We start from the raw sequence: 72,089 nt of genomic DNA, 5'->3' as shown, positions 1-72,089 counted from the left end.
CAAAATACAAGGCATTTGCATACAAAACTCATTCCAACACATTCTAAACATCAAATAGGACTTGCTTGAACTGGTTTTGTACTGTTGCATTGGCTGAATTAGAAAAGGGCATTTTGGCCAAAACACATGAAAATTGCACTTTGCTAATTCACTTGGATTTTGCTAATTTGGATTAACACATGGATTAGCACATGGTATAAGAGGATAATCATAACAGAAACTGGTAATCACATTTCATTTCTCAGATCTAACAAACTTTTCATCCAAAAACCTCTCAATTTTCTTCAAACTTTTTCACACTTTTCTTTAACTTTTTGCTTCGAACCTTGATTCTTCTTGTAGGTACTCTATTCCAATCACCAATTCAGGTGCAAGTGATGATCTGTTGAAGCAATTGTTGAGCAAAATCAGTGGAAATCGCATCTGTTGCATTCAAAGCATAGCCATGACAGTTGGAGATTTCGTGGAATTGAAGCATAATTGAGTCATGATCTTCACTTCATTCATCCATTGAAGCATTGATGAACTGCTTTTTTCACATGTGAAGCTCTGAAGTTGAAGATTCCATTGCTGTTGTTCTTCAAAGGTCAGATTTCGACCATTACAATTCATGCAATTAGTAGGTGCATCTTGTAGATCTCTTTATGACATGAACACTGAGCTTTGAACCTAGCGATTTCATGCAATATCCAATTAGTTATGTTGTTTTGAATGTTTGATGTTAAATCTTCTTTTGCTCGATCCGGTTGATATGTTAAGAATTAGATGAAATCATGTGGATATTCTTGATGTACATGTTTAGACGAGTTCAGTGATATATGATTTGTCCATTTCCATGATGATTTGTTCTTGATGGATTTTCTGATGATGAACGCGAAGAACACGACGTTGTGTTTAAATTTTCTTTTCCAAAACGCGTCCAGATCTGTGTTGCATGGCTTTGGTTTCGAATTGTGTTTCCCGCGGTTACTAGCCACTCACGTGATGCCAGCTCCGTTAATGAAACGGGGCGTTTTGCCCGCGCCTCTCAATATTTACAAAAATGCCATTGCCAGCATCATTTTCATTTTTATGTTTTAAATATTTATTTCATTTTTTGCATCAAACTTCTAAAATTCATAATTAATTCATTTTTGATCCAATTGGAGTGAGGATTTTTGTGTTCATCTCTAAATTCTCTCTAGTTTTTTTAGGTATGATAGTCAAAGTTGTGCCTGGCTGATTTTTTGACTTTGCCTAATGCCTTTGATCATGTATGCTTCATGTGTATGTTTTACCATTTCCTTCATGAAATAATGATGCCTTATCCAAAATGTGTGAAATTTTACATGCATGTTCTTGACTCTTTCCTGGTGATTTTGATGTATGGTTTGCTAATTTTGCTTTTCTGGATTGAAAGATATGATGTGATCAAGTTGAGTGTGACAATGTATGTCACACTATGTTATGTCCCCTTCTTGAATTTTGTTTCCATGCTTATTGAATGCCATTTGCTCTGGATTTTTTCATGTGATTACATCTATATGTTAGGTTTAACCATGATATTTTGTAGGATTTGTTGATGCATTTCCTATTTGATTGGGATTTTTGTTTGCTGTTTAGTCATTTTTAGGTTTTTCTTGGGTGATCAACTTACATAGCTTGTGAAATTCCCATGCCTTATCACATGAAGCTGAAACTTTGTGGATTGGTTCTTAACATGCTTAATTTCATTTTGGCTTTGGTGTGGTTCATTTATCTTATGCCATTTCTGTTTTACACTTGCCTAAAGATGATACATGATTTGTGGCCTTATTTGAAGTTGTATTTGCATACCATGACTTCCTGATTTTAATTTCCCTACCTCCCTTGATCCAAATGAGCTGAAATTTGATATGCTACTCATTCAATGTGTTCTGTGTAGACTTGAATTTTTGTGGAATTTATTGAAATGTTTTGATGTTAATTTGATTGTGATCATTCTGTTTGGTCCTTTGAGGTTTCAATTTGCATGTTTTGTGCTATTTTGTTCATGAAATGATAATGATGAATGACATGAATGTGGAATCACTTGGGTTGGTTTCTTGATTGTTTGATTGTGGTTTTGGATAATTTTCACTTGCTGTTTTGGATTTTTCACCTCCTTTTGACCCTAGGCTTGTCCTAGTGGTCTTGTTTCTCACGTTTGGATGTGCTTTTCAGGTTAAAAGGCAAATGCTTTAAGGAGATTAATGCAAGTTGATTGAGTTTGGTTGATTGTTATGAACTAACTTGTTCTATTTTGTAGGATGCTTGGCTCACTTGAGTTGATTGTGCTTTGCACATGTGATTGATTGTGTTGACTGTTGGCTCTTATGCTGTCTGTTTGGACTTTGTGATTGGTATACTGACTGTATTTGATTGATTTCAGGTACATTAGTTGCTAACAGTTCCCTTGAGAACTTGCTTGTGTTGCTGCTTGGTTGTATAAACCAATTGAGGTAGAATTTCTTTTCTCCATGTAGTCTGGAAGACCTGGCCTGTTACTTGGCTAGGCACCTGTCTGAAGTCCTCCTTAAGAGGCAACGATTGTGCTTGTTTATATTTGTCCCCAAGCACGAAAAGACCTTGATTAAGGCAATTGGCAGACACAAGAGGTGTGTAGTTCACCTCCTGCTAATCTGTTGAGTCGTCCCTCTGCTCACACCACTGTGTTGATGCATTGGGACATTAACCCAAGATCTTGTACAGTTGTACAGTTGAGTCAGAGTCATGAGTGTAGAAGGGTTCCCACTTTCTGAACCCACACTCCTTTGTCTGAAGCTCTCCCTGGTCAGGGATAAGAGCTGTGAGGCACACCCCTCACTTCCACTTCATCTGGCTTCACCCTGACTCTCAATGTCAGGGTTAAGAGCTAACATCACCCTAACACAGTTGTGTTGCTTTTGCAACTTAACCCTTGATTGAGCCCACATCTGTCTGTATATAGTGTGTGCTAACTGTGAATGTTTGATTTGTTTTGTTTATGCTTGCATGCTTTGCTTTTTCCTGGTTAGGATTAGCTTGCTGTTGTGCCAGTAGACAGAAACCATAACATAGGGCAATGATGCATGATAACATCTAGGCTCGAGTCCAGCTCCCTAGTGGTGTGTCTCCCTTTGTATCTGGTTAGAATTTCTTTCCCGTTCAGGGGAACTACGTCACCCTGATCCTCATACCAGATGAGGTACGTAGGCAGGAGACCGTGCGAGGTCTCTCCGGGCACTTTTTTCCTTTTTGTGTGTGTTTTCTTGTTAACCCTTTTGTGTGTCAGGATATGGATGTAAGCCCAGCGATTGGCTGTCCGTATCCTGATTGTGTTTGTTTGGTTCGGAAGCCGATGTAAGTCCAGCGATTGGCGTTCGGGTTCCAAGTTTGCCCGTGTTTGTGTGTGTCTTGTTTGGCGTGCGTGAGCCGAACTACGGCAGCTCTGATTCTCGTTCCAGACGAGATACGTAGGCATATGACGCGATGTCCTAGCGAGCCCTCTTCCTCGTCCCCCCACCTGTGTTGTCTTCAGTGTGTGTGTGTGATGTTTGTTTTAGCAACCTTTTCTATCTTTTAGAGCGTGGATCCCGTAGAGTACTACGGATGCGTAGGGGTGCTAATACCTTCCCTTCGCATAACCGACTCCCGTACCCTTTCTCTTTGGTCGCGAGACCATACTTTTCCTAGGTTTACTTCGAGCGTTTCTTTTCCCTCTTTTGGGATAAATAACGCACGGTGGCGGCTCTGTGTTGTTTTTATTTTAGCCCGCCGGTTGTTTTTCGCGGATGCGACAATTACCATCTGCAAAAACATGTATTGTTGTAAGGAAACATGAGGCCTACTGCATAACAAACCTACATAGCACAACATGACCAAGTAACTGGCCTGCAAACCCTGCATCTTGCTTGCGCCATAACCTGTTATCCAATGCAGCCAGACCAGATGTGGCACAAAGCAACATACCAAATCCATCAGCATGTGTTGCAGCAATCACACCAACACATTTGCAGAACTAAGGTCCAACCTGCACATGCCATGAAACATAAATCATCAAATCAAGCATCATAATATCAATTCAACTGGCTAATTGAACTAAACCTATCACAGTAAGAACTAACCTAACACATGGCCTCACTAACCAACTATCTAACTAACTGCCTATGGATTAACATAAGTCAGTTGCAAATCAGTTACAACTATACCTCGATTTCCCAAAAAATTCCAAACTGAATCCTAACACAATATGCATCAATACCAATGCCAACTACTTATAAAACCATCATAATCCTTCATTATCAGGCTAGCTCCAATCATTCCCTCTCAATTCATTCATCATCTCAATCATCAAGCCAAAAAAAGCTCCAGCACTCTTCATTCTGATTCAACACAATCCAAAGAATTGAACCTTCATGTCATCAAATCTTGAACCTTATCTGCATCCCTCTCAACCTTCACCATCATAATTGTTCAACTCATCACTCTCAACATTCATCATCACTCTCCAGTCAACAACTTCAACATTTCATCATTCGAATTTTAATCCAACAAATCACCACTCAGAATCACTCAGAAGTAGAAAAAGAATCAAGAAGGAGAAGAAGAGGAATTCAAATAAAGCAAGGAAGAAGGACTCAGATTCATTACCTGGAAGCAGAGGTTCCATCGTCGACGTCGTCTTCGTCATCTCCGATAAGCTGCTTCTAAAAACCCTTCTTTTCTTCAATTTCTTGTTACGAGGATGTAGATGGAAGAGTAGGGGAATCAGAGCCCCATCCCCTGGGCTCTGATTCTTCGAGAGTAGGGTTTAATTTAAGAAATTAAAAATAGGGTTCTTGAGGTTTGCAATTTGCTTAGCGTTTTATGAGAGATTCGGGATGAGAAGGTTAAGCTGAGTGGGATGATGGGTTCATTTTCCATTTTTGGTGGTTCATCAAAGACCTGACCTGAGCTGAAGAGTTTTAGCTGGAGCGTTTTTCACGTTTCGATTTCAATTTTAAATTTCATTCATTTGTTTTTTCCCTACGTGTTCAATTGATTCCATGTGCTGATTATTCAAGCTTTCATTGCCTTGTTTCTGGATGGGCCCTGAGTGAATGGGCTTAACAATGGATTGCTGACCATCATTCCATGGTTGCATTCACACCCCCTCTGCCATGACTGATTTCAATGGGCCTTAACCCTAAGGCCCACGCGCCTGTTTCATCACCAACACCTTATTTCCAAATTGGAACCCCCCTGGCCCAATATATTTTTTTCATTGTTTTTTTATATTTCTCTTCACTTTTCTCCACATATTTTGGCATGATTTTATTTCTTGATTTTTTATTTTAATATTTGTGTTTTTTTACCATGTGTAGAAATAATAAAAATGAATTTAATTGTAAGGTTAATTTTCATGTTAATTAGTTAGACTTAGAACTTAACATGTTTAGGATTAGTGTGTTGGTAATCACCATTAAAATGCCTTGAAAAAGAAATATGATTAACCATTTAATTCTTGATTTTTTGATCCATAATTTCCACGTAGAAATTAACATAGTTAGGTAAAAATTATTACTTTGTCTTTGAACCATAATTTCGTGTACCATGTTCGTGTTAACATTCATTCTAATTCCGTTTAATTTCCATTTTAGGTTGTGGTTAATTGATTTAAATTGAAAATGCCATTTTAATTTAATGTAATGTATGCTTGTATGTCCATATTGTTCACCATGATCTTATTAACATCTTCTCATAATTTCATCATCATGATTCATTTTAATTGAATTAACATTTGTCACTTTAATTCCCATTTAATTCATTTTATTAATCCATACTAATCCCATGTGCTTTTGTGTTCACATGTCCATTGAGATCCAGGTTATCATGACCTCTAATCCATTTATTATGCCTTGTATTGTGTGAGGATACCATGCCACTTGATTGTTTTGGGCATGGTACTTGGTTTGTAACTTGTTTAATCTCTATTCGTTTCCCATTTGTATTGTGTGGTTCCATCCCCCCATTGTGGGTCATATGTCCCCCCATCTCATGCAAGTGTAACATCTTAGGATTATTTCTTTTTATAGCTTAACATGCATGCTAACTAAAAAGATAAAAATAAAAGATAAAACAAAACCCTTTCAAAAGACAAAAGGCATACTTGATTTAACATCAAGTGTTTTTCAAATCAAACTCACTTTACAGCAATGCGTATGCTTGATTCAATGTCAAGTATCACTTATCCATTCCATTCTCCATTCTCAATCTATCTCATTTTATCTCTCTACCTCCATTCCTCACACACACTTTCACAATAAACCCAAACACTTGATCCAACGTCAAGTGTCTTTTTAAAAATAATTTCTCAACAAATCGGAATGTAAAAATGGGGTGTACGTGCATCGTACACAACATTCAAGTACTTGGGTTGTCGGTCGTACCTAGATTTAGGACCCGACACTTGACTTCCCCCTTAAAACATCTAATGATTCAAACATGTTCAATCTAGGTGTTGTAAGGGAGAAAAGGGGTAGCTAGGATATCATTGTCCTCTCGACTCCCAAGTATTCTGATTGTTGGTCGTACTTAGTAAAGGGTCAGATACTTGTCACCCTTTAAGTTCCAATGATTAGACTTTCCAAAATCTTGCACGATTCAAATCTCATTTGGATGAAAAAGAGCGGTTGGGATACCATTATCCTCTCAACTCCCGAGTGTTTGGAATGTTGAATGTATCCAGCCAAAGGTCTGATGCTTGTCTCCGTACTAGAATCGACCCCAACCAATCAAATCAATTTTCTACCTTAGGGCATCTTCCAAACCTTTTCATAAAGGGTGTGTTACTTCCGTTCCACCGTGGACGACACTTAAGCCTCCATGTGTGAGCAAGTAATGTTTAACTGCTAGAGTATGATCCAAGCTCATCCATTCTACCACAAACAAACAAACACTTAACGCTTCCATACTCGAGCATACAAGCAAGTGAACAGTAACATGTGAACGTTAATATTGTTCATAACAACAACCAAATAAATACTCCATTTATGAGTGGAACTACGAAACTTTGACTTCCTCATTGCATGTATGAGGATACGTAGGCACAAAGGCTCAAATCCTTGGCGAGCACACTAATTTAAAACTTATTTTATCTTCCCATCTTCTCTCATCCCCATTTCACCAATATCAAGCAACATTTAGATAAATAACATCCATACACATTGATATAAGCAAATGGTTCCCATCGAGTACGATGGATGTGAGGGGTGTTAGTACCTTCCCCTTGCATAATCGACTTCTGAATCCTCTCTTGGTTGCGAGACTATTCTCTTTTGGGGTTTTATTGATATTTTCCCTTTCCTTTGGAATAAATAAAATCCGGTGGAGACTCCATATTTTTCGTAGCGCGACTCCATTGTTTCAGCAATCTTGTTGTTTCTGGTTCTAACATTTGGCGTCAAGAGCCTGGTTCAGATCCACAAACACCAAGTGTGCAACATGAATTTTGTCTCCAATGAAAGAATCCCTGCAAATTTACCCATCCTTGATGCGAAGAATTAAGATAAATGGTACAAGCAAATGAAGGTGTTGTTTGGCTACCAAGATGTTCTTGAAGTGATCAATTATGGTGTTACTCCTCTTCAAGCCAATACAACAGAGGCGCGGAAAGCATCGCATAAGGAAGAAAATAAGAAAGATTCCAAAGCTATGTTCTTGATCCATCAATGTGTTGATGGTGAAAATTTTGAAAAATTTGGAGATTACGAACCATCGAAGCTAGCATGGGAGATCTTAGAGAAATCTTATGCATGGGATAACAAGGAGAAGGTGGTGAGGTCAAAAACTCACAAACGTCGGCTCGAATTGATTCAAATGGATTAAAAGGAGACAATCAATGATTTCACAACGAGAATCACTCGGTTGGTGAACCAAGTAAAGGCATGCGGAGAAACCATTACGGAGCAGTATGTTGTAGCTAAAATCTTGTGTTCTTTAACATCAAGATTCGACAACATAGTTGTGGCGCAATTGATGAGTCAAAGGATCTTACGATGATGAGTAAAGAGGAGTTACAAAGTTATCTTAAGCGTCCTAAAAAAATTATGAAAGAGAGGAATAACGATAAGGCAAAGGCGGAGATTGCTTTGCAAGCTCGTTTCAATGAGAAGGACAATAAATGGAAAGGAAAACGGAACATGAAGAACAAAGGGAATTTTCTAAATTTTGGTGGAAAAGATTTCTAAAATTCAAAGAATTCGACTTGTCAAAGAGGTGATAGCATCTACAACAAACATGGTGGTAAAGGCAACTTTAGAGGTAAAAGGAAGAGGTTTGACAAGAGCAAGGAGCAGTGCTACAAGTGTTAATGGTTCAGTCATTTTGTGAAAGAATGTAATGCGAACAAGAAGGAATCTCAAGGGGATGAATCCAAGGTTACAAGACAAGAGTTTGATGAAGAGAATACACTTTTTGTCATGATCACAAAAGCGAATTGTAGCAGCAAACAAATGCGGGATAACAACTATAACATCTCAAAGAATGTTGAAAAATTGATTGTGGTCGACTGAATGATACGATTGATCGGTTACATGAAGAGGAAGACACCATGATGAGTGTGAATAGAGTTCAATGTCGTGAGGAGTGGTATTTGGACTCGGGCTGTTCAACTGATATGACGGGGAGAAAGGACTAGTTTGTCAAAATCAATCGTGCCATGAAGAACAAAGTAAAGTTTGCGGATGACACTACTCTAATGGTCGATGGTATCAGTGATATTTTGAGCATGAGGACAGATGATGGACATTCCTTGATCAAAGATGTCTTGTATATTCTAGGAATCAAATGTAACCTTCTATGTATTAGCCAATTACTTGAGAAGGGTTACAAGATTCACATGGAAAACAAGGGGCTACGCGTTATGGATGTAAAGGGAGTTTTGGTCCTTAAAGTGCCTATGGATACCAATAAAACCTTCAAGGTTGATTTGAAGGTTATGGAGCATAGATGTCTTGCTATTGTAGTTAGTCGTGAAGAGTGGATATGGAACTATCGTCTTGGGCATCTTAATTTTAGAGATCTCAAAGATATGCAAAAGAACGGAATGGTAACGGGGCTGCCATCGATCAACATACCAGTTGAAATTTGTGAAGAATGTGTACAAGATAAGAAACATAAAAGGAAATTCTATAATGATGCAGACTGAAGAACTAAAAATCACCTTGAGGTGGTGTATTCAGATGTGTGTGGGTTGATTGTTAGATACCCAAAAGTGCTTATTTGAGCTATCAAATATGGGTATCTTTCACTCCGTTTCCTTGCTAAAGTGTTCGAAACAACCTTTGTTTTTGATGAATTGCAATACAATGATAAACGATCTTGGTACCTTTGATTTGTGTGTTATTGTGCAGGAATTAGGCATGAAATAATAGAAAATGAAGCCACAAGAAAGTTGGCAAAGGGACCAAAGAAATGATGCATTCATCAGCTTGCTCGCTAGGCGAGGGCTGTGGCGAAGGACTCGCTAGGCGAGTGCCCAGCGAGAACCCAGCGAAAAGCTCCAGTATTTTACAGTGGCAAACATCAACAAATTCGCTAGGCGAGCTGCCAGCGTAGTGTGTAGCGAACACGTCCAGACTTGGTGAAAAGCGCAGCCAGCACTCACTCGCTAGGCGAGCCATTAGCGAGCTCCCAGCGAGCATTCCAGTAGCAAAACCTCTCAAGCTCGCTGGAGCGAAGGTTGAAGCGTGGGCTTCGCCTAGCGAAGGTTTTGTTTGCCCAACGAACATGACAGTCTGGCAAAGGTTATTTCTCTGGGCGCAGGTGCCTCAGGTGCCTCATTTAAGGGCTCGCTAGGCGAGCCATTCTGCTCGCCTAGCGAGCATGACAGCTCAGTAGCAGCTCTATAAGTAGCAAGGGCTACTTTTTGGAGCCATACTTTCACACCTCCATACTTTTGTACTTTTAAGATATTTTTCCAGCATTGCTCTTAGGATCTTTTGTGACCTAGAAATCATTTCTCTTCATCTCTTAACAATCTTTCACAAAAAGAAGGTGGATTCCCATCCAATCTCGATTATTCGACTCGGATGTTGATCAACCTTCTTCCGAAACTTGTTGACCAAGCTACCATGAAAATGAGTAGCTAAGTCCTTCATTTTGTCAAGGTTGGATGTAGATGATCATTAGCTTTGTGTGTAAATGGGATGATCTTCATTTGTAAACTCTTTAATGGTGAATATATGGTGAAAACTTTGTTCTTATTCAAAACTCTTTGTGTTGGTTTATGATCGAGAGATGTTTACCAACTCTTAACCTAGGTTTTCATCCAATCTTGTTTGTTAGCTAGAGATAGTAATGAATGATTTTGTTCACCATAAGATTGAACCAAAAAGTTGTCATTTTGATAGATTGTGTTAGAGATAAACAATGGATCAAAATGGGAAAACTCACAATGTGTGTTAGAGATAAACACATTGGGAGGACTTTGTGAAATAGTTTATCATCTAAAGGAGTTTATAAGTTTTCTTGATCGAACATATACATGCAAAGTGATCGTCGAACCCTAACTTTGGCAATATTTCTCAAATATTAAAACCAAAACTTTTACCGCATTTTATTACACTTTTATGCAAGATACCGTGACAAACACCAAAACCCCATTGTTACCTTAAGCTAAGAATTGAAACAACTTTCGAAAGGCGGTGATATCTCACAATCCCTGTGGAGACAATAACAAAAACCTGACACTTAAAATTACAATCAACAAAATGGCGCCGTTGCCGGGGATTGTGAATTGATATTGCGAGCATCGCAATGGTTGCTTAATTTTTAGCTTTCGAATTTTTGACTTGTGCTTGTAATTTGTTTGGTTTAGTGTGCAGCTTACGTTTTATGCGAGGGCAGATGCCTGTGGACGAACTTCTTTTTGATCCCGAGATCGAGAGAACCGCAAGGAGGCTTAATAGCAAAACGAGACGAAGGAGGCAACACGCTAGACAACGACAAGAACAAGGAGAAAGTTCTTCTACCACACATCCACCACCGTTCATACATACCATGGAACCACCACCACCGTCCATTTCCACTCCATGCATAAACAGTCCAAGAAACACTGCTCAGTTTGCCAACCACACGGGAAGGCAAGCTGAGATGAAAACGGGAACTCTCAATTTATTATATGGAAGTCCATTCACCGGAATGGACCATGAAGATCCCTTTGCTTTTCTCACAAAATTTTATGAGATAGCATTGGTGGCCGGAGTGGATCAGGCTCAAGAGCTACCGTTGTTCAGAAGATTATTTCCCCACGCTTTGCTCAGCAAAGCAAAAGATTGGTACTTAGATCAAACACCAGCCGTCATGACAGACTGGAACGTGTTGGAGGAGAAGTTCATAGAGAGATTTTTCTCCCATAACCGGTTCATGGAATCCAAGACGGCCATCTCAGTGTTTGCACAAGGAATCAATGAATCCTTAAATGAAGCGTGGGAAAGATTCAAATCCATGCTTCGGAAGTGTAAAGGGCATGGATTTGATGAATTGACTCAAATCCATATTTTCAAAAATGGACTTCAACCAAATTGCAAGACGTTGTTGGATGCTACCTCGGGTGGCTCTTTATTGTCTAAAAGTGCCGAAGAAGCTACAAATATCATAAATCGAATGGCTCTAAATGATCTTCAGAGTCAAAGTAGAGGCAACTCTTTAAAGAAGCCGGGAGTGCTTGAACTTGGGACGAACGATGCCATCCTTGCCCAAAACAAACTCATCTCACAACAAGTGGAACTCTTAACGCAACAAATAAAAGAGTTGAGAGAACCTTCTAAAGCTAAACAAATAGCTTGTTGTGAGCTTTGCAAAGGTGAGCATGACACCGGATTCTGTCCACCTCCGGGGTTCGAAGACGTAAACTACATGGCAAACCAAAGGGACTACCAACCGAGACAACAACAACAACAACCTTATCAACCACACCCTCAAAATCAACAACAACATTTCCAAGGGAACCAAGGGTTCCAACCTAGGAGTAACTATTACTATAACCAAGGTTATGGAGGTGGTTCTTCTAGCCGTCAAAACCCTCCCCAAAATCCTTATCAACCTCAACAACCGCCGGTCGTAACTTCTAAGTTGGAAGAGACATTGACACAATTCATGCAAATGTCAATGGCTAACCAAAAGAGCAATGACGCGGCCATAAAAAATCTCGAGACTCAAGTTGGGCAACTTGCTAAGCAACTCGCGGAACAACAACCCGGTCCTTCCTTTTCGGCAAACACGCAAACAAATCCTAAGGAACATTGTAAAGCGATCATGACGAGAAGTGGGAGGGAGTTGATCAGTGAGAATAAAAAAAGAGATGAGAAAGAAATATTGGAGGAAAATATTGATGGTGAAGTGGGGGAGTGGAGTGAGGAGGAAAAAGTTGAAAAGAACGAAAAGAATGGTGAAGTTGAAAAGAAAGAAAGTGTGGAAAGTGAGAAAAATAAAAGTGATGAGGTAATGGGGGAGGAAGTGAAAAAGCCTAGATGGAGGAGTTCTAGAGTTGCAAAGGGAAAGGAGGTAGTCAGCACTACTCCAATCCAAAACCTTCCTTATCCTCATGCTCCGTCCAAAAGGGAGAATGAACGGCATTACGCCCGGTTCATGGATATTTTTAAACAACTGCAAATCAACATTCCGTTTGCCGAAGCCTTGGAGCAAATGCCCAAGTATGCCAAATTCATGAAGGACATACTTACAAAAAAGCGGAGGTATACGGAACCGGAGACCATTGTCCTAGATGCGAGCTGTAGTGCAATTATTCAAAGGACGCTTCCGAAAAAAGAGGTTGATCCGGGAAGAGTCACTTTGCCGGTTAAAATTGGTGATATCTATGTCGGGAAAGGACTAATTGACTTGGGGTCAAGCATTAATATTATACCTTTGTCTATTATAAAGAGGCTTGGCAACATTGAAATTAAATCCATCCGAATGACGTTGCAATTGGCAGATAAGTCGACTACCCATCCTCATGGCGTAGCCCAAGATGTTTTGGTTAAAGTCGACAAATTCTTTTTCCCGGTCGATTTTATTGTTATTGATATGGAAGAAGATGATGATGCTCCGCTCATCTTGGACCGACCGTTCATGAAAACCGCGCGAATGATGATAGACGTTGACGACGGTTTGATGAAGGTGAGAGTCCAAAATGAGGAAGTTACATTCGATCTATTCGAAGCAATGAAGCATTCAAAAGATAGAAATGATAGCTTTCGCATCGATGTGATCGAAGAGGCAATTTTGGAGGTTTCTAAGCATATTCATGAGATATCTCCTATGGAGTTAGCTCTTGACGACTCATTGGAAGTTTTCACAGCTGAAGAAGAGCAAGCTCTGGAGGAATGCTTAAGGGAACTTGATGGTTTAGACGAACTACAACCGTGGGAAGTTGAAGAGGAAGACTTGAAGAAGGAGGTTAATGACGAAAAAGCGCCTATTGAATTGAAAATATTACCTTCTACTTTGAAGTATGTATTTCTAGATGAGACCGAAGCAAAGCCGGTCATCATAAGCAACCTTTTGTCAAATGATGAAGAAGCCCGCTTGATCAATGTGCTAAAAAAAGATCAAGAAGCCATGGGTTGGACTCTTTCCGATCTAAAAGGAATTAGCCCTTCCTATTGCATGCACAAGATCTTGATGGAAGAGGATTTTAAGCCGGTAGCTCAACCACAACGCCGCTTAAATCCTACCATGAAGGAGGTTGTAAGAAAAGAAGTTGTAAAGTTGTTGGATGCGGGAATGATTTACCCGATTTCGGATAGTCCATGGGTTAGTCCCGTGCATGTTGTTCCGAAGAAAGGTGGAATTACCGTGATCCGCAATGACAAGGATGAGTTGATCCCTACTAAAGTTGCAACGGGGTGGCGAATGTGTATTGATTATAGGCGGTTGAATACCGCAACTCGAAAAGATCATTTTCCACTCCCGTTCATGGATCAAATGCTCGAAAGACTCTCGGGGCAACAATACTATTGTTTCTTGGATGGCTATTCCGGGTATAACCAAATTGCGGTTGACCCGGCCGATCATGAAAAGACGGCTTTCACATGTCCGTTTGGAGTTTTCGCATACCGAAAAATGCCCTTTGGGTTGTGCAATGCACCGGCGACTTTCCAAAGATGTGTGCAAGCCATTTTTGCCGACCTTATTGAGAAAACAATGGAAGTCTTCATGGATGACTTCTCGGTATTTGGTGGGTCCTTTAGTCTATGCTTGGCAAACTTGAAAACGGTGCTTGAAAGATGTGTGAAGACCAATCTTGTGCTTAATTGGGAGAAGTGTCACTTCATGGTGACCGAGGGGATAGTGCTTGGCCATAAAGTCTCTTCAAGAGGGCTTGAAGTTGATCGTGCTAAGGTTGAAGTAATTGAAAAGTTACCTCCTCCGGTGAATGTGAAGGGAATCCGAAGCTTTTTGGGGTACGCCGGGTTCTATCGGCGCTTTATCAAAGACTTCTCAAAGGTGGCTAGGCCTTTGAGTAATTTGCTAGCTAAGGACCACGTATTTCTCTTAACCGATGAATGTTTGCAAGCTTTTGAAACTTTGAAAGAAAAATTGGTTACCGCTCCAATTATAGTCGCTCCAAATTGGAATTTAAATTTTGAGCTAATGTGTGATGCAAGCGACTATGCAATCGGAGCGGTACTAGGCCAAAGAAAAGAGAAAAAATTTCATGCGATACATTACGCAAGTAAAGTTCTTAATGAGGCTCAAATTAACTATGCCACCACTGAAAAAGAATTACTTGCGATAGTGTATGCGCTTGAAAAGTTTAGGTCTTATCTTATGGGGTCTAAAGTCATAGTGTATACCGACCACTCGGCGATTAAATATTTGCTCACCAAACCGGATTCGAAGCAAAGGCTCATCCGTTGGATCCTCTTGTTGCAAGAATTTGATGTTGAAATCAAAGACAAGAAAGGATTGGAAAATTTGGTGGCGGATCATTTATCCCGCTTAGTTAATGTGGAGGTTACCGCGTCAGAGAAGGAAATCCGAGAAGAATTTCCTGATGAAAAACTGTTCAAAGTTCAAGTTAGGCCGTGGTTTGCAGACTTTGCGAACCACAAGGCTAGTGGTTTTGTGCCTCCCGACCTAACTTCGAACCAAAAAAGGAAGTTTCTTTCGGATGCCAAGTATTACGTATGGGATGACCCGTACTTGTTTAAGTTGGGTAGTGATAACCTTTTAAGGAGATGCGTTACTGGCGATGAAGCGCAGAGCATCCTTTGGCATTGTCACAACTCGCCTTACGGCGGACACTATAATGGGGTGAGAACGGCCACTAAAATCCTTCAGTCAGGATTTTATTGGCCCACTATTTTCAAAGACGCACATACCCATGCGCAAAGTTGTGATAGTTGCCAGAGAAGCGGTGGGATTGGTAAGAGAGACGAGATGCCTCTCCAAAACATCCAAGAGGTCGAAGTATTTGATTGTTGGGGCATCGATTTTGTAGGACCATTCCCACCCTCTTATGGTAACGAGTATATGCTTGTCGCAGTTGATTACGTTTCTAAGTGGGTTGAGGCGATTGCCTCACCTCGGGCGGATGCGAAAACGGTAATAATTTTTTGAAGAAAAACATATTTCCCGTTTCGGAACCCCCGAGTGTTGATAAGTGACGGAGGGTCACACTTTTGTAATGCACCGTTGGAAAGCATTTTAAAACATTACGGTGTATCACACAGAGTGGCAACTCCGTATCACCCACAGGCTAATGGGCAAGCTGAGGTCTCTAATCGTGAGATTAAGAGAATCCTCGAAAAAACTGTGTCAAATTCGAAAAAAGAGTGGTCACAAAAATTGGATGAAGCGTTATGGGCATACCGTACCGCCTTTAAAGCTCCAATTGGCCTAACTCCTTTTCAATTGGTGTTTGGTAAAACTTGCCATTTGCCGGTTGAATTGGAGCACAAAGCCTTGTGGGCTCTGAAATTTTTAAATTTTGAAAATGATTTGGCCGGTGAGAAAAGGAAGGTGCAACTGCTTGAGTTGGAAGAGATGCGCAATGCCGCATATCACTCAAGTTGGTTGTACAAAGAGAAGGTAAAAAAATACCATGACAAAAAGCTCCGAAAAAAAGAATTCGTGCCCGGACAGTTGGTCCTCTTGTTCACTTCCAGGTTGAAGTTATTCCCCGGAAAGTTGAAATCAAAATGGTCCGGGCCATTTCGTGTCAAAGAAGTTAAGGAATACGGAGCTATTGTCATTGAGGACATGGAAAAGAAGGACAGTTGGACCGTTAATGGCCAACGTTTGAAGGTTTATCTTGGCGGTCATGTGGATCGCGAGAGTTGTGCTATTCCTTTGGATGCTCCTCTGTGAGCATCGCACCGTCGAGCTTATCCGACGTTAAACAAGCGCTTGTTGGGAGGCACCCCAACATTGTAAGTATTTACAGTTTTTCTGTTGTGTCGTATTGGGATTCCAATTGTTAAAACTTGCTGAATGTACCAGGAATACTATTTTTGAAAAAGCAAATGTTGTCATGCTCGCTAGATGCTCGCTAGGCGAAGCAGTAGCGAGCAGATTCGCTAGCTGCTCGCTAGGCGAAGCAGAGGCGAGCGCTGCGTGGCAGCACTAATTTGATTATCAGCAGGCCACTCATTTTGGGCCCAAACACAATTTCCCTTTTACAACTCTGCTGAAGCACTCTCACGAACACTCACAAGCACTCTCACTTTTCATCTCTCTCACAAACACTCTAAACCCTAACATTGCATACCAACCTCCACTGCACTTCAAATTCAATCAATCTATTTTGCTAAGGTTTGCCTTAATTCCATTTCTTTATGTTTGAACTTTGTACATTTCTGATTTGCATGTCATTTAGGGTGAATTTGGGGGAATGGGTATTTTAGGTTGTGCATGTGGGAAACTTTAGGTTTTGCATGTGGGTTTCGAAGTACATGTATCCTAGAACGATTCTTTTCTTGATAGATCATTTTGTTCTGAAATAGATTACATGAGAACTTGGGTTTTGCCAAAATTTCACTGTAAACATAGCAGAACCCAAAAACCCGTAAAGTTTGCTAGCACCTCGCTAGGCGAACCAGAGGCGAGCATTCGCTGCCACTTCGCTAGGCGAAGCAGCAGCGAGCATGACAGTAGTTGGAATTCTGGTTTTGCTTTCTAATCTGTTTTGTGTTTGTGTTGCTTCCTCTTTATGTTTTGCAGATGGAATCCAGATCCGGAGCTTCGAAAAAGAGAAAGGGCGGGAACACATCTCGTTTCGTACCAATACAATTCGACACCGACAAGTTTGTCGGGCCAAAGCAAGCCGCAAGATATATTGCTTTGGAAAAACGAAAGATATTACCGGAAAAGAGATTCTTAATCAACCCTGAAGGCACGAACCGAACATTCGCCGGGTTGATCAACAGCAAAAAGTGGGATCGGTTAATATCCCCCCTGGAGCACTACGATATCGCAACGGTGCGTGAATTTTATGCGAACACACTGCCGGATGATGACGAGCCATTTACATGGACATCTAGAGTGTCTGGCCGTCCTGTTGCGTTCGATCGGGATGCAATTAACCGTGTCCTGGGTGAACCGCTCCAACTGGGAGCCGAGGAGAGAGACACCTACCACACAGAATTAAGGCTTCACCGGGATACTGATGCAATTTCTGTTGCTCTGCTTTTGAGAGGGAAATCAGTTGAGCTGAACCCATCTAGGGTTCCCATGAGATACCATAGGGAGGACATGACTCCCTTGGCTCAACTGATCCTTTTGTTGGTTCTTACAAACATCACACCCAAGTCTCATACTTCTATAGTGCCGATCCCAGTGGCACACTTGGTACACAGCATCCTCACTAACGTCCAGATTGATGTGGCGAGGATTATTGCTTATGAGCTGAAGTCCGTGATTGAAAGCGGGCTAAAGTCGGGGGCACGAGTGAATTGTCCCCTGGCTTTCCCTTGCCTAATCATGAGTTTGTGCATGCAAGCGAGGGTGAGGCTACCCTCTAGGGGTCAAGTAAGGATCCCGCCACCCATTGATGACCGCTACGTGGCCAAGTTTTGCAAACCAAAGAATGTACGAGGTAGTTCAGCTGCTGAGGTTACCGGGGCTTCTGATGGTCCTGGTACTTCTATTCTAGGATCCGATCCTTTCCAACAGGTTGTCTGCAATTACAACTGGGACTGGATGGCGGCAACTCAGCGTGCCATGCTCGATATGCACGATTCTATGCAGCTGTTACAGTTGCAGGCACGTGACCCATCCGGTGATCACTCATTGATGACGCGTGAGCAGTTTCTGCAAAACGCTAGCTGGCCTGTGGACAGGCCTGTGTTTGGAGAGGGGGCGGGTGCTGGTGCGTCTTCTGGTGCTGCTGCTGATGATGATGATGATGAGGCTACTGGTTCTGAAGCCAGTACTGATGAGGGTTATGAGTCCGTGGAGGGCTAAGTTATTTTATTTTTCATATTATGTTTTATTTCTATTGTATTTTCAGACTTGTTTGTATTTTGATGTTGGTTATGTACTTTTGGGGTGTTTTGTCCCCCATGAACAAATTTAAATTTTGAAGTAATGTTATTATTTATGTTTTAAATTTCTTCTGTTTTAATAAATTTTTGGTTGGTTGAGTGTCAAACCTTCTAGATTGGTTGCTCCTCAAAGAAGTATCCAATGAAGGTGCATCCGAGCTTGGATGGCAATGATAAAAATAAACAAGTGAATAATGCTAAGGTACATGGTTACCTCCGGCTAGAATTTTAGAATGCACTAAGAACTTTACTCTTTTTTGTAATTGAGTATTGTCTTTTTGCAACATAATTGAATGAATGTTTCATCTAGGACTTAAAACCACAAATTGTGAGGAAACCTCCATTTTACACTTAAATGCTGGATTCTAATAAGCTTTGTTGATTCATTTGATTCATGCTTTGTCTTTTATTATTGTGAATATGTGGAAGCAATTAGAAATGATCAAGGCACTTGTTTTCTATCGAGCACAACCAGTTCCAAATACAACTTACCTGTGAGCAGAGAGAGTATTCGTTAACCCCTTTGAGCTTAAACAGTTGAATCTTAGCTTGAAATAAAGTGAGATTTCAAAAATCTTTTTCTTGAAACCCGGAAATTTTTGATAATTGTTCTTTTGCCGTAAAAAGTCAAGAGCATTCACTTAGGGTGAGTAAGAAATAAGTTGGGGAGAACGAAAATGAGAATCGGTAAGTGCCACAACTCTTGAAAAACCGAGCAAGCATAAAAAATAATAAAAAATATATATATATATATATATATATATTATATATATATATATATATATATATATATATATATTATATATTATATATATAATATATATATATATAAAATATAGAAAAGAGAAACATCTGTTTTGTAAATATGATGTGAAAGAAAAGAAAAAAAATAGAGAAAATAAAAATGAATGCTTGCTTGGAAGAAAAATAGTGAAAAACAAAAATTGAGTTGTGAAATAAGTGTTGTGAAGGTTTCAAATGAGAAATAAATGGAACGAAGTTGAGATGTGTGAATAATGTACAATGAATGTCTCTTTTGCATCGACAATTTCATTTTCAATGGCCTTAGAAATGACCCTTGTTTGTTAACCTAACCAAGCTTCAACCGAAAAGCCCTTAGTGATCTTCGTGCTTCCACATTACCATTTATAATTGTTAGACATTGTATGAATTGAATTGATTTCTTCATTGTTTGTTAGAGAGTGAGATTATTCCCGCGGTTGCAAACGCGTAATTTCTTCAATCCTTATTCGAAGAGGAGAGATAGGGTGATTCATTCAAGATAATATTGTTGTAGATAGATACATATTTTGCATTGCTACTAAGTCTTAGTTCTTGTGTATTATTTTATTCTAACCGTTGGAAATTTGTATCTGCTGATTCGCTTGTGTTTGAGTCGTTTTATTCGATTTCGGAGAAACCTTTTCCTTAATGCAAATCCTCTTGTCCTTCAAGAGGCATACTTTGCTTGAGGACAAGCAAGAATCTAGTTGGGGAGAGTTGTTAGATACCCAAAAGTGCTTATTTGAGCTATCAAATATGGGTATCTTTCACTCCGTTTCCTTGCTAAAATGTTCGAAACAACCTTTGTTTTTGATGAATTGCAATACAATGATAAACGATCTTGGTACCTTTGATTTGTGTGTTATTGTGCAGGAATTAGGCATGAAATAATAGAAAATGAAGCCACAAGAAAGTTGGCAAAGGGACCAAAGAAATGATGTATTCATCAGCTTGCTCGCTAGGCGAGGGCTGTGGCGAAGGACTCGCTAGGCGAGTGCCCAGCGAGAACCCAGCGAAAAGCTCCAGTATTTTACAGTGGCAAACATCAACAAATTCGCTAGGCGAGCTGCCAACGAAGTGTGTAGCGAACACGTCCAGACTTGGTGAAAAGCGCAACCAGCACTCACTCGCTAGGCGAGCCATTAGCGAGCTCCCAGCGAGCATTCCAGTAGCAAAACCTCTCAAGATCGCTGGAGCAAAGGTTGAAGCGTGGGCTTCGCCTAGCGAAGGTTTTGTTCGCCCAGCGAACATGACAGTCTGGCAAAGGTTATTTCTCTGGGCGCAGGTGCCTCAGGTGCCTCATTTAGGGGCTCGCTAGGTGAGCCATTTTGCTCGCCTAGCGAGCATGACAGCTCAGTAGCAGCTCTATAAGTAGCAAGGGCTACTTTTTGGAGCCATACTTTCACACCTCCATACTGTTGTACTTTTAAGATATTTTTCCAGCATTGCTCTTAGGATCTTTTGTGACCTAGAAATCATTTCTCTTCATCTCTTAACAATCTTTCACAAAAAGAAGGTGGATTCCCATCCAATCTCGATTATTCGACTCGGATGTTGATCAACCTTCTTCCGAAACTTGTCGACCAAGCTACCATGAAAATGAGTAGCTAAGTCCTTCATTTTGTCAAGGTTAGATGTAGATGATCATTAGCTTTGTGTGTAAATGGGATGATCTTCATTTGTAAACTCTTTAATGGTGAATATATGGTGAAAACTTTGTTCTTATTCAAAACTCTTTGTGTTGGTTTATGATCGAGAGATGTTTACCAACTCTTAACCTAGGTTTTCATCCAATCTTGTTTGTTAGCTAGAGATAGTAATGAATGATTTTGTTCACCATAAGATTGAACCAAAAAGTTGTCATTTTGATAGATTGTGTTAGAGATAAACAATGGATCAAAATGGGAAAACTCACAATGTATGTTAGAGATAAACACATTGGGAGGACTTTGTGAAATAGTTTATCATCTAAAGGAGTTTATAAGTTTTCTTGATCGAACATATACATGCAAAGTGATCGTCGAACCCTAACTTTGGCAATATTTCTCAAATATTAAAACCAAAACTTTTACCGCATTTTATTACACTTTTATGGAAGATACCGTGACAAACACCAAAACCCCATTGTTACCTTAAGCTAAGAATTGAAACAACTGTCGAAAGGCGGTGATATCTCACAATCCCTATGGAGACGATAACAAAAACCCGACACTTAAAATTACAATCAACATTGATGCAAGTAGATTCCATTAGTGGAAATAGATATGTTGTCATATTTATTGATGATCATAGTAGAAAACTATGGACGTACCTAATCAAGAGAAAGGATGAGGTATTCAAAGTGTTTAAGAAGTTCAAGTCCATGGCTGAAAGACAAAGTGGTCAAAAACTCAAAGTGCTCAAAACGGATGGTGGAGGCAAATATGTCTCAAATGACTTTGGGAAGTAATGAGATCAAACAGGGATTGTACACGACGTAGTACCATCATATTCACCACAAGAAAATGGTGTGGGCTGAAGGAAGAATCGATCAATCATAAACATGGTGAGAAACATGTTCAAGGGGAAGAACCTGTTGAAAGAGCTATGGGGAGAAGCAGTATCCACAACTGCCTATTTGTTGAACATGGGCCCTACAAAGAAGTTGGAAAATGTAACTCCATAGTAAGTATGGTCGACTTTCAAAGAAAATCTGAACCATTTGAGAGTATTTAGTTTCGTTGCATACCAATATGTTTCGGGTTAACTTAGAAAGAAGTTGGATGAGAATGGAGAGGTGATGATACTTGTTGGATATCACTCTATCGGTGGTTACAAAATGTTTGATTCTGTAAACATGAGGATTGTGATCAGTCGAGATGTCATAATCGATGAAATGAAGCAGGGCATAATTAGTTACCAACCAGTTACCAGCAGACTGTAACATGTTACATGTAGGATGTAACCGGTTACCATAATGTTCTAACCAGTTACATGTTCAAAATTCCAGATTCTGAGGAAGGTGGAAGGCCAGAACATCATGTCGTCGAAGCCCGAAATAAAGGAAATGTAGGTCAACAAGACAAAGGGGTTTCGCCTCAGAGACTCTAAGGTTGTGAGTTGTTTCATGACAATGAAGTCAATAATGATGGTGATTTCATCCATTTTGAAATTATGACTAAATCCGAACCCATTAACACAGAAGAGGCCTTAAGTAATCCAAAGTGGATCTGTGCTATAAAAGAGGAGCTGGAATCCATTGAGAAGAACAATACTTAGGAGTTTTTACTGGTGAATTCGGTAAACAAAACAAGTTTCTATTAATACTTAAAGGATCAAACTCTAAAATATGTTGCAATATATTTGTGTGAATTGTAGTTTTTGAACATGTTACTGTCGAAATCGAAGAGTAGTGTTTGAAAGATAATGATCTGAACTTAAGTGAAATTGAGTTGTAAAAGCTTTGCTGATAAAGTGACTGAAATCTAAATGCGAATATTTAAAGGTAAAATGATAGAAAATAACTTGAATGCAGTAATAACTTGAAATGGAAAATACTTTGAATTCGTAAATATGGAACGCATACGTATATATTTCCTCGCTCTTTTCTCAATACACAAATACTTTGAGTTTGCAGGAATTTTATACAATTGCGGACCCCTACAACATAAGCAAACATCTACTTAATACTAGTCTAAAAATAACTACCCAAAATGTTTAATTAGACACATCGCTCCAGGTATCATCTCTATGCAACCGTTATCTTCGACGTACTTCCACGTGTCTCTAAATAACCACCTGGTCTTATCCACCTCTTACTCATTCGTATGATCAAAATAACCAACCCAAATATTAGAAAATTTACTAAGTCCAAACTTCATAAATCCCCCTTGATCTTTGACTAGTGTTCGATTGGGAAATGTTAAACGACTCTTCGACAAACCAAAGTCACCAATTCAACCTATGGTCTCAATCGACCACGTTCGACTTCACAACTCACCATGGTATACCTTTGTGTCTTTCTTACCATTAATATCTATGTCGAAAATATAAGGTAACAAATTTCCCCCTAAAATTCCATGTTTCGATTTAGATTAAAAAAGAGAAAATGGCATTTTTAGTGTATTTTTGGCACTGTTTCAACTTCATCGTTGACATCATCATCATCATTACCACTTTACCGCGCTTTGTCATTTTTCATAAGATATTCTCAGAATCTCATCATCACTCCTAGTTTCTACTAGAACTTGAATATGCACGTCTTCACTAACTCCTCCACTCATATTAATGATGCCACTTCGTAACACATAAAATTGTTCCACTACCTCCATGTGTATGCCATGTGTTCAATTCTAACCAACAATTGAGATTATAAATACTCTTCTCCATTATTCTTTTCATCTTATTCATTTACGCACTTTTTCAACTCTTGCGCGAAGAAAAAAAAACCTTTACTTTCTCTTTGCAAAAAGCTACTAACTTCAACAATGTCAGCCAAAACTCTAACTCCAAGTTTGAAACTGACAAGAATCCTTTGGCATTCACGATTTTTCCAGAAGAAAACAATGAAGGGAGGGATTTCGTACCTAAACCACCATTGTTAAAAGAAAAAATATCCAACTAGATGAACTTGGTACTTATTCCTTTTTCTCTATCTGGAAAACTTCTTGCGTTATTGGGACCTTACCCAATTGCAAAGTCGCATTCTGGGAAAGTTAAGAACTTCTTTCCAGGTTTCCCAGTTATAATGACTTCGGCGTTTGAAGAACACGCTCTTGACTTGTCGTTTATGGATAAACTTGCGCGTGTCTTTTGATCTGCGCCTCTGATCCAAAGCAAAGAGTATCTCGCTTGGCTCGACAAAGTTTAGTCTCCAAGGAAAAACCAATGGAAGGAATTAGGTATCTATGAGATGATCAAAATTTCTAGAACTGACCATAGATATTATCCAACCATGTTATTAGCGTCGATCTTTTTCTGGGAAGGTTCGACCAACACTTTCCAATTCCCTTGTGACATGTTAACATCAACTTTATTCGATATGACAACCATCACATGACTAAATCCTTTAGGCGAAAACTTTACTCTGACCTTAGAGACAACCAATGAGTTCCCATTGAACAATTTAGTTTCAAGAATTTTATCATTGACAATCACGACAAGAAAACCACTAAAGTCTCTGACACGAAGCACATTGCCTTTTTAACCCTATGGCTTTCCTACTACGTTTTCTGCTATGATTCCTTACAGGTAGTTAAGAAATTCGTACCTTTATCTATTCATCTTCATGAGGGTCGAAATATCTCATTAAGTAAACTCATCTTGGCAAACCTTTATCAATCACTTGGTGAAGCTTCCTAAAAATTGAAACAACTTCCTGAAACTAGTAAGTTGTTTTTGCTTTCTGGTCCCTTATGGCTTCTCCAACTCCGGCTGAATGCTAGATTTGATAGAACATACTGGTTGCAAAGCCATCGAAGGCACAAGGCTTGCTTTAACCACTCCTTATGAAACCCCCTCACGAATCACATTTATGAAATAGATAGAATTGTTTTTCAAGTCGACCACTTTTGTCTCGACCATGACCTCTTTTATGGACTGATGTGTTGGCCCATCTTGGTTCAGAAATAGATTTCCTGGCATGTCGCCCTCATCTGCTGCCATTTCGAATTCTATCTAGACATCCCTTTTGACTCGAATGACCAAAATCGAAACTGGGACCCCTGGCTTTGGTTTTGTTGAATATCAACCAAACTTGGTAGCCAGGCAATTCGGCTTCAATCAGCTACTACCACTCTTCCTCCACACTTGAGACACTGATATTTGCTGGTTTGAGAGAAAATTCAACATAAAAGACCACAAAGCTTGCACGAATTTGCTCGCAACCAAGTCCTCGAACTCCTTACTTTCCAATATCAGCAGTCTTTCTACATGACAATCGAATATCACAACTGGTGGACACAATAATTTGAAGGTTATTTTCCAGAAGAAAATTTTCGAAAAATATTATCAACTGCCTTTTCCACCGTCCCCAGTCCTCCAAAACAAAGAGGTAGATATTCACTATCAATTTCAAATTCTCATACATCTTTCATATTTCTCACATTTAATTTCAGGTGAACCTGAAACACAAACTGATACTAATGTCAAACGACCTCCCGAAGTTGGAGAAGTTAAGAAAAATTAAGAGCCCAAGAAAAAGGTAAATCATGTCTTATCAAATTGTTCTAATCATCGAAAGAATTTTGACATAGTTTGTCTTTCAGAATAAAAAATGTGACCCTGATTCTCCAATAACTACCAAACCCCAACAGAAGAAAAAGTCCAAAACCACTTCGACATAAGTATATCACTTATTTCGAATCCCTTTATGGTTGTTGCTAATTTCTCTATCTGATTTGGATTAAATTTTCCAGACTACTACCACTCCAAAACCAAAGGAAACTTTGGTTTATATTGAAAGCTCAGAGGACACGGAGGAACCTATCATCTATTCGAGGACCAGACCTAGAGCTTCTCCTAAGCCAAGTGTGAGTCATAGGAAGAAAGGAACTCCTCAAAAACCTAAATCCAAAAAAGAAGTTGTTGCATCGACCGCTGGTCCTTCCCACCAAGAAAAAGGAAAGTGAACAGAGAGAGAAAAAGAACAAAAAAAGAAGAGAGAATAAGAGGGACAAGAGAAAAATCAAGACCTTTCTCCTCATGATAACCTAATACTAGATGAACCTCAGAACAAAACAGTTCAAGAACTAGACAACATTAACCTTAAGGTAGTTCTCGACTCAACTTGTAATTCTTTCTGTACTTCTTAATTTGGACTTCGACTCACCATCTTCTTTTTTTTCTCTTTTCAATAGAGAAACAAACAAGAATAAAGCAGAAAAATTATCAGGTATCCCTTGCTCGATTCCTTCTGAAAACTTTTATCACATACATTGGTTGGATTTTCTTGATTCCATCATTTCATCTATCAATCCAGCCACCAAGCCCATCAACAAAACAATAGACGCATCTCCATAACCACAACCAAAAGTTAAAGTTAACATTGTACAACTTTCCTCACAACACAACGAGGAATTGGATGATGCCATTGCCTCCATCCATGACAATATAATTTCAGATGACCCAAATCCCACCCATGCATAGAAAGTTGGCGAAGAACAGACTGTGCCTGATGTCGAAACGGTCTCGACCACAAAGAAAGAAACAACTGTTGTGAACTCCAAAGAGCTTCGATTGAGTTATTTCTTTTAAGAGCCATAATTTCTTTTTGACTCAAAGAGGTATTCGATGTTGATTCATGAAAAGTGGCTTGACACGCCGCCAAAAGTTGCGCAAGCTTTCGACAAGCTCCAAGTCTAGCCATTCCTCTGATGCTTCTTACGTTGATACAAACAATGATTTAGTGAATGTCTTGATTCAATAATTAAAAGCCAATAATTTTTAGACTGATCTTCTGAATTCTATCTAAGGAGATGCCTGACTTGGCACTAATATTCGACGATTGCTGGCTGAGCTCATCAAGCAACGGGTGTTTGACTCTATGGTTCAATTCCTTTTTTGAGTTTGAAGCCTACTTCGATCAAGTCTGGAAGGAAATTGATCTCAGACGAACTAATAATGTTTGATTTCAAGAAGTGAAAGATACCAAGACTATAGATTGGGTCTTAAGCAGTGCGTTTGAGTAGGAAGTTGATAAGCTAGAAACCAAGCGCTAGGAGTACATCGACAAGAAAACTTTACTTGATAATCAAATAGCACAACGTCAAAAAAATATTGCGGAGTTGAACAAAGAGATCGACAACCTGGAGAGGGAGAAGGTTGAGCTTACGTGGGAAAAGTCACTTCCTACCAGGGAGATGATCGACAAAGAAGCCATCAAAGGTGTCGAACATGCCAAAGTTTCTCTCAATCTGGGGCGTGACTCAACTCTATAGAATAAACTTGTGATCGATGACTTCCAGACTCGACTTCTCTAAGACCAAGCTTGAAGAATTTAAGTCGAAATTTCCTATTTAAGTTGTCTATTTTTATTTTCCTTGCTTTTTTTGTAATGACAATGTCATTTTGGCACTTTATCTAATACCATTTTGGCGCTTGTTTCTAAATGCATATTATTCTTTAGCTATTCGAATTTCTTGTAGCATAGGTCTATACTTTTTCAAGTATTTACCATTTACTCTTAGAATTCGTTCGTCAGTTGTTAATTCTTCAATTTCATAAACATTATTCGAAAATGCTTGAATAATCTGAAATGGATCTTCCCAATTAGGAGACCATTTGGCTAGAGTTTTATCTTTTTGATCCATAGGTGAAGCTAGCTGAAATATGTCCACTGAACGTATCGCACGCTCAAAGGTACAACAGAGTCGTCATCGAACTTTATTTATCCCAAAAGAGGGAAGGGAAAACATCGAGAAAACCCAAGGGAAAAAAGAAACACAGAGAAACGGGTAAGGGAATCAGTTATGCAAGGGGGAGTTATTAACATCCATCACATCCATGGTACTCCATGGTAACCGTCTTGAATGCTCTTGCTTAGATGGGTGTTGCTATCTTCATGTACCTGCAAAACATAAAAGGGGTTAGGAAAAGGGTGATCAAAGAGGATTGGGACCCTCATGCCTACATATTCTCATAGTGCAATGAGAAATTTATAGCCTCGTAGTTCGTAGAACCAGAGAGAGAAAGGGGAAAAGAAAGAAAAGTGCTCGTCAAGGATTCGCATCATCGTGCCTACGTATTCTCAGAATGCAATGAGAAAGTCATAAAAAATACGCATAAACCTTTTCACCCATCCAAGATGGCTTTGTCGCCATTTTCCTAATCTTATCAAATATATCGGTTATTCTTTTACCACAATTTTTATGAAACAAATCTTTCATTTTTGCTTCTTCACACGGCTCCCGCTAAACAAGAGACCGCCAAAAAAGAAACATTATTGATTAAACTGTAAAAAATATACATTGTCATCATACTATGATTGATCAAATATTACAAAGAACTTTGCTCACACCGCCCACTTTAACAGGTCCTTTCTTCATCAATTCAGTCAGCTACGAGACATGGCATCATTATGAATAATTCTTCATACCATATAATGCAGATGAACATAGTCATAATCATGGTTTTAAATTGCGGTTGTGGTCGCGGATACGGATGCTGTTGCGTGTGTTGCGATTGCGGCCATTGCGGTTGTTGCGATGAGTATTGCAGCCATTGCGCCGTGAATTTTTATTGAAAGATATTTAAAATACACCATTGAAAAACTCTTGATGCTAATCTTTTACATTACAAATGAGATGTAAAATGAGATTTTGCGTTCTCAAACTTTGAGTTAGGATGAAAACATGTGAAGAAACATTGATGAAGTTGTTCAATGCGAATTCTAATGTGGTTGGACGCGTGATTTTAAATCACACCACAATTGCAGCCTGATGCGGATGCGGAGACTACCGCATCAGCAATATTGCGGTCGCAATTGCGGTTGTGGACCGCAATTTAAAACCATGGTCATAATAACCGTAGAAGAGTCAAGAAAAATGAAAAATCACCTCATCTTCTGTTTCTTCAACTAATCTGGTCACAATACACACAGATGGTTAGTGCACATCAAGAGTACTCAAGCCATTAAGTCCCTTCTTGCAAAAGAAAAAGGAAATACGTCGATGCCATAAATGTCTTACGTTAAAGAATGTTAAAGTTAAAATGTAAACCTAGTTATCTCTTACCTTCCACAATAAGAAGAGATATCTTTTGAGTATGCCTTAGCTTCTTGTTTATCTGTCAAAAACATTATTAGTTCAAATAACTTTGATGAGAATGAGAATTAAAAAGACCTATTAAATATTTCCTCGACAAAGTATTAATAATAGGAAGTAAAAAACAAAAAGGAAATAACTAAAATGGTAAACACCGGAATAATCATGACAATGCAACAACTGAAATAATTATAACTAGTTACTCATTAAGGAATTCAAATATTTCACCTTAATACTTATACTTGTCCAATGTGAAATAAGGACTTCAAAATCAGCCATATGTATAGTTTTTATTATCAACGAACCAAATTTCATTGCCAATAGCAAGTTAAGAAAAGTTATGGTACCTTAGATAGAAGAAGATCAAGGCAGTTCTACTTCTAATCAAAAGAGATAACCCGAACAATTCTTGTTCAAATAAATTTGCTCCAACCTAAAACAAAACAAATGAAGAACTGAAACCTTGGGTTACATCTCAAAATAACTTAGATTACATCTCAAAGTTAGTTCAAAGAAGCACTAAATTCACCAACAAACACATGTGACACACTTCACCATAAAGAACACTTTGATCATAATATGCCCTATTTAACTACTGCACAAAGCAAAAATTTCACACAAAACAAACCAATTTGGAAGAATATGTCATGTTCAACGCTATTGGATGCATAAGAAGTTGGAAAATAGGAGAAAGAGAGGAAGTTATAGTAAAAACTTCAGCATAGTGAACAAGCGACAATCTCTTAAATAAGTGATAATCTACACAACCAACCAGCCCTTTTCTATTCTAATATTATGTCATGCCAAGCCTGTAAGTAACTTACGGATTTGGTTTTAAATTGCGGTCCGCAATATTGCTGATGTGGTAGTCTCTGCATCCACATCAGACCGCAATTGGGATGTGATTTAAAATCACGCGTCCAACCACATTAGAGTTTGCATAAAACAACTTCATTAATGTTTCTTCACATATTTTTATTGTAACTCAAAGGTTGAGAAACAAAAATCTCAATTTACATTTCATTTATAATGTAAAAAATTAACATCAAGAGTTTTTCAATGGTGTATTTCACGTATCTTTTAATAAAAATTCACGCCGCTATGGCTGCAATACGCATCGTAGCAACCGCAATCGCAACACACGCAACCACAACCGCATCCGCGACCGCAACCGCAATTTAAAACCATGCTTACAGCTTCAACTTTTGGTTTGCTGATGAATCAGATGGCTTGTGATTCTTAAAACTTGTCCTGGAATTATGAAGGAAAATGAGACAATTGAAAACTGACAGAACTACAAACTATGTTTTACATTAGAAAAGAATAAATTGACTGACAATAATTAAGTCTGTACTCTAATGTATGTAGATACACTCTTAGAGCTCCTTTATAGATACAATCTCTAACAATATTGTGCTTTCTCCAAATTCGACGTCTTTTACCATCATAATAACAGTTTTCAATTTTTGCAATAGTCGCGCTTCTACCGCGATGGATCAACACAATTGTCATAGGTTTTTCCCAAAAAGGGATATCAACTAGCAAACATCTTAATCAACTTGCTTCTTCATTAGCAGTCACTAATATTATCATCTTAGACTCCACCATAGACTGAACTAAGATAGTCAATTTCTTTGATTTCCAAGATACAACTCCTCCGGTTATACTTAAATATATGGTCATTAATTGCTTTGGACTCATTTGATAAGGTATTCCAATCTACATCACCTAGTTGCTTTAGAATCATGTGATAAGGTATTCTTTTGTTATGTTGTATCACTTTGTTCTGATATGAGCTGACTCTGGTTTTTTGTGCTCGAGTATTGTATCTTTGTGGCATGTCTCATGCCTCATGCCTATTCTCATTTTATATATAATTTCATTTGTTTTTCCAAAAAAAGAGATTTGTGTTTCCAATTACCTTTGCCATAAATTATTAGTACTCCTTCCGTATCAATCATCTATTCATAAATGAGTATTTCTCAAATATCTTTAACTTAATAAAAATACTACTCATGTAATCTCAAAATAATTTTTTTTAGGTTGTTACACGTGTATTAAGCAAAACAATGATCGAAAGAATAAATGTAACAATTTTACGAAATCATCCCTAATTACTATTGGTTATTATGCATGGTCACAAAATTGTCCCTAATCATATGTACTCCATTTGTCCTCAATTTTTCTCTAAAAAAATGGAGGGAGGGCATATTTTAGTCCTTCCCATACAAACATAACACATGGATACCCCAAACTCTCTAGGGTTGAGCTGATGCGGGAGACTTGGGTTTTAAGTGTGCTACTCTGTAGATCTCAAATTCAAATCTCACTAAGTGCTATAAAATTATGTGTGGGACCAGTCTATAAGAGTTTTGTTTTGCCTTTAAATGAGATCCCAAGTTGATCCTGATATTGGGTTCCTTGAATTAGTCAGTCACAAAATCGAATATCAGGCTTTCAGAAAACATATTACTATCTCAATCTTAAATAACAAAAGTTTGTGTTTCTAAAAACAATAGATATTAATTGAATTTTAATATTTATTTTAATTTTTCATTCATATATCTTACTATTTATCATTCATTATTATTATCATTTTTATTTACTTTTTAAGATTTTTTTGAAATGCAAAACATATCAACATTTTAATTAGCAAGAAAAAGGGAGAAACAGTACATGATACAATAGAAGCATAAACGATGCTTAGAAAATAACAAAAGCGACAAAAACAAAGGTAGAAGGAAAACATAAAACAACAACAGGCAACACCAACCCAAAAGCAAAAGCAAGCCTACTCGAGACCAAACAACATCAAACCATCCGAAAGTGAAAGCTGGAAGGAGTAATATTTATATAAAACTTGATAAACTTTGGAACTTTGATACAGTCTTTCATATGTCAACTTTTATATCAAAGCTTGGCTCAGATGAGAATGATGCATCACAACCAAGCAACGTGCTCCCAATCTTGTAGTAAGAGTAAACATTCACAGCAGCAAGTTTAACAAGTTCTGTGCTAAGTAGATCGCTACCCCAATTAAAATCCATGTTTAAAGGTCTATGCTTCCTTAAATCAAGATTATTGACCACAAATGCTAATTCATCAACGCCACAATAACTCAAACGAGGCCTATTCATAAGAGTAGCAGCCAACGGTCCAAGTTCAACTGCATTCTTGCATCCAATCCCACACTGCTGCTCCAACTTGGCCAAGTTATGTTTCATACCAACTCCCACAAAGGTATAATCCGGCAGAGAAAAAAGATTAAGCAGTGAGTTAAAGAAGCATGTCACTCTACTCAAATTTAAAGAAGATTTTGAATTTTTTTTTAAAATATCCAAAAATTTCAAAAAAATTTCAAAAATATCCAATTTTTCAAAATAATTACACAAATGGCCAATTTTGGCCATTTTTTACACTTAGGCGCCACCCTAGTTGGCGCCTATCCTTAATGGGTAGGGCAAGTCGCCACTAGGAGTGGCGCCTATGCCCTTTCCTATTTTTTTTATTTATTTTTTTTTTTAAATGTTATTTTTTTTGTTTTTTTAATTTTTTTTTATTTATAAATTTATATTTTTTATTAATTATATTAATTTATGTTATCACATATATATAAATAAATTTTTTTACAAGATATATATATATATATATATATATATATATATATATATATATATATATAATATATATATAATATATTAACTATATATAATATATTATATATATTAATTTATATATATTATATATTATATAATTTATAAGTAATTAATATTATTTGTAAATTTTTGGAAAAAAATTAATTTATATACGTATAAAGATATGATAGACAATATTTTTAAAGATAAAGATAAAGATATAAAGATAATAAACAGAAAATTTTTATTTAAATAATAGACAAGACAAATATTACAAAGATATGATTAATCACATATGATGCGGTCCCTGGTACGATCCGCACGGGGGAGGTCTAGTTACTCGCCTAGACGGTTCACGTGGTGGTGGTGCTTCCCTATTACCACCCCTTGCCCTAACGCGCCCCCTTGCCGCTTGCCGTTGTGGTTGGGTCGAAGTCCCTTCAGTGCTGTAGGAAAGACGGGTCCCCTCTGCGCCCTCGAAGCTTTGTCTCGGTGGGACAAACTGACTACTGCTGGGTGCGCCCTCGAATTGTGGTCTTTGGTAGTTTAGGGTTGAATCGGGTTGGCCAAAGTGCAATGTTTGTTGTGGTGTGTAGTAGTCCTGTTGGTAGTCCTCTTGTATACCCGTGTCGGGGCTAGGTGGAGGACTGGAAGAGCTCGGAAAATTGTCGTGATGGAAGTGTTGGGATTGGTGGAAGTGGGGGGATTGATATTGTGGTAGGTGTTGGGACTGTTGATGGTGGTGGGAATGTTGAGTTTGTTGTTGGTAGTCTTCATGGTATTGGGATTGAGTATGTGGTATGTATTGTTGATTTGGTTGGGGGGTGGACATGTGTTGTGGTGGTTGTTGTTGGTAATATGGTGGTGGTGGTTGTTGTTGGTAATAAGGTGGTGGTGGTTGTTGTTGGTAAAATGGTTGTGGTGGTTGTTGTTGGTAATAAGGTGGTGGTTGTTGTTGTTGGGAATACTGTGGTGGTTGTTGTTGTTGGGAATACTGTGGTGGTTGTTGTTGTTGGAAATATGGCTGTTGCATCCGGGGATCGTCCAAATAGAACGGGTCAGACACAATCATTTCTGGATTGGTATTTGCTCTATACCAATCCACATATTCCCTTGTCGGCTTCATTTCGTTGGGCGCCACCGGAAATTGTAGAACATAGTGGGCACGGTCTTTCCACATTTTACGAAACTCCTTAGCAAATTCCTTCCAATTTTGGGCATACCACTGGTGGCTGACTTTTTTTAGATGCCAAGGTTCCATAGACATTGGGGGGCCTGGGATTTCTTGATGCATTCCGAATTGAAGCTTGACACGGTCACTTTGGTGCATCTCCACAGTGGTGAACCGCATTATGGCCGTTTTTGCTGTCCAAACAGCTGCATCTTCGGGGTTGGGTTGATGTTCCAATCCCAAATATGGCCTCCAAATAAACTGCAAAGAAAAAAGTAAATATGTTATTTATCGAGAATGCGTGATATTAATAAATCAGTTAGAAGCTGAGTGATTTAGTGGTAATACATCTTGTGCTCGGAGACGATCCAAGAGTTGACGATAAAATATAATTTTATTTTTGGGGGTAAGACTGTAATCCAGTCCGGTTGTAATGAACCTAAACAAAAAAAGATAAATAATATTAGTTACAAATATTTATAGAATAAATATACAAAATGAAATAAGATCATAAATTTACCTAGTTGCGTAGGGGAAGGAGTAGTCATTAGGATTTTCTGGGGCTAGCCTCGGCAATCTCCACCACCCCCATGTTTGGAGCAAAAAAGCACATCCAGAAAATGTACAGTGCTCATTTTGTGCATTTTTACACAAAGAGCTATATAGGAATGCTAATACTGCAGAACCCCAACTATATGTGCTTATTCTATCAATGTCCCCGAGCAAACTCAAGTACATAAAGTTTATGCTATTTCCCGTCCCTTCGGGAAATAGCAAGTTCCCAAACAATAGCATAATGTAAACCCGGGTTTTTATGACTTTTTCTTGTTCGGAGGATTCCTCAGTCAAAGTTATGGAGTCGTGGTACAATTGTAGGCTAGATAATTTAATACCCTGACCCCTTGCTTTGGCAGACCCCTCACCCTCGACCAGATCTACCCCCAACATTTGAACACATATTTGGTTAGGCTGTTGAACATTTCCGGTCACAGGCTTACCATCTATTCTAAGACCTAAAAGCATGTACACATCCTCTAATGTGACGGTACATTCACCAGTTGGTAGGTGAAAAGTGTGTGTCTCAGGTCTCCAACGTTCACACAGAGCCAAAATGAATTTGGCATCAATGGTGGCATTTACGACATGCATAACATGACCAAAACCCGCACGCTCTATGTAAGGTACGCACCATGGGTCTGGATAAGGCATTGGGTGTGAACGTTGACGAAATTTCTTGGGATCCTTTAAAAACAAACAATATAAACAATCATTATATTGGACTTTTAAAAAACTAATTACAAACATACGAAAGAGGCAATGTTCAAGAAAAACTTACGAATGAGGCAATGTTTGCCCTAGTTCCTCTGTGTTCTTGGCCCATGGTAAGAAGAGACATGACTGCAATGCAGGAAGAAGCTTGGTGGATGAGAAGTTTCGCCTGAGTTCTCTGAATAAAAGTGTTAGTGGTTGATGAAAACTTGCAAGAATGACCCTCTATTTATACTCGTTTTCAAGTAGACTGAATATGCAAAAATGTGACAAGTGTAAGGCATGCGTGGTAGTGTTGGCATGCATTGGTGGAATCTGATGATGCAAAAATGTGACAAGTGTGAGGCATGCGTGGGAATCTTGCAGAATAGGTGCAGACTAGGTGGTAGTGTTGGCATGCATTGGTGCAGACTAGGTGGGAGTTGTCTTGTCTTGGGGAAGACTTGGTGGAATCTGATGATGCAAAAATGTGACAAGTGTGAGGCATGCGTGGGAATCTTGCAGAATAGGTGCAGACTAGGTGGTAGTGTTGGCATGCATTGGTGCAGACTAGGTGGGAGTTGTCTTGTCTTGGGGAAGACTTGGTGGAATCTGATGATGCAAAAATGTGACAAGTGTGAGGCATGCGTGGGAATCTTGCAGAATAGGTGCAGACTAGGTGGTAGTGTTGGCATGCATTGGTGCAGACTAGGTGGGAGTTGTCTTGTCTTGGGGAAGACTTGGTGGAATCTGATGATGCAAAAATGTGACAAGTGTGAGGCATGCGTGGGAATCTTGCAGAATAGGTGCAGACTAGGTGGTAGTGTTGGCAAGCATTGGTGCAGACTAGGTGGGAGTTGTCTTGTCTTGGGGAAGACTTGGTGGAATCTGATGATGCAAAAATGTGACAAGTGTGAGGCATGCGTGGGAATCTTATTTAAAATAAATAATTAAGCTTAAATAAGATTGAATATTATTTTAAACACATAATCACTACGCCAAAAAGGTCTTGTTTGTTGTAGTGAATGGAAAAAAAGAGGTAGTTTAGTATTGGAAGTGTGATATTCAGACTTGGTGGTGAAGACTTGATGGGGAACAGGCATGCGTGGGAATCTCTGAGACTAAGTTCAAGCTAGGTGGATAGGTTGGCATGCATTAGTACAGACTAGGTGGGAGTGTTGCATTCAAGGGTGTGACACGTGTAAGGCATGCGTGGGAATCTGCCAGACTTGGTGGTGAAGACTTGATGGGGAACAGGCATGCGTGGGAATCTCTGAGACTAAGTTCAGGCTAGGTGGATAGGTTGGCATGCATTAGTACAGACTAGGTGGGAGTGTTGCATTCAAGGGTGTGACACGTGTAAGGCATGCGTGGGAATCTGCCAGACTTGGTGGTGAAGACTTGATGGGGAACAGGCATGCATGGGAATCTCTGAGACTAAGTTCAGGCTAGGTGGATAGGTTGGCATGCATTAGTACAGACTAGGTGGGAGTGTTGCATTCAAGGGTGTGACACGTGTAAGGCATGCGTGGGAATCTGCCAGACTTGGTGGTGAAGACTTGATGGATAGGCAGTAAGATTCTTGCAGTATAAATATTCACACACATTTTCGCAAAGGTATTCACAATATCTTCACAGCAATCTTCACAAAACCTTGACAATATCTTCACAAAACCTTCACAAAACCTTCACAAAACCTTCACAAAACCTTCACAATGTCTTCACAAAACATGGCATCTTCATCACAATACAAAGTCAAAGCTCACGTCAATGGTGAGACTTATGAATGTGATATGTCTGGCTTCCTATTTAGAAACACCGAATGCACTCGTTTTTGTCTAAATAGAGGAGCTGACTTCTCTTATCTGAAGAGGAAGATTGAGTCCAAACTAAGACAACCCGTGTCCCAAATTTTTTATCAACAACCTTTTTTTTCAGAAAACAACTCTGTCAAGTTTTATAAGTCATTGATTCAAAATGACATGGAGACACAATACATGCTTCGTAACCATGAGTACTCTGGTTACGAATATATAGTGTTGTACATTATGTTGGAACAACCTCAACCAACTCAGAATATTCAATCACAGGTTATTGATCCTGTGATTGATGACGAACAAGATGTTGAGCACCACGTTGAAGACGATGTGGTTGATGATGCTGAAGACGTGGTTGATGACTTGGTGAACCGTCCTTCTGAAGACGAAGACCAAGCTCAAATACCTATAGCGCAACGCTACTCACCTCCTGCGCACTTCACAACACTTAACTTGGGCGAGGATGAGCCCTCATCAGATATGTTCTACAACCCATATATGAGGTCTGATGAGGACTTAAAGAAGGGTGACCAATTTCGGACCAAGGAAGAGTGTCTGTTAGCAATAAAGAACTGGCACTTGAAAAATTGTGTTGACTACGATGTTATCAAATCAAATCCGGAAAGATACGTTATTGTATGCAAAAATCCGGAGTGTGGATATAGGTTGATGGCATCGTACAAGAAGAAGCATAATGTGTGGGTGATAGGGTCCATATCTCAAGCTCACATTTGCGTCAACACCAACATGGCACAGGATCATCGCAAACTTAGCCATGACATGATCTGCCATTCCATATTACCTCTAGTTGAGGCTGACCCGTCACTGAAGGTCAAAACAATTATCTCCCATTGTGTGGCTGTTTTCAAATATACACCGTCATACAGAAAGGCTTGGTTAGCGAAAACCAAGGCAATTGAACTGGTGTACGGTAACTGGGAGGAATCATACAAACAACTACCACGCTACCTGGCTGCACTACGATTGTATTCACCTGGGACGGTTACTATAATGGAGACCTTGCCTGCACAATCCCCTGACGGAACTCGTCTAGAAGGTAATGGAATTTTCCATAGACTTTTCTGGGCATTCCGTCCCTGCATCATCGGGTTCACATTCTGCAAACCACTTGTTCAAGTCGATGGAACTTGGCTGTATGGGAAATACAAAGGATCGTTACTGATGGCGGTCGCACAAGATGGCAATTCAAATATTTTCCCAATAGCCTTTGCATTGGTGGAAGGAGAAACGGCTGCTGCTTGGAGTTTCTTCCTTAAGAATCTTCGAACGCACGTGACTCCACAAGCTGGCATCTGCGTGATTTCTGATAGGCACGCTTCAATAGACAGTGCATACAATAATCCAGCAAATGGTTGGCATGACCCCCCGTCTACCCATGTCTACTGCATCAGGCATATTGCTCAAAATTTTATGCGGGAGTTCAAGGATAACTTCTTGAAGCAACATTTGATAAACGCGGGGTATGCATTAAACCAACCTGGATTCCAATACTATCGCCGGGAAATAGTGTTGGCAAATTCTGATGCAGGGAGGTGGATCGATAATATCGACAGAGCGAAGTGGACTAGATCATACGACGATGGGGTGAGGTGGGGCCACATGACAACAAATCTTGTGGAATCAATGAACGGCGTGTTTAAGGGCATACGTAACCTCCCGGTAACCGCATTGGTGAGTGCGACCTATTTTCGGATGGCAACGTTGTTCGTAACAAGAGGCAGGCGCTGGAATGAAGTGTTGCAGACGAGTCAAGTATATAGTGATGCCTGCATGAAGTTTATGAGGCAGGAATCTGCCAAAGCCAGCAGCCATCGGGTTACGGAATTCGACCGCCATGGCCACACTTTTAGTGTCAAGGAAACAATTGACCACAACCAAGGGCTGCCCAGACAAGAGTATAGGGTCCTAATACCAGACCGTTGGTGCGACTGTGGTCAATTTCAGGCCTATCGTATGCCTTGTTCCCATGTCATTGCAGCGTGTTCACACAGCCACTTCGATGCATTATCGCTAGTGTCTCCAATCTACAAAGTTGCAACATTGCTCAATGTATACGACAATCCCTTTCCGGTGGTAGCATTGGAGGCGTATTGGCCACAGTATGACGGGGAAATTGTTTGGCACAACGAATCGATGCGGCAGAATAAAAGTGGTCGCCCAAATAGCAGGCGCATTAGAACTGAAATGGACGTCGCAGAGAAAATGCAGAGGAAGTGTAGCATATGTAGACAACTAGGGCATAATAAGAACAAATGTCCATATCGTGGATCTAGTTCCACAACTTGGTTTTCACTTTCATAAATCTGTGTACCAAAATCATTTTAAATTAAAGTTTACTTTTTATTCCAAATAGAAGATGACACTTGAACAACAAACACAAACATCTAACATTACAACACCAATTACTAAAACAAAAACAAATACTGGAACAAAAACAAGTACTAAAACAAGAACAAGTACTAGAACAATAACAAATACAACACACAACATGACAAACAACCATTAAAATCTAAGAAATTACAACAGTTAACACTATGTCGTCTGATCCATGCATCATTTGGATGCAATCAATGTCGCTTTCAACTTCAACCCACCAACGTATCGTTTCTCCAGTTTCAAATGAGAACCTTGTTCTAAGCCTCTGAATCCTTCTGATGACTTCACCAGGTTGGTAATCTCCCTCTAACCAAGACATCAAGGACCTTTTTAGTTGGTCCAACGAACGGATGTTCCAAAATTTCATCTCCATTGGAGGTTTCAAAGGCGAGAAAATAACATGCCCATCCCTTTTTAAGATTACTGGTTCAGGATCCGGGCGCCTTGATGATGTTCGCTGCCATGACGACGGTCTTGGGGATGCCATGAACTCAACTTGATACAGAAAGTGATAGGAAACAGTGGTGAAGAAAATGTAAGGAAATAACACTTTATTTATAGGAAAAGATCTGGGTTGTACACCAGTCTACCTAACCCTAATTAGTGTCGCACTTGATTACTTAATCTTATAGGGAATTAGGGTTTCAATTAGGTCATAACTACCAAACTCTAATTATAACCGATCAATAAACCCTAATTATAATTGATAAATTAACCTTAACATGATTAATCCTAATTCTTCCAAAAATTTTAAATAATATATTACTTATAAATTAAATTAGTATATATTAAATTAATATATATATATATATATATAATATATATAATATTATAATATAATATATATATATATATATCTTGTAAATAATTTTATTTATATATATGTGTTAATATAAATTAATATAATTTAGAAAAAATATAAATTCATAAATTAAAAAAATTAAAAAAAAAAAAAAAAATATTTAAAAAAAAAAAAAAAAAAAAAATTTAAGGGTAGGCGCCACTCCTAGTGGCGACTTGCCCTACCCTTTAAGGGTAGGCGCCAACTAGGGTGGCGCCCATGTAGGAAACTAGGGCAAAAATTGCCCATTTTGGTAATTTTTTGGAAAAAATGGATATTTTTGAAATTTTTTTAAAAATTCTGGATATTTTAAAAAAAAAATCGAAGATTTTAGCCGAATAATAAGACAAGATTGTCCAACACATAAGCTCAGATTTACGCATGTTGACTCAAAACCATATTTTCTAGACGGGCTATATAAAAGATAATATTGAATATCAAACCCTATTATCTTGATTCTATTCTCACATGCAAAACGTAACAGAGACGAGATATGTTCATCAATGGCCTTGCTATTTGTTATATCTATCACAGTGGCGTTGATTTGAACTCCGTTCAGATAGAACGATTCAACGCGTACGGCATCCATTTGTTCTGTAAATATCTAATGCGAAGTATATATTCTAATTTTGATGTTTCAAAAACACGACGATTTTGATTTATATAGGAGTAGTGTTTGGCGTTGTTGTGATTATTGATGAGTATAGAATCTCGAAAGCCGTAATGTGTTGTTCACGCAGTAACTAAGTTCGAGGCCTTAAATAACACGTCTCGTGAATTCCATTCGTTCGAGTTTCCTTTTGGATTTTTAATTATCGTTCGGGAACACATGAGAATATATGGTACGTCCCCCTAGTACATCTTTTCTGCTTCCAAACGACAATTACTACAAGTACATGCCCTCTAGAACATGCTATTGCTATGTTCCAAAATTTGTATAATTACCAAAAGAAAATAAAGTATCATTAATCAGTTAATCAATTCAAACTTTTAAAATATAATTTAAAGCATATTTCCTCCATCTCATAATTAATTAATATAGGAAGACTGATTGTGTATATATAAAAAAAAAACCACGCCTGGGAAAAGTTTGATAGAATTTGCGGTGTGCCAATTTGGGAATAAGGGAATTAGCCGTCCTAATGGTGAGCTGTGTTAGTTACTATAATTCATTTTCAGTTGCATTTAAATTTAATTTAACTTGCATTTAAATTTAAATTTTGTTTTAAAGTAGTATATAAACCAATTGTGGTTTTAGCGTGTAATGTGTAATTTTGACCATAACAGAATTTCAATTTTCTCTTAGAGTTTGTTAGAAACTTCTCTCTCTCTCTCTCTCTCTCTCTCTCTCATCTTCTTCCTCTTCTTCTTGTGCATCACCAATTGGTATCTAGAGCTCCGGTTCAAACCCACAGGAAACACGTGTGAAAGTGAGACGTGTGTGATTGATTTTGTTTCTTGAATTCGCGTTGAATTTACGATCGAAATTGTAACAGAATCACATTTCTTGATTCTGAGGAATTGGGAAACACGAGTGCTTGGTGAGATCTAAGTGAATTCTTGCACAAGATCATAGATGAATGGTGGAAATGGTAGCTTGAATACGAAGCTTCCAGTATTTTATGGAAAGAATTGGAATCGATGGATGATTCATATGTGTGTGTTGTTTAATGCTCAATATGTTCTTGATCTCGTCAATGACGGTTATGCAGATGTTGCAGCAGATGCAATTGAAGCACAAAGGAACACGTATAGAGAGTCGAGTAAGAAGGATCAGAAAGCTTTGTTCTACATCCATCAATGTGTGAATGTGATTGTATTTTATTAGATCGCTCATTCGACAACAACGAAGACTGCGTATGACACACTAATACAATGTTATGGAGGTGATGCATTGGTGAAGAAGGTGAAACTTCCGTCTCTATGTAAGTAGTATGAGAATCTCAACATGAAGAACAGTGAGAAGGTACCAAATTACATCTCTATAGTGATTCTTATCACAAATGAGATGATATCTTGCGGAGAGACTTTTTCTGAACAAGTAATCATTTAAAAGGTATTGAGATCACTTACTCCTCAGTTTGATTACATTGTTATAGCAATTAAAAATTCTAAGGATCTGGGCACCATGAAAATTGAAGAGCTGCAAAGCAATCTAGAGGCACAAAATTTGTGTCTGACTGAGAGAACCTCTAAAAGAGAGGTAAAGCGGGATTTGAAGGTATCTTCTGGTAAGAAGAATCAAAAGCATTCTTGGTTTGACGTCAATGTTGAAAAGTATATTTTCGGCAAATATTTTAATATCATATCCACAGAGATTGGTTGTTATTACCGCCGTTCTATAATCCAAATTGTTATAAATTCAAAATGTAACCAAGTTGTTTTGTTTGAAAAGTTATCTTTTGAGTAAAATGTCACTAAAACAATGAAATAGTTTTAATCAAATGTAAAAGGCTTGGCAAGATTGGAGTTCACTATTCAAATTTCTTATGACTCCTTATGAAAGCTATATAGACTTAAGATTATTGATGATGTTCAAGTATCCTCTCAATATCATTTATGTCTAAATGATATTGTGAGAATCACTATATTAATCTTTAGACGATTTCTCCACCTAACTATCAATATAGCAATCTTTAATGGTTGATACAAAAGAAGAGTAGTGAATAAATCTATTTCTACAACTTATTCACTACTTGAAAATATATTTTATGTCAAGACTTAAATAATCTCTTTCAACAACTACTCAAATTTAATATTCAACTTAGGACAAAAATATCATTCAATACATCAATAACCTTTTATCATATATAAGAGTCAAATGAAATACATAAACAAATAAGAATAGCTACTACCTCCAATCTTGACAAAATGGGGTTTAACTCCTCATCATCATTTTGGACAGCAAAATGCAATGGTAGAATAAACTCTGTTTTTCTCTTACAAAATGTGTATCTAGGAATGAATGAATGAATGTTTTCTTAAAGAGTCTAACCTTTCCTAAAATGTCCATTTTCATCTAAAACTGAAAAGCACTCTAAAACAGATACAAAACTGTCACAATACAACTGGCTTCAAAACAGAACACTTGGCCCAACAAATTGCTTGCTGGTTTCGCAAGGTTCGCGGCGCCATCCCTGGTCGCGGCGCGAACTGAAGCTAATTTAGCTTCCTTGCCTTGCAAGCTTCATGTAATAAATCTCCCAAGTGTTAGTCTTCCACATTATACCTCCAAATTGCATTTAACACTTCTTCCAAATTATGCTTATGCACTCCGAAGCTCTCTTGTCCAAAAACTCTACAAAACTAACAAATACGTGAAATAACTACTCAAAACAACATCAATTAAACTTAATTGCATTTATACAAAATTGTGAGAATAAAAGTGTGTAATTACATCAAAAATTGGTAAAAGGGACCAACAAATTATATGAAAAGTAGTACTAATTGGTCCCTATCAGCCAATAAGAGACATGGTGAAGGTTATCAGAACTCAGAAACCTCCAACTTTGATGAGAAGAGACATCAGAAGGGAAATGAGAAGTTTGACAAAAAAAGGTTCAATGTTACTATTGTAAGAAGTTTAGTCACTTTGCTGCTGACTGTTGGTCAAACAAGGAAAGAAAATCAAAAGAAGAAAACATAACTAGAGGAGAGTCTGATGATGAACTTGTGTTATTGGTGGCTTATGAATCCGATGGTGGATATTTGGTAGACTGATGGTATATGGACACTGGCTACTCAAATCACCTAACTAGAAACAAATAATGGTTGATTAATTTTGAATCTAGAAAGAGGACAAAGATGAGATGTGTTGATGATAAGTATTTGAATGTTGAAGGAATGGGAAATGTCAATGTAAGAGCGAAAAATGGAAAAAAAATGTTCTGATCAAAGATGATTGGTATGTTCCTGACATGAAGAGCAATCTGATGAGTGTAGGTTAGCTAATTGAGAAAGGTTTCTCAATTATTATGAATGAGAATCTCTTGAAGTTGTATGATTCTGATCAAAAAAACTGATTATGTAACTTGAACATGGAAGCAACAAAACATGCAAGGTGAATGTGGAAACAACTAAAACTAAATGCCTTAATGCGAAAGGTGTTAAAGGTGACAATGAGTTATGTCACAAAAGATTAAGGCGTCTAAACTTCAGAAGCTTAGGGCATCTGAGTTCTAAGAAGCTAATACATGGCATTCCTAAGATTTTGAAGTCTAAGAAGTCATGTGAGATATGCATGAAAGGTAAGAAACCTAGATTGCCATTTGCATCAGAAGTAGCTCCAATAGCAAAACATGCTTTAAGAGTTGTGCATTCTGATGTATGTGGACCATCTTACGTATCTTCACTTGGAGGAAACAAATACTTTGTGTCATTTGTGGATGAGTTCACAAGAATGACATGGGTAACACTCATCAAATTTAAGCACGAGGTGTTTGTTGAGTTTCATAAGTTCAAGGTGAAGGCTGAAAAATAGAGTGGTCAGAATCTGAAAATTCTCAGAATTGATGGTGGAGGTGACTACAACTCTATAGAGTTCAGAAGGTTCTGTGAGGAGAATGGAATTGAGCATGAGGTTATTGCTTCATACACTTCTCAACATAATGGTCTTGCTGAAAGAAGAAACAAAACTTTGCTTGATATGACAATGAGCATGTTGAAGGTGAACAAGCTACCTCAAACCTTGTTGGGAGAAGTTGTTACCACTACAACATACATGCTTAACAGGTCTCCAACTAAGAGGTTGGAGGAAATTGTTCCTTTTGAGAAGTGGAGTAGAGATAAGCACAATACGAGTCATCTGAAGGTGTTTGGTTTTGTTTGTTATAAACATGTCCCAAATGCTAAGAGAATGAAGTTGGATGACATAAGCAGAGTCATGTTGCTTGTAGGGTACCACAGTACAACTGTGTTAGCTGGGGTTTCGACATGATGACGTGGATGATGAGTCAATAAATCGAAGACGAGTGGGTTGCTGCAAAGGAGGCATTTCGACAGAAGAAAAGAAGCAAGAATGCAATAAGGAGAAAAGGTTTTTGTGGGAATGGAAAAGGTTTTTGTGGTAATAACACAATCAAGGATGGTCAACTTAAGTTTGCTGATAAGGGAAAGACGCAGATGTAAATCGATGCTGACATATTACAGATGTTATGGCCAGGGATTTATCTGTTGAGTTTAAGAGATTGAAGGTTGTTGAAAGCCTAGAAAATGATGTAGAAATGACTAAGGCTACTAAAGGCCTTAGGGAAAAGTTTCAAGTGATTGAGATTACTGAGAATCTCGGGTGTGGAATCAACATGGTGGAAGTCGACAAGGGTGTCGACACAAAAGATGGCAAAGAAGCCATCCTAGAACCTGACTATATGAAGGTGGTTTACCTAAAGGTTTAAGAAAGTTTGGTTGAGTTTATGGGAAGGTGCAAGGCCAAGAAATCAGAGCAATGCTATACCCAAGATGCAATGCCATTTTCGAAAAAAAAGCGACGTAACAAGTGGAAGTCGTGCGACTTACCAAGCGAAAAAGAAAATTGGAGGGATGCCTCCAAACCACAGTATGCTTTCGACCAACATTGGCAACAAGGTGTTCGTATTAGTTAGGGAACCAAATCCAACACTTATCGACCAAATCCAAATGTTCCTCAGGGGAAATGGTTGAGACATGTGGAGAAAGATGACTTGAGTCGTCAAAAATGGAAATCTTGGGAGATGAACAGAGGTTCCTCAATCTCCTACCGAAAGGAGTTATAATCCTCCCAGAGGAGAGCCCACGTCCCTGATACCTATCTAGGGAGGAACCCCGTGACTAGGATGCAGTGGAGGCGGTTCCAAAGAAGAAAAAGTTGAAAGGGAAACTGCCGAGTCTAGCAGCAATATGCCTAAACTAGATACAACCATTGGAAAGGAAGCGAAGTTAGTGGAAAAATAATCATTCTCTCCAAGCATGGAGAAAGGAAAAGGGAAAGTGGGGAAAGGAATTCCACTTGTCAAGGACGACATGTCGACTACTGATTTTGACTCTGGTTTAGACCCATCTTTGGACATAGTTTACAATGTGATTTTTATGCTCCCAGTGGAGTACAACTGTGAAATAGAGGTTGAAGAGAATTCGATAAGCAAAGAAATCGAGATAGCTAAACATAAGACAATCATCTATTACATCATGAACAATGGTTGTGTAGAAGAACATAATGTGTTCTTCGAAAGACCTGATTGTGGCATGAAAAATCACCTTAACCCTTTATTTATAAGGGTGAAGATGGAAAACACTAGCATCAATAAAGTGCTAGTGGATGGAAGAGCGGCAATCAACTTAATGCCTCGTTAGATATTGAACAAAATCAGTAAGTTTGAAATCGATTTAAGGCCACACAACATGGGGTAATTTAAGTCGACTTGATGGTGGGGACGATAACAAGACCGACACTTTTTATGGTCATTGCCTCAGGGGAAAATTATAATATACTCTTAGGAAGGGAGTGGATACATGGTATTAGAGAGCTACCATCGTCTCTCTATCAGAGAATATCAATCTGATGAAAAGATGGAATTGTTGAGAATATTGAAGCAGACCAAAGCTATCTTTTAGCAGAGGTCAACCATGTCGACAAACATAACTTCGACAAGTAGCTGGTGCAAATTGAACCATGCGCATCAGTGGGCTTTGCTTATAGGCCCTTAGATAAAGCCTTATACTCCCTCTAATTACACCCATTGTATAGTTTTAGGTGGGACAGAGAATTGGAGGAAGAAGAGATAGAAGGAATTTCAGGAGTCTGACCTATAGGTTGAGATGACCCAGACATAGATCATGTCCTAGTTAGAAGCATTACAAATGATTTCGGCTTATGTTGTCGAAAAAAGATTAAAAGCGACTTTGGAAACCGAAGTCCGTAATATGGGTGTCGAAGCCACAAACATGGAAATCCATGATGTCGGACCAGGTGTTGAGTTCAAACCAGAAACACCAGATAAGCCACAACACTTGGGTTTGGGAAGCCAAAGGCTCAACTATATTTACTATGACAAGCCTTTGGGATTCGAGAAGGATCCAATGGCATCAACTGCAAAGATGCTAGAACATGATCCTTTAGAGGATATCAACTTGGGTAATGGGGAAGTTAAAAGGAAAACTTACATAAGCGCCAATATTGACCCCCGACCTTAAGGTCGAAGTAATCCAATTGTTAAAAGATTACAAAGATTGCTTTTCTTGAGATTGCCATGAGATGCCTGGGTTGAGCAGAGACTTGGTAGAATTGAATAAAATCTAGGAAAAAAACAATTAAACAGACACATTGAAGGTTTACTCCAGACATTATGTAAAAAATAAAGACGAAGATCGAAAGACTCCTAAGAAGCATGTTCATCTGAATTGCAAGGTATGTCAAGTGGCTTGCCAATGCCATAATGTATCACCCTGTAGTCGCTTCTTATGACTCTTCAAATGGCATCCTGGACTTGTCACCGGATCCGACTTGTACTAATTAGACCATTCTCGACTTTATGGGAGGTTGGCTCCAACTTGCTTACTCCGATATCCTAATCGGAATCCGATTAGTAGGTCTGATGTCCTATCCAGAATCTGATCAGTGGATGATAGCTCGAATATCCGATGGGCTAACCTTACCATACTCGGTTTTCATGCCAACTCGACTTCAAAGAATTCATATACTCAAATGGGTTTCGTTGATCTCATACCTCGGTTGGTAAACTAATTTTCTGGGATGTACATAAGCCCCCCGAGCACGAGGTCTTAAATACATTTATTTGTCATCATCAAAAATTGGGAGATTGTTGGAACAAGATTTGTTCATATCCATTGGGTTTTGATGATAATAAAGTACTTATTGAAAAAATGGGTATACTAACATATTTTCAAGTGTGCATGATCATAAAACTTAAAGTTTACTCATAATTGACCTTGCTAAAAGTATTTGTTGACAAGTTAGAAGTCTTATATTTTGATGAATTAGAATCTGATGACTCTGAAGAATCAGCCTCTGAAGGTTCAGACTCTGATCATGGTTCTTCTACCTCTGGTGATAGCTCAGACTCTGGAGACCTCAATTTGAAAAGCTCAGCTTCTAATCCGTACTCTGTCTCCACTGAAGACTTATCTTATCAACGCCAAACTTAGGGAAAATGTCAATTAAAGTTCCTTAGTGCAAGGCTCAAGAAAAGCTGATGTGACTTCTCTAGTTCACTCCTAGTCTGGTTTATACCTAATTTGATAAAGATGTGGCGAATTGTACTTTTACTCATTGGTTGAAGATATTAACATGATTCATCTTCCAAAGCCTCTCTCTCTCTCTCTCTCTCTCTCTCTCTCTCTCTCTCTCTCTCTCTCTTTTGGAGCTGCTATATTTCAAAAGGTTGTAATACCTCAAAATTTGCCCCCCTCATTCATGCATTCATTTTTAGGTCATTTAACATTTCATATTGCATTTCATCATGTCAATCGGAATTAGATCCAAGAAGCTTGAATATCATCCAAGACACTTTGTGGGTCCTATCTGGGTGATCAGTCAACACAAGGAAATGGCTTGAGATACTTCCAACATGTTCAAATGGGGTCTATTCATCAGTCAAAACATTAATCTTGAAGGAGCAAAAGTTTGTTCATGAACTGTCATGCTCGCTAGGCGAAGCCCACGCGTTTCGAAAATAAAAAAAAAATTAAAAAAATTAAAAAAAATTAAAAAAAAAAACGAAAAAAATAAAAATAAAAAATAAAAAATTAAAAATAAAAATAAAAAATAAAAATAAATAAATAAATAAATAAATAAATAAATAAATAAATAAAATATAACAGAAAAATCTTGGACTTGGACCTCTCTCTTTTGAGTCCACAAAGTCACAAAAATCAGGTTATAAATTCTAGATTTCCATCTCCCAAAAAACCCTGGGAAAAAGATAGTGAGAGAAGAGCTAACAGAGTTCAGAGCAACCTCCAGAGACTGGAAGGAACTCATCTGCAAAGAGCCAATTCCATCTCATATAAACCCTCAGATTGCTTTGCAAACCCAACCGGGCAATTCAATTTCATTCGATCTCTCCAATCAGATTTGCCCTATTTCCATTACTCTATGCTTTCAATTTGAATGCTCTGAATGTATGAGGTATTATCGTTAGGTTTTGCATGTGGGTACATGTTTTAGTATGTATGTCATGTCTTGATGTGTGGATCCTTGCCCCTGACTTTGAATTTTTATACCCTTTTGATGCATGTGTTTGACAAGAGGTTTAGGCCTCCTACACTTGGTTGCTTTTTGTGAGCTCTTTTTGTGAATTTTAATGGCATGATTCATGTGGTTACATTTTGATTTGGGGCAACTCTTGATTGCGCCCCATCTTGTCACTCTATCCTGTTTGTTGAGTTTTTGTGAGGGCTCACATGACTCCTGAAAGGATAGCTTGCTTGGCATTCCACTTTATTTGTGGGATACCATTTGGAGATTTATTCCGATTACCTGTATTGACTTGCTTTCTTTGATGGTGCCAGCTCAAGAGATCTCTGGGTTTCTTGCTTCTTTAGTTGTTATTACTTCGGATTTTTATCCGTGTGGTAGATCTCTTGATCCTTTATCTTTCCCGCATTTTACCGCTTTCTTAGCTGGAAGACCTCAATAGGAGGCAATGTTTTCTTTTGTTTGTTTACTTTTGTGCCCAAAGACCTCCAAGAAAAGGCATCAGTGCTAAAGACCTCCCTGAAGAGGCAATTGACGGATAAAAGGGATTAGTAGTCAATCCCCCGTTATTCAGTGCGTCGTTCTTTAAGATCACACTACGTGTCGATGCTTCAGAACCAAAAGCCCAAGATCTTTTGTCCGGTCAGTCAGTGGAGAGGGTTCCACCTTCCTGAATCCCCACTTTTTGTCATGAGCTCACCCTGTCCAGGGTTAAGAGCTATGAGGTCTTATCCTCATTACCCGCTTGATCTGCTCACCCTGACGTTCAGTGTCAGTGGTTCAGAGCCCATTTGATTACCTTTCCATGGCTTGTTTGTCGAGGTTGATATGACCCCTCTTGACTAAAGCCCTACCCATGTATGTTTGAGCCCCCTTGGTGGCATTTTACTTTATGCATGTTTGTTTTGTATGGTGTGATCGTTTCCCCATAGGATTGCTAGGCTTCGTATAGTCTCTCGTTTGCATGTCAATTAAGGTAGCATTGTTCCTTCGTCTAGGACTTCCTTTTTGCATGAGCATTCCTAAAACACAAACAAACTCATTGATTTTTCTTCTCCTAAGAACACGTTAACTCCTTCTACTACAGGCGAGTAAGTCTCCAAAGGTCGAGCATCCGGTAGATTGCGTAGTAACGTCGTTCATCTAAAAAACACAACCCTTAACCCGTAGGTAGCCGAACCACGGCTTGCTCTTATTCTCATTCCAGATGAGATACGTAGGCATAAGACGCGATGTCTTAGCGAGCACACTCCTCTTTAACCCCTAGGTAGCCGAGCTACGAAGACTCTGATTCTCATATTCAGATGAGATACGTATGCAGTGGATGCGACATCCGTGCGAGTCATTTTCTTTTGACCCCTTTTTAGTAAGTAGTACATTAGATATACACGCACCCTTTAGACAAGAACAACAAGAGTGGATCCCGTAGAGTACTACGAATGCGTAGGGGTGCTAATACCTTCCCTTCGCATAATCGGCTCCCGAACCCAAGATTTGGTTGCGAGGCCTTGTCTTTTCCTTTCCTTTCTCCCAGGTTTACTTCGAGCGTTTCCTTTCCCTCCTTTGGGATAAATAACGCACGGTGGCGACTCTTCTGTCATTTCTTTCTCGCAGGGTGTTTTTTCGCATACTATATTTTTTAGGTTGCGACAGCTGGCGACTCTGCTGGGGATTTATTTTCCCTAGTGGGCCTTTCCTAGCGTTGTTTGTCTATTGTCTATTGTGTGTTATTTATTTATTGCTTTGCATACTTATCGACTTGTATTGCATCCTATGTGCGCTTTACTGTCTCATGCATACTGTGCTGGTTTGTATCTGTTTCACTGTTGGGTGGGAGTCACAAGAGGTAAAAGGCCCAATACACAGGCTATGAGTGAACTTTAGGACACCTAGGAATAAAGTGATTCATGGGAAGCGGGTGGTATGGCGCCACTTAGCGGAACATGGTATCACGAGCAGTTCAGATTCTGATGGGGTATTATCGTTGCATACACCTGGTGTGCATATGATGATATTCTTGAAAGGATTGTTTATCCTGCGTTTCTCTTGACCTTACCCTGGCCTAGATTACACCCGTGAGTGGGGCGGGAATGATCATTTACAGGTACTGATGGTGACTCGTTCTGTTGGTGACCGTGTCCTGTTGGTGACTTTTGTTTGGTTCTTGTTGGTGACCGTTGGTTCTGAAGTATGGGTTCTAAGTCGATGACTGTGTTCTATGGTTCTCGATTCCGAATTCATGCTGAAGTTCTGATCCTGTGCCTCGTGATATACAACAAACCCGGTTTTCTGGAGCTGAGTTTTGATCTCGTAGTACATTCTTCAGTGGGTTTCTCTTCAGACAGTGCAACCCAACAGATATTCAAGCAGATACAACAACCTTGATTTGCATGTCACTACATTGCATCATATCATTCGCATTCATATCATTCACACATGTTTATCCATTTCTGTGGGGTTTATATCTTCTTCTTGATTCTAGTCGGGGTTTTTCTAGTACTTTTTAAAAGGGATATTTTATCTGATGAGAGACTGGAATCAAGGGGGTAGAATACCGTTGGAACTGATAAACATGTCATTGCATTTGCATATTCATTAGCATGTCTTGCATAACAGGTACTGCCGCAGTGTTCTCAGTTGTTTGGTGTTCCACTAGCAGGATAGCTGACTCAGGCATTCACCAGTACGGTACCCGTAGAAACCACCAGAGAGCAATGGAAAGCCTACAAGCAGAGTTCGCCGAGATGAAGATCCGCATGAACCAATTCATGGATGTGGTTCAAGGGGTGGCTCAGGGACAGCAAGAGCTCAGGCAGATGATGCAGAGGAATCCCGCCACTACTCAACCAGAGACGTTGACTGATCCTCCAGCTGGAGAGGTTAACGGACCCAGTGGACCGGGGCCTACCCCGATCCTACATGTCACCTCCGATCAACAACCCGTCCATGATGACCAGGAGGATCAGTTCCCCTTGCTTCAGGAAGACTTTGGTATGGGTCATGGTATGGACCCTATGTCTCGGAGACTGGAAGAGAGGTTGAAGGCAGTGGAAGGACAGAATCCTCTGGGAGTAGACGTTGCTGACTTGGGATTGGTCCCAGGCATGAGGGTGCCACCGAAATTAAAGGTTCCGATATTTGACAAATACAGTGGCAACTCTTGCCCGAAGACCCATGTGCAAGCCTATTTCCGTAAAATGGTTGCATACTCCGATGACGAAAAGTTGCTTATGTACTTTTTCCAGGATAGCCTAGCTGGGGCATCCCTGGAATGGTATATGAGGCTGGACAGAGCCCACATCCGCTGCTGGAGGGAGTTGGCTTAGGCTTTCGTGAAGCAGTATCAGTATAATGCAGACATGGCTCCGGACAGAACTCAACTTCAAAATCTGTCTCTTAAAAGCAATGAGTGCTTCAGGGAATATGCTCAACGCTGGAGAGAAACAGCTTCCCGTGTTCAACCTCCTATGTTGGAGAAGGAAATGGCTAACATGTTCATTAACACTCTGCTCGAACCTTATTTGGAGCGCCTGGTGGGTTGCAATGCCTCCAACTTTGCTGATGTAGTCTCTACCGGAGAGAGGGTGGAGAATTACCTGAAGACATACAAGACCCAGAGTGGAGGTGGATCTTCATCAGGGGTGAAGAAGCCGTTCATTCAGGGACAGAAGAGGAGAGAAGGGGATGCAAGTGCCATATCTTCTTATCAGAACAGGGATAACCGGAGGAATAACTTTCAGAACTATCATCAGCAACCGTATGTTGCGGCTGTGACCATTCCAGCTGCAGCACCACTACAACAACAACAACCCCAGCGTCAACCAGCTCAGTACCAACCACAACAACCGGGTAACAGACCCTCTTATCAACAAAGGCCAAGGACGATCGACCGGCGTTTCGACACTCTTCCAATGTCGTAAGCTCAACTACTTTCTAGTCTTCAACAACTACAGCTTGTGCAGTTACGCACTCTGGCTCCTCCCGTTGGTAGACTTCCGATGGGTTACGACGCCAACACTAGGTGTAGCTTCCACTCTGGGGCACCTAGCCACAATATTGAGAACTGCAAAGCTTTTAAGCACGTAGTTCAGGACCTCATAGATTCAAAGGCCATCGACCTTGCACCGGCTCCGAATGTCGTCAACAATCCCATGCCCCAACATGGTGGTGCAAATGTTAATATGATGGAAGGGGAAGCCATATCCGTCAAAGATACGTTGAAGTTGAAGACTCCGTTGTCGGATATCAAGGGATACTTGTTGCAGGCCAATGTTTTCCCCGGTTATGGGAAGGGTTGTTTGGATTGTGTTACTCAGAGTGGAGGTTGTTTGAAGCTACAGCAGGGTATCCAGGTTGAAGATTTGTCTGTCCAAGAGTCTGTGGAAGAGGTTGAGGAAGAAGTGTTTGAAGATGCTACTGATGAATTCGTAGATGTTGTTCCTACTGATTCTGTAATCCATGATGATGTATTAAATTTTTCCAATGTGGTTGATTCTAATGTAATTGAACTTGATTCCGATGTTTCGGATGTTTATGCTTCAATGAATGAGATTTCAGAGTATGACTATGATGTTGCTACTATCACCATTTCTACCGAACTAATCAGATGAATGTACCAGAAGCGCAGCCGGTGCCACCAGCGCGACCGTCCACTATGACTATCACAACCCCTGGTCCTTTACCTTTCACCAGCGAAAGGGCAATTCCTTGGCATTATGGGGGGAGTGTGTACGCGCACGATCATGGGGTAGAACGGCCACTGAAGGTAGAAGAGGGTCAGAAGTCTGAGCTTGAGATTGAAGGTCCCGCAGTGGACAATGTTGGTGGAATCGGGCGATTCACCAGGAGTGGTAGACTGTTCTCACCACCCGTTACCCAAATTGATAGTGCTGATGTTGCGGCAAAAGCCAAAGGCAAGCAGGTCATGAACGAGGGTGCCTCTGCACCACAGGCTGGTTCTGAGCCTACTTTTGCGAAGGATGTGGACGAGCTTTTGAGAATTATAAAGAGAAGTGACTACAAGGTAGTCGATCAGTTGATTCAGACTCCGTCCAAGATATCCATTCTCTCACTCCTATTGTGTTCGGAGGCGCACAGGGAGGCACTGCTGAAAGTCCTAAATGCTGCACATGTGCCTCAGGAGATCTCAATGAACCAACTAGAAGGGATCGTTGCAAATGTTCATGCAAGCAACGGGTTAGGTTTTACTGATTCTGACTTAACACCAGCTGGACACAATCATAACAAGGCTCTGCACATCTCGATGGAATGCAGAGACACCGTGTTATCTCATGTTCTGGTGGATACAGGTTCCTCTCTCAATGTGCTACCCAAGAGAGCCCTGTCAAGGTTAGAAGTGGAGGGTTTGGTCCTGAAGCCCTCAGACCTTATTGTGAGAGCCTTTGATGGTTCTAAGAGGTCGGTGTTCGGAGAGGTAGAATTGCCAATTCTGATTGGATCACAAACTTTCAACACTATCTTCTATGTGATGGATATCCGTCCTTCCTATAGTTGCCTGCTGGGTCGTCCTTGGATCCACAATGCTGGGGCAGTCTCTTCAACTCTACATCAGAAGATTAAATTCTCAGTCAATGGAAGGATTATCACTGTCTGTGGTGAGGAGGACATTCTGGTCAGTAACCTGTCTATATTCAAGTATGTAGAGGTAGAAGGTGAATTTCATGAGACCCTATGTCAGGCCTTCGAGGCAGTTCAGATCAAGGACGCAGCTCCGGTGGAAGAAGTTAAAGCGGGTGCCTCTATCTCATCCTTCAAGCAGGCACAGGCCTTGGTAGATTCAGGTGTTGCTCCCGGTTGGGGACGTCTGTTGGTGTTACCAATGAAAGAAGATAAGTTCGGGATTGGGTATCAGCCGGCTCTGACTTCTACAACGCCAACACTTCAGACTCGTCAGGGGCCGATTACTTTCTCCAGCGCTGGCGTCATTCAATATGGCCAGGTCTCTGCGGTCAACGATGAAGATGGGGATAGTGATTGCGACATCGATAACTGGTTGCGTCCGAGGATCCCGGGTGAAGTTCTCCGCAACTGGTCTTCTGAAGAGATTATCCAAGTCACTCTTCTTGAAGAGTAATTTTCTTTGTTTATTCATGCATATCCAAGTCTTACGTTCCGCCCAGGGCGTAATGGCTCATTTTAGGGCTCATCTATGTGGATATTTGCATTTTTTATCATAAATAAAGGACGTCTTTTTGCATTCAAATGTTTCGCTCACTGTCTTTCAATTTTTGCAGTTTTCAAAAATCAAAAAATATATTTGGCAATGTTTTGTTTAGTTTTCATTCCTTGTTCACACTCATAAGCACATACCATCACTCATGCAGATGCACATCACCGGATCCTATTGATAACAGTTCTGCTATGGCTCGCTTCGACTTTGAAAATCCAATCTTTCAAGTTGAAGAAGAGGGTGATGAAGACTGCGAACTCCCTGAAGAACTCACCAGGTTATTAAAACAGGAGGAAAGGGTCATTCAACCGCATCAAGAGTCTGTTGAAGTAATTAATCTTGGCACCGAGGACGTCAAGAGAGAAATCAAGATAGGGGTTGCTTTGGAAGATAATGTGAAGGAGGGGCTGATTGAATTGTTGCAAGAGTATGTTGACATCTTTGCTTGGTCTTATCAGGACATGCCCGGGCTTGACACAGACATTGTGGTACACCGTTTGCCTCTCAAAGAAGGTTGTCCTCCGGTCAAGCAAAAGCTCAGAAGAACAAGACCAGAGATGGCTGTCAAGATAAAGGAAGAAGTGCAAAAACAGTTGGATGCAGGGTTTCTAGCGGTTACAAATTATCCGCCATGGGTTGCAAATATCGTTCCAGTACCTAAGAAGGATGGAAAGGTACGGATGTGTGTTGACTACCGGGATCTGAACAGAGCTAGTCCTAAAGATGATTTCCCATTACCTCACATTGACGTTTTGGTGGATAACACAGCTCAGTTCTCGGTATTCTCCTTCATGGATGGCTTTTCTGGCTATAACCAAATTAAGATGGCACCAGAAGACATGGAGAAGACAACATTCATAACCCCATGGGGCACCTTCTGCTACAAGGTGATGTCGTTTGGTCTGAAAAATGCCGGAGCAACATATCAACGAACGATGGTGACTCTTTTCCATGATATGATTCATCATGAAATCGAGGTTTATGTTGATGATATGATTGCCAAATCTCAGACAGAAGAAGAACATTTGGTGAATTTGCAGAAACTGTTTGAGCGTTTGAGAAAATTCAAGCTGAGGCTTAATCCGAACAAGTGTACTTTCGGGGTGAGATCGGGAAAACTGCTGGGTTTCATTGTTAGCGAAAAAGGGATTGAGGTGGATCCGGCCAAAGTGAAAGCGATACAGGAAATGCCTGAGCCAAGAACAGAGAAACAAGTCTGTGGTTTCTTAGGGAGGTTGAACTACATTGCAAGGTTCATCTCTCACCTAACAGCCACGTGCGAGCCAATATTCAAATTGCTGAGAAAAGATCAGGCTATCAGGTGGAATGATGATTGCCAAAGGGCTTTCGAGAAGATAAAAGAGTATTTGCAGAATCCTCCTATCCTTATGCCTCCGGTCCCAGGGAGACCGCTGATTATGTATTTGACAGTACTAGACAATTCCATGGGTTGTGTTCTCGGTCAACACGACGAGACAGGTAGGAAAGAGCATGCCATCTACTACCTGAGTAAGAAATTCACAGATTGCGAGTCGAGATACTCGATGCTTGAAAAGACATGTTGTGCACTTGCATGGGCTGCTAAGCTTTTGAGACAAGACATGCTGACTCACACAACCTTATTGATCTCCAAAATGGATCAAGTCAAGTATATATTCGAGAAGCCAGCTCTCACCGGAAGGGTTGCTCGTTGGCAAATGGTTCTGACAGAGTATGACATCCAGTATACATCCCAGAAAGCCATCAAGGGAAGTATTCTGTCAGACTATCTTGCTCAGCAACCGATTGATGATTATGAGCCGATGAAATTTGATTTTCCAGATGAAGACATCATGTTCCTCAAGATGAAAGACTGTGAAGAGCCAGTTGTTGAGGAGGGACCTGATCCAGATGAAAAGTGGACTTTGTTGTTTGATGGGGCCGTCAATGCCAGAGGAAGTGGAATTGGCGCTGTCATTACTACTCCGAAAGGTGCCCACATGCCTTTCACCGCTCGTCTGACTTTTGAGTGCACAAATAATGAAGCTGAGTATGAAGCCTGTATCTTGGGCATTGAGTAAGCCATTGATCTGAGAATCAAGACTCTGGACATCTTCAGAGATTCAACTCTAGTGATCAATCAAGTGAATGGTGATTGGAATACTCTCCAGCCTAATCTGGTCCCCTACAGAGACTACACGAGAAGACTGTTGACTTTCTTCACAATAGTAAGGCTGTATCATATACCTCGTGATGAGAACCAGATGGCAGATGCTCTTGCCACTCTATCCTCCATGATCAACGTGATTCGGTGGAACCATGCTCCCAGGATCGATGTGATGCGCCTCGACAGGGCCGCGTATGTGTTTGCTGCTGAACTGGTAGTTGACGACAAGCCCTAGTATCACGACATCAAGCGCTTTCTGAAGAATCAAGAGTACCCTGCAGGGGCATCCAACAATGATAGAAAGACTTTGAGAAGATTGGCAGGCAGTTTCTTCTTGAACAAAGACGATGTGCTGTATAAGAGGAACTTCGACATGGTTTTGCTCAGATGCGTGGATAGACACGAAGCAGACATGTTAATGCAGGAAGTTCATGAAGGCTCCTTCGGTACTCATTCCGGCGGACATGCAATGGCTAAGAAATTATTGAGAGCGGGTTATTACTGGATGACCATGGAATCTGATTGTTTCAAATATGCTCGGAAGTGTCATAAATACCAGATTTATGCTGATAAGGTTACATGTGCCGCCAAATCCTTTGAATGTGATGTCTTCGCCGTGGCCTTTTGCTATGTGGGGCCTCGATATGATTGGAAAGATTGAGCCGACCGCCTCCAATGGGCATCGCTTCATCCTTGTTGCCATCGACTATTTCACCAAGTGGGTCGAAGCAGCGTCGTTTGCGAATGTCACCAAACATGTGGTTGCCCGTTTCATCAAGAAAGAAATCATTTGTCGCTATGGGATTCCCGAAAGAATTATTACTAATAATGGTTCTAATCTCAACAACAAAATGATATAGGAGTTGTGCCAGAACTTCAACATTCAGCATCACAATTCTTCCCCTTATCGTCCTAAAATGAACGGCGCTGTTGAGGCAGCAAATAAGAACATAAAGAAGATTATGCAGAAGATGGTCGTTACGTACAGAGATTGTCATGAGATGCTACCCTTCGCCTTGCATGGGTACCGTACTTCAGTACGTACATCGATCGGGGCAACCCCTTACTCCCTTGTGTATGGTATGGAAGCAGTCCTACCTGTTGAAGTGGAGATTCCTTCTCTAAGAGTCCTGTTGGATGTCAAGCTAGACGAAACTGAATGGATTCGGATAAGGTTCAATGAGTTGAGTCTTATCGAAGAGAAGCGAATGGCAGCCATTTGTCATGGGCAGTTGTATCAGAGTCGGAAGAAGAGAGCCTTTGATCAGAAAGTGCGTCCTTGATGCTTCCAGGTCGGAGATTTGGTGTTGAAAAGGATCCTTCCTCCTCAGACAGATCACAGGGGCAAGTGGACTCCTAACTATGATGGACCGTATATTGTCACCAAGGTTTTTGATGATGGGGCCTTAATGCTTGCAACTATGGATGGTGAAAACTTCACTTCCCCTGTGAACTCAGACGCAGTTAAAAAATACTTCGTATAAAATAGACCCGCTGGACAGTAAAAATAATAGTCCAGGAAAAAATGGGCATCGCGACGAACCAAGAAAATGAAAAGGTTCGGGCAAAAATTAGGGATTAAAAATGAAAAGATCATACACCCGGTAAGTTGAAAACCTGAAAAGGCAACTTAGGCAAAAATGGGTATCCCGGTGGATTGAAAACCCAAAAAGGGCGATCCAGACAAAAGTTAGGGATTAAATGAATGACTGCGTTCTGAGTAGTTTTGAATCTTATCTCGTGTCAATGACTGGAAACTTTTGAAGGATAGGAAACAGTCCAATCACTCTTTTCAGAAAGCTGATCATCTGGAGGATCTTGAAGACGAGCAAGTCATAGCAGAATTGAAACCCAATAGAAATCCATTTCACATTGCCATTAGATTAATTTCTGTTTTTATTTTTTGTGCGATTACCTCTTTCTAGGGATTGCTTCCTGATGAAAATGCCTATTCAGAGGCCATTCAATCAATAAAATCATGTTATTCAGTATATCTCTGTTTTCATTTTCATTTTACTGTTTTGCTTGCAAAAATGACGTCCGAATTTTTGATAAACATTGCATCATGAAACATAAGAGCTTTACAGGTACATGCTTAATAAACATTTAAAATTGCTGTAAATGTTAAGTGTTTTAGATCGTCTATTCAGAACAGGTACCCTCGGGGCATTTCCTTAAGGTACCCAGCAGATGATCGCATATGTTTCCCCCAGCAGTCGGAGTTGGTATCTTATCCCTGCAGAGCTGATCAGAGCATTGGATCCTTCGATCCCCAGCAGGCTCTCACTGCTGTACCTCCCCCAAGCGGTTGTTTCAGAATATACACTCCCCATAAATTTGTCCCCCTCATTCATGCATTCATTTTTAGGTCATTTAACATTTCATATTGCATTTCATCATGTCAATCGGAATTAGATCCAAGAAGCTTGAATATCATCCAAGACACTTTGTGGGTCCTATCTGGGTGATCAGTCAACACAAGGAAATGGCTTGAGATACTTCCAACATGTTCAAATGGGGTCTATTCATCAGTCAAAACGTTAATCTTGAAGGAGCAAAAGTTTGTTCATGAACTGTCATGCTCGCTAGGCGAAGCCCACGCGTTTCGAAAATAAAAAAAAAAAAAAATAATAATAGAAAAAAAATAATAAAAAAAAAAAATAAATAAAAAAAAATAAATAAATAAATAAATAAATAAAATATAACAGAAAAATCTTGGACTTGGACCTCTCTCTTTTGAGCCCACAAAGTCACAAAAATCAGGTTATAAATTCTAGACTTCCATCTCCCAAAAAACCCTAGGAAAAAGATAATGAGAGAAGAGCTAACAGAGTTCAGAGCAACCTCCAGAGACTGGAAGGAACTCATCTGCAAAGAGCCAATTCCATCTCATATAAACCCTCAGATTGCTTTGCAAACCCAACCGGGCAATTCAATTTCATTCGATCTCTCCAATCAGGTTTGCCCTATTTCCATTACTCTATGCTTTCAATTTGAATGCTCTGAATGTATGAGGTATTATCGTTAGGTTTTGCATGTGGGTACATGTTTTAGTATGTATGGCATGTCTTGATGTGTGGATCCTTGCCCCTGACTTTGAATTTTTATACCCTTTTGATGCATGTGTTTGACAAGAGGTTTAGGCCTCCTACACTTGGTTGCTTTTTGTGAGCTCTTTTTGTGAATTTTAATGGCATGATTCATGTGGTTACATTTTGATTTGGGGCAACTCTTGATTGCGCCCCATCTTGTCACTCTAACCTGTTTATTGAGTTTTTTGTGAGGGCTCACATGACTCCTGAAAGGATAGCTTGCTTGGCATTTCACTTTATTTGTGGGATACCATTTGGAGATTTATTCTGATTACCTGTATTGACTTGCTTTCTTTGATGGTGCCAGCTCGAGAGATCTCTAGGTTTCTTGCTTCTTTAGTTGTTATTACTTCGGATTTTTATTCGTGTGGTAGATCTCTTGATCCTTTATCTTTCCCGCATTTTACCGCTTTCTTAGCTGGAAGACCTCAATAGGAGGCAATGTTTTCTTTTGTTTGTTTACTTTTGTGCCCAAAGACCTCCAAGAAAAGGCATCAGTGCTAAAGACCTCCCTGAAGAGGCAATTGACGGATAAAAGGGATTAGTAGTCAATCCCCCGTTATTCAGTGCGTCGTTCTTTAAGATCACACTACGTGTCGATGCTTCAGAACCAAAAGCCCAAGATCTTTTGTCCGATCAGTCAGTGGAGAGGGTTCCACCTTCCTGAATTCCCACTTTTTGTCATGAGCTCACCCTGTCCAGGGTTAAGAGCTATGAGGTCTTATCCTCATTACCCGCTTGATATGCTCACCCTGACGTTCAGTGTCAGTGGTTCAGAGCCCATTTGATTACCTTTCCATGGCTTGTTTGTCGAGGTTGATATGACCCCTCTTGACTAAAGCCCTACCCATGTATGTTTGAGCCCCCTTGGTGGCATTTTACTTTATACATGTTTGTTTTGTATGGTGTGATCGTCTCCCCATAGGATTGCTAGGCTTCGTATAGTCTCTCGTTTGCATGTCAATTAAGGTAGCACTGTTCCTTCGTCTAGGACTTCCTTTTTGCATGAGCATTCCTAAAACACAAACAAACTCATTGATTTTTCTTTTCCTAAGAACACGCTAACTCCTTCTACTACAGGCGAGTAAGTCTCCAAAGGTCGAGCATCCGGTAGATTGCGTAGTAACGTCGTTCATCTAAAAAACACAACCCTTAACCCGTAGGTAGCCGAACTACGGCTTGCTCTGATTCTCATTCCAGATGAGATACGTAGGCATAAGACGCGATGTCTTAGCGAGCACACTCCTCTTTAACCCCTAGTTAGCCGAGCCACGAAGACTCTGATTCTCATACTCAGATGAGATACGTATGCAGTGGATGCGACATCCGTGCGAGTCATTTTCTTTTGACCCCCCTTTAGTAAGTAGTACATTAGATATACGCGCACCCTTTAGACAAGAACAACAAGAGTGGATCCCGTAGAGTACTACGGATGCGTAGGGGTGCTAATACCTTCCCTTCGCATAATCGGCTCCCGAACCCAAGATTTGGTTGCGAGACCTTGTCTTTTCCTTTCCTTTCTCCCAGGTTTACTTCGAGCGTTTCCTTTCCCTCCTTTGGGATAAATAACGCACGGTGGCGACTCTTCTGTCATTTCTTTCTCGCCGGGTGTTTTTTCGCATACTATATTTTTTAGGTTGCGACAAAGGTCACTTGTGCAAACAATCTTTCCGAAGACTCTTTTTATGCCTCTGTAAAAGGGAGTTGAAGACTTGAAGGAAGGTTACACAACTGCTACACAATCTAACATAACACATTAATTACAAACTTTGAGCTAAAGTTACATCTGTTCATTTGCACAAACTCTTAAGATTCCTTATCTTTGTATATCTTAGAAATTTTTATTTGAGCAGTCGATCCAAGATAAATTAAAACATGTTTCATGCGTAACTTGAGTTTCGTAAGTCCTTTCGGGACACCGTTAGTTGTGTTAGAAAAGGATTCAATAATATTTCAAACTACAGGGTTTCATAATTTTAACATATAATTTTTCGTGCTATTTTAAATTCAGTCATTCAACTTTAGAGTTTATGTAGGAATTGTCGTGATATGGCTGAACTGAAACGAATAAAACTAAAGTTTTGTAACTCTGCTTGAGGTGTGGTTAAGTGCGTTTAAAATAGGGTTTAAATAAATTTCAAACTAGAGAGAGTTTCATAATTTTGTCAAAAGTCTATAAAATTTGGTGCTATTTTGAATTGGGGAAATTTTAGAGTTGGGTCCAGAGTTTTGAGCTATTTTGAGTGTGGTGACCTTTCGTTACCTTTTTGATGAGTTTAAGAGTCATATTTTTATTTGGTTAGAGTTGTTACGGAGTTTTCATATTTTCTCTTGAGTTGCTTAAAGTTGGAGATAATAATATATGATACACTTGAGTTGAGTTTGGGACACTGTTGATATTATAAGGCTACCTTTTGAGTAATATTTCTATTGTTGAAGGTTGTTAAGCCAAAAGAGTTAAAATTGAGAAAAATTGTCTGACTTTATCCTTAGTTGAGTTATCACTCGTGAATCTTTACTCTCAGAGCAATTGGGTACCTTAGAGTACCTTTGGGGTACTCTAGGGTTATTTTGAGAATTATGAGGTTTTAGGTATTTTGAGTTTCCCTGAAATTTTTTGATAAGTTGAGGGTTATGGGTAATAATATAATTTTTCCCTTTCTAATGAAAAATGATTAAAATTATTTAAAACCATTTCTTTAGCATAGTAATTCATAGGAATTACAGTGACATCCTTAATTGGTGATTTTGAGTATAGTAATTTATAGGGATTACAGTGATGACCTTAATTAGAGATTTTGAGTTTAGTAGTCCATATGGATAATAATGACGACCTTAATTGGAGATTTCGAGTATAGTAGTCTAGAGGGATTACAATGACGACTTTAATTGGAGATTTTGAGTATAGTAATCCATACAGATTATAGTGATGACCTGTGATTGGCGCCATATATGTTCAAGAGTGGAATCTTTTTGGTGATGTTTTTGTTGTTTATGATGTTACGATGTTGTTGATGTTGATGATGTTGCATGCTTACATTATACATGATCATGCATGCATTTATTTTGGAGTTAGGTAGGATTTCGGTCAAGTGATGGTCTGGTTCAGAGAGGGACTATAGAGGTCTCACGTCTGGAGCGGGGCACAGTTCAGGAAGGAACCGAAGACCTGGGAAAATCAGTAACATACCTCTGATCCCAAAGACTTGGTACCACATGCATTTTGAGGAGGAGTTGGTGGCATTGATATTTGCGTTGTTATCTAATTGATTGTGCTTTTGGGTGTGAATGATGTATTTTATGAACTTGTTATTACTATCCTGTTGCTGAATTTCACTGTTAACATTTGTAAGATTTATTCTCACTCTTTCTTATTATTGTGGTGTATGTGCTCCTATGGAGTACAGATAATCAGATACTCGACATGAGTAGTTTGTTTATGAGTTGGAAGATGACCTTAGAGATTGTCTTCATTTATTTTTATTTATCGCCTTTAGTTGGTATTTATCTTCTATAATTTGTAACACTAGAAACGAGTGCGTTATTTATTTTGGAGTTTTTATTGAAGTTTTATTTTTCGTATTCGGTGGTTTATTATATCATTGATGCTTATGATGATTATTTGATTTTCCGCAGCGAGTTTGAAAATTACTTTTATGAAATATATGATTTGTGTGAAATAGCATCCTAAGCAGTACCATTTTCTCTTTTATATCAAGATTTGAGGTTTAGGGTATTACAAACATCATCTGGGGAACATAGTTTGATTCCCCCGGTAATGGTGGCATTCAACTAGGATTATCCACCGTCGAAACTAAGGTAGGGTATCAATTATAGGGTGGCACGACTGCCACTGGGTTATCTGAATAAGTCGATACATTGGATTGAAGGCCTTCTATCATTGTTGTTGGCATATCATATGTGTATTCTCTATTTCCCTTAGGGAGCATAAAACTTGGAAGGAATGACATCCTAGGATCTCCCAAAGTTGGTGTTGTGACAATAGGGTTAAATAAGAGACTCCCTAGTTGTGGTGGGGGAATAACTCCTTGTGTTGATATCGACGAAACTGGCATTGAGGACGTCACAGGAACGACTGTTCTTACAGGCTTTGAAACAATTGCATCACTAACTGTCATTCTAACTGGTTGTTCTTATACATTTTAAGGATTGTTTTGTGGATTAGGGTTATCCATATGAGGACGCATCATTTTCGGTAAGGCTTTCCCACTTCTTAAACCCATACAAATATCAAGAACATTTCATGTATAAGAACTTATAAACTTGTAAAAGAACTTCTGAATTTGCATAAAGGTAAAAATTAAACTTGCAAAACGTAAAGAAAAAAAGGGATTTCGATAGGATCAAAATCCTTGCAAAAATGAAGGTAAAAAGTAAGTAAATTTCTGAGCAATAAAGGTAAAGAACAAGAAACATAAGAAATTGCATCAAATGTATAAATGTTGGTATGCAAAATCATACATTCTTTCAGTGACTCGTTTCTCGTGTCGCTTGGGTACTTTGAGTGTTTGTATAATGAAATTGCCCCATAAATCCTAACACTAGAATCCTTTATTTATAGTAACACATGAATAACTTCCTATAACAACTCTAATCCTATTACTTGAAACATATCAATTTGCTTGATTTCGACCTCACTGGCTTGCTCCACGTGTCTTCACTGCATGGATAAGACTATCAGACAATTGCACGATCAAGTTGCAACATTTCACTTCAAACTGCCTTCGTCGAACTTCTTGAGAACTAAACTCAAAATTATTCTAAGTCCTTAGCTTCAATCCAATATGAACATTTCAACACCCTTAGATCAAAAAATCCCTTCTATCGAAATGTTATTGTTTAACTCCATTTCCTTAAGCACTTTGCTGAAACCTTTACGTTGAACCCGTGACGTCGAAATTCCATTCCAACGGGACGGGAAGGAAAAATGGCGAGGAGGGGGACTGTATTTAAGTGTCGAGGGAGAAAGATGAAAATAGTTTTTCTCTTCTAATAACGTAAGGGGGAGCGATATGGTGGATATTAAATAGAGAATTCAGAGGCAATCACGTCCCAATAAAAACAAATGTTCAAGTAGCGACATGATTACCACAATGCTAAACCTACAACGTCCAAACAGAAAAATATATTAGCGATGTGGGGAACATTTCAGAGTATTAAAGGTATCGATCAACATGCAACTCACTCTATTCCATCCGTCAACATTTCCCTCTCAATTTTTAATTTTTGAAATTTAATTAACGATGTGTTTTACACGCTACAATCACAAAACAACCTTGTAGAGATACGTTTTTTTTATAATGAATAGAACATAAGGTTAAGGAGCACTCTGCATTTTTTTTTTGTTGATAGAGGGCCTAAATACAGAAAAAACGACAAACTAAACGAAAATTGCAGGAAAAGTAAAAACCCCTAAAATATCATTAATAATCAAAGTAATCAACTCTGTCGAGCATGAGTAAAACTCATCTTCACCATCTGGAGTAGTATACAATACATAGACCTAATTCAAACAAAATTAATATAGAAAATGAAAAGACAAAAACTAACTAATAAGCACTATGAATTTCAAGCCTTAGAACGGGTATTATACACTTTCTTTGGCTCTTGCTTTTTCCATTTTTTCTTTCTAGGCTGCCTATCTTTGTCATTTTTTCATTTTTTCTTTTCAACTTCTTTTCTCTTTCTCTTTCTTGTAGCCTGCTTAGATGACCCATTAACATTCAAATGAATCATAAGCCCAACTTTCAAATGAATTGAACTGATTTAGCTGAATAATAAGACACGAGTGTCCATCACAGAGTTGTATGGTGGCACATTTCGACTTGGTAATGGTTTCTGGTTCTGTACCGTCTAACAGAAACCACTCGGCATCGAAACCGATAACTTTGGTTCGATGATTGTGGGAAGGACGCAAGAAAGACGATATATGGTTCTCGATCTCTTTCTCGTTGGATGTTGCTCTTGTTTGGATATGTACTCCGTTCAGCTCAAACGACCCAATATGACCCATGTGTGATGTAGAAAACTACAAGATGGCAGTTCAATAAAGTACTGTAATTTAAGGTATGATGAAGTTTAACCGTTGGAGTAGAATCTTGAAAGGGATGGTGAGGTTTAATGGTTGGAGTAGAATCTTGTAAGTTAGAGGAGTATGTAGTAAATATAGATTGGGAAATAGGATAGGAGCATAGCTATTCAGGCTTTACATTTATGAGCAATATCCTTGGTCCCTCCAAAATAATAAAGTTAGACTTTTCAAATTTCACATTTAGATAGATTAAAATTTATATATGTGTTAAGTTTATTGAATAAAAAACTTGTTTTATTTTATTTTGGATCGACTGTTTAAATAAAAATTTAAAAATTATTTGTATAAATAATTTAATATTGAATTTTAAAAACTAAAAAAAATTAAAATTATGTTTGATCAAACACAAAATGTCATACATTATGTTGAAACAATGTGTGAAACAAGATTATATGAATTAAAACAATTGAATTAATCGATACACAATGTTGAAGCAATAAAGAAAAGACACCAAAAATTGATAATTCAATTTGATGTAATTGTCACCTATGTTTGGAGATGATTAAAGAAATTCAGTAATTATCTAAACTACCTAGAAGAAAAACTGTCTTCAACCATGTGATATATGACGTGAAAATCAAGTGGTAAAAAAAGAGAGTTGCAACATGATTATCACGTTACGACATGTTTTTATTATTAAAAAAATGACATTGTTGCATGCACATGGAAAAGACCGGAAAATTTGAAATAAAATATTGTGACGAGGTAATCACATCACAATTTTAAAATTAAAATAAAAAAATAAAAGAAGTCAGACGTGCACATATTAGCAGATGAGGGGAGATTTGAAAATTTTAAAATTTAAGTTGTGACGTGAAAATTACGTCGGAACATTAAATTCAAAAATTTAAAAACATTAAGGAGGGAAGAAGACTTACGTTGACTTGATGGAGGACAGTTGACTGACACATTTATTTGTGTCATGATTTCCACGTCACAACTTTTTGACTGTTGGGGAGTTGCAACGTGAATTTAATTTCGCAAGGTTGAGACGTGAAATTCATATCGATGAAATGTCTATAATATATCCATATTTCTCTCTCTCAGCATAGACATAAATTTCATCTTCTTCCCCTTTCAATTCATTTACTGCAACATTTTTCTTCTTCAAATTTCACCTTTATTATTCTTAATTTCTTCCTTCAATATTATCTATATAAAAAGGTATTTTAAGATAGTTTAATTTTTAAATTTTTATTTGTTAAATATTATGTTGATTTTTAAATTGTACAACTAACATTGTAATTTTTTTTCTTCAAGATGCATCAAATAATATTACGATTCAAGCATCAAGCATCAAGTTTCAAGATTCAAATTTTTTTTATCTTCATTTATGTATTTAAGCATTTTTTTCATATATATATATATATATATATATATATATATATATATATATATATATATATATATATATATATATATATATATATATATATATATATATATATATATATATATATATATATATATATTGGGTTGTTGGTCGTTGTTATTGTAAATTTATTATATAGGATAATTTTTTTTAAACATAATATTATTAAAATAAATATATAGTTAATCAAAATTTAATTTATTAAAATATTTAAACACAATTTAAAAAAACAGAATATTATTTTTCATAATATATTATTCTGTTTATATATATATATATATATATATATATATATATATATATATATATATATATATATATATATATATATATATATATATATATATATATATATATATATATATATATATATATATATTTTAAAATAGAATATTATTTTTCATAATATATTATTAAAATATATTATTTTTCAGAATATTTTTCATAATATTATTATTTTTGGTATTATATTATATTATATATATTTTAAATAAAAGCAGAATAAAAATAGAATATATTATATTATATTTTAAATAACAACAGAATATATTATATTATATTTTAATAAAAATAGAATATATTTTCATAATATATTATTTTTTGTAATATATTATTTTTTATATTATATTTTAATATTTTTTAGTTTTCTATATTAAATAAAAACATAATATATTATATTTTGATTTTTATTCTTACGGTATATAAACAAAAACAGAATATATTATATAAACAAAGTATTAAAACTAGAATATATTATATATATTTTCTTAAAAACAGAATAATAATTTTTTTAAACAAAATATTTATTAAAAATATAATATATTATATATGTATATTTAAAACAAAGTAAAATTGAATATAGTTGTATTTTATGTATATTAAAAGAATAATATGTTGATTAAAAACAAAATGGTGTAAAATATTTCTTTTTTAAACATAATAATTTTTTTCAAAAAAAAAGAATATATGGTTATTAATTATATGTATTATATGTTATGCTATATCTTTATTATATATATATTTTTAAAATAGAACATAATAGTTATTTATTAAAAACATAAATTATCATATATTTATTAAATGTTTAGTTAAAACAAAAACAATATATTTATGTTTATCTTAAAGAATTTATTATATAATTTTATAAAAAATAAAATAGTATGAAATATATTAAGAATAATTATAAAATAGTAGAAAATTTGTTTGTATGAAGAGCAGTTTTTAGTTTATATAAGTTTATGTTTAAGAATAATAGTAAGTTAGTTAATACTTGTAGTTAATGTTTTATCAAAATTCTCGAAATTGGTTGATATATTAAAATCACATTTGTAATTAAAAAGACAATGATTGTATAAATATGAAGTATGGAATATTATCGGTACTATCGAAGTTGGATGTACGATAGGTTGTATCTAGAAAGACGCGAGCTTAAGCCAAAATTTGAAGAAGGAGTTCAAGGGTTTATCACGTGGGCATTTGCTGAGAAATATTGTCGAAGCGAAGGTCCAGTTAGATGTCCTTGTCTTAAATGTGAATGTAGACCTATAATTTGTGACCTAGAGGAAGTAGACCGTCATTTGAAGAGAAGGGGTTTCATTGAAAATTATTGGGTTTGGACATATAATAGAGAAGAACTGTCGAGTAACGTACCGGAGACCAGTAATACGCATGCTTCAAGTAGTTGATCACCGACAGAATATGTCGAAAAATTTAATCTGATCGTTGAGATGATGGGTGATGTTTTAGGTGTCAACGTGACCTATGATGAACCTGGAGATTTTGATGGGGATGAGTTGCCGAATAAGGAAGCGCAAAGATTTTATCAGTTATTGAATGAGATGAATGCGTTGTTGTTTGAGGGGTCCTTAGACTCGAAATTATCAATGTGTGCGAGAGTATCGGTCGCCAAGTCAAATTGGAATGTTCCTGATTAGTGTTTGGAATTCTTCACAAAAATGATGCTCGACGTGACTCCTACAAAGGACAACCTACCTGCCTACAAGTTTTTATGATGCAAAGAAGTTGGTGTTGAAGTTGGGTTTAGAATTAAGAAAGATTGATTGTTGCATTAGTGGTTGCATGTTGTTTTATGACAATGAGTTTGGTACTAGTGATTGAGCGATTGGGGAATGTAAGTTCTGTAAGAGTCCAAGATATCAAGTTCATAATAAAGTCATTAATCATAAGCAAAAACTTGTAACAATGAAGTCCATATTTTATCTTCCGATAATACCAAGGTTAAAAAGAATGTTTGCTTCAATGCACAGTGCAAGTCAAAAGACATGGCATCATACAAACAAAAAAAGTCCAGGCACTATGTGACATCCATCTGATGGTGAGCCATGGAAGCACTTTGATTAGATACATACTGATTTTTCCACAGAACCTAGAAATGTTAGGCTTGGATTATGCTCTAACGGTTTTACTCCATATGTCCAAGCATCGGGAAGAGGATATTCTTGTTTTCCAGTTATTGTAACCCCTTACAACCTCCTTCCTGAGATGTGCATGACAAAACCATACATGTTTTTGACCTACCTCATTCCAGGACCTTCGATTCCAAAATCCATAATCGATGTGTACTTACAACCTTTAATTGATGATTTAAAGAAGTTGTGGATTGGAGAATGGACTTATGATATATCCTATAAACAAAACTGTACTATGCGAGCTGCCTTGATATGGACTATTAATGACTTTCCAGCATATGACATGTTGTCTGGTTGGGGTACACATGGAAAAATGGGATGTCCGCATTGCATGGGAAACACCAAGGCGTTTATGTTGGGAAAAGGGGGGAAACGTTTGTGGTTTGACTGTCACCGTAGATTCCCACCAAGAAATCATTCCTATAGAAGAAACGAGACTGGTTTCAAAAAAGACGAATGAGTAACAGATTTGACTCTGCCTCAATTGTTACCAGGTTAAGTATGGAACCAAGTTTGTGAACTACCAAAATTCATAGATATTGGTAAAGCATGTAGAATTCAAGGATATGGGGTCACACACAATTGGACAAAAAGAAGTATATTTTGGGACCTCCCATATTGAAAAGATAATTTGTTGCGCCATAATCTTGATGTTATGCATGTTGAGAAGAATTTTTTTTGATAATGTATTTAACATAGTGATGGATGTTAAAGACAAAATAAAAGACAATGAGAATGCTAGACAAGACATGGAAATTTGGTGTAATCGAAAAGAGTTGAAGTTGAAGCCTCAACCATTCAGTTCACTACCCAATCATGTGCTTAATCCACTAACTGAAATTAGTCAATTTTTTAGAGATATTTGTGTGTCAGCTTTAAGAGTGGATGACATCATCAAGTTGGACCTAAATATTCCAGTCATTCTCTGTAAGTTGGAACAAGTATTTCCACCTGTTTTTTTTACTCTACGAAACATCTATTTGTGAATCTTTCATATGAAGCTTATCTTGACGGTCATGTTCAATATAGGTGGATGTATCCGTTTGAAAGGTTCATAGGTGATTCAAAACGATCGGTGAAAAATAAATCTAAAGTTGAAGGATCAATATGTGCATATTACTTGCATCGAGAAACATCATATTTTTGAGTCACTATTTCAATCACTTGATGTTAACCCCAAGAATCATAAGGAATCCCGTAAATGTTAACTAAAGAAGTCAATTTACCTTATCAGTCTTTGGGCTTCCAAGTCGTCCCTATGCAAAGAAGATTGTGCATTGGTTGACCCAAAAAGAAATGCAATATGCACATGTTCATGTCTTGATTAATTGCGTTGAAGTTAAACCATATCTTGAGTAAGTATACCCCAACTGTTTAATTTTATTTACAATTTGAATATAAAATTTATTACCTTGAA

The 72,089-nt window shown here is 38.5% G+C and overlaps 1 protein-coding gene across 1 annotated transcript; it reads right to left on the bottom strand.

Moving 5' to 3' along the window:
• Window positions 1-31,923: 31,923 nt before the first annotated feature.
• LOC127095606 (protein RISC-INTERACTING CLEARING 3'-5' EXORIBONUCLEASE 2-like) lies at window positions 31,924-66,914 on the bottom strand. The gene is made up of 3 exons (XM_051034277.1): window positions 66,526-66,914; window positions 43,876-43,891; window positions 31,924-32,329 (listed from the first exon to the last, which is right to left on the bottom strand). The coding sequence occupies exons 1-3, from the start codon at window positions 66,791-66,793 to the stop codon at window positions 31,924-31,926; spliced, it is 690 nt and encodes a 229-aa protein (XP_050890234.1). The 5' UTR covers window positions 66,794-66,914.
• Between the last annotated feature and the right edge of the window lie 5,175 nt (window positions 66,915-72,089).

The sequence above is a fragment of the Lathyrus oleraceus genome, chromosome 6 (assembly GCF_024323335.1).
Source record: "Lathyrus oleraceus cultivar Zhongwan6 chromosome 6, CAAS_Psat_ZW6_1.0, whole genome shotgun sequence".
Taxonomy (NCBI): Eukaryota; Viridiplantae; Streptophyta; class Magnoliopsida; order Fabales; family Fabaceae; genus Lathyrus; species Lathyrus oleraceus.
This window is presented reverse-complemented; position numbering and strand designations above follow the sequence as displayed.

What these genes read in the sequence shown, in the direction of transcription:
- LOC127095606 (XM_051034277.1), bottom strand. Translation starts at nt 66,793, where the DNA reads ATGGGTCATATTGGGTCGTTTGAGCTGAACGGAGTACATATCCAAACA.